General features: G+C 46.6%; 1 protein-coding gene across 1 annotated transcript; it reads right to left on the bottom strand.

The window, feature by feature from the left end:
* Nucleotides 1–45,247: 45,247 nt before the first annotated feature.
* Nucleotides 45,248–70,080, bottom strand: LPL (lipoprotein lipase). Its single transcript, XM_054032923.1, has 10 exons — nucleotides 69,842–70,080; nucleotides 60,571–60,746; nucleotides 59,755–59,934; nucleotides 57,276–57,387; nucleotides 53,412–53,645; nucleotides 52,634–52,876; nucleotides 51,394–51,514; nucleotides 50,481–50,663; nucleotides 48,185–48,286; nucleotides 45,248–47,400 (listed from the first exon to the last, which is right to left on the bottom strand). The coding sequence occupies exons 1-10, from the start codon at nucleotides 69,936–69,938 to the stop codon at nucleotides 47,382–47,384; spliced, it is 1,467 nt and encodes a 488-aa protein (XP_053888898.1). The 5' UTR covers nucleotides 69,939–70,080; the 3' UTR covers nucleotides 45,248–47,381.
* Nucleotides 70,081–71,845: the final 1,765 nt, after the last annotated feature.

Here is a 71,845-nt window from a genome sequence, read left to right as displayed (position 1 = left end):
TCTGCTTCATCGGCGCCCATCTTGGTAGTACTTGCGAGAGGAACAAGCTTTTGAATCGAGTAGATTGTTTGTTGAGCTCCTGCAAAGGGGAGGTTATTGTCCGGGGAATGTATTTTATGATGGACAGGTGAATTTGCTATCCCAAAATGTTAAATGCAGTCAGCCGGGCTGTAATTATTGAAGCACCACGACATAGTTGTTACAGCTGCAGTTGCTTTAAAACAATGATGTTCAAGTGGAACAACTGTCTACGGGTGAGCCAGCTACTAGGTCGCTTGCTGTGTCTCTGGCGGGCGACCGCCCACAGCTGCCAGAGCACCTCTGCTCCCATTCCTCAGAGATAAGGCTGAGACAAGAAGCTGGTGTTAAAACACAGACAGAGACAGAGCTAGATGTCTTGTGAGGTCGGGTTACCAATAGTTCCTGGTATTGCTCCATTTAAGCCCTGTCTACACTGAAGAAATTCATGCCAGTGTAGCTGGTGTTCCCTTGGACGTGGCAGACAGGGTTCAGTTCCTGAACTCAGCCACAGATTGCCTGTGTGACCTTAGGAGAGTCACTTAATCTGCCTGGTGCCACCGTTTCCAAGGTGTGAAACGTGGATCAAACTTCCCTTGTCTGCTAATGATTGTGAGGTGCTCAGGTGATGAGGCTGGCCAGACCGGTCCAGGCTGCAGTCCGTGGGGGTTAAGCACATGCTTACGTGCTTTGCTGAATAGTAACATATTCAGCACGTGGTTAAATGCTTTGCTGCGTGCTGGATGTTGTTTGATGACGCTGCACTGTGTAAGCCCTGCACCTTTTAATGGGGCTGGTATTGATCATACTGGTGAGAATGTCCTTAATGCAGACAAGGCCTGAGAAATGCCAGGAGACTGGTCCCCCCCCACCCCCACCCCCAAACATTTCAGCCACAGCGAGAAAGCAGGATGCATAGGAACAACTTGGCTACAGTAGACCAAGGTGGTTACAGCAGCTTTAATTGAGAATTTCCCTTGCTTGTATCCCCCTCCCCGCCCCTCCGCAGTTCATGTCAGAGCATCCACTTTTTGTTTTGCCCAAGAAAACATATCGTTGCTGGAAAGGACAAGGCCAGAGCCAGCCCACCCAGTGATCAATCATTTATTTTACAATAGGAAAAGGTGCCGAATAACTGTGGTGCCTCACGTTAGCAACAGACTGCTGTGGAAAGGGTTTTTAAACTGGGTTTCCCAGAGCTGGGTGCTCTGTATTTAGGCACTCAAATCAGACACGCAAGGGCCAGGTTTCCAGTTCCTCAATACCCACCCTGGGCCCATATCTTTTTTCCAATGAGCTCAGCACCCAGTACATCCTGCTGTGACACATGGCTGGAGTTTCAAAAGATCTGCACACCCAATATGCTGAGCGGCCTAGAAAATCTGTCCCCTAGGGCCACTGCTTCACAGATGCTATGGGAGGCCCCGGAGCTATTACAGCTCTCTGGTTTTTCTACCCAGCCTAACCACACATTATAACACCCTGGGGGCTCCTCTAGCCTGCGCCAGCTGGCGATGGTCCCAAACAAAGCATCCACTGCCTTAGGATTGCTGCAGTGCGCCACACCCAGGCCACACCTCTCCCAGCACCCAACCCACTCCCTCCTGCCAGGTGGTGTAGGGAGGCCGGTGTAGGGCTCTGCCTCATGTCGGAAGATTCCCCACTGAGGGGAATGGGGCCAGTCTCTGCTCCCCTTGCACGGTCTGAGGCTTGCTTACCCTGTGGGCCCAGGACCAAGGGGGGATGCTTGTTCCCTTGAACAGGTGCACAGACAGATGACCTGTGCTGACGGCAGCCCAGCCTGGAGCCATCAGCAGGTCCACTTATACTTATATTAATTACTTCTAAATCTTGCGCTTGTACAACCATAAAACCAGCTACTTATTAACTTTGTATTCTCCCCCACCCCCCTTTCCTCCATATGGCTAACTGACCGGGGATGGAGACAGAGGCCATGGTCTCCTTCCGTTTCTTCAAATAGGTCAGTGAAGACTAGAGCTGGTCAGAAAATAGGGACTTGTTCCTGCAGGAATTTTCATGGTGGGGAGGGGGAAACACTTCAAATTTTCCTTTCAGGGATTTCCAGTTTTCTAGTACAGGGGCAGCCAAAAAAGGAAGTGTGGGGAAAACCTACTTTCTCACGCAGTTGTTGTATTCCAACTCCTTCCAGTGAAAAAGCAGACCGTGTGAGAAAGTAGTGGTCTTCAACTTTGGAATTTTCCTGTGGGCAAATCCCAATTTTCCAAAGGAATTCCTGTTTTCCTGCAGAAGATTCCAGTTTTGACAAAGCCAGGATATCCCAGCCAGCTCTACTGCGGGGTTTGTCATTGGCAGGTTGGATGGATTGTTTGTTTTTTGTCTCTTGTGCGCATGTTAGGGTTTTGTTTGTTTGTTTGGGGAGGTTAAATTAAATGCACAAAAACAAATAGCAAACATCTTCACTGATTAAACCCCGTTTCATCATGCATGAATATCTCATTTGTTAAAAGAAAAGGTTTTGGAGCTCAATTTAACAAAAGAACTTGCTCCCAACGGCTCCCACTTCAGCACTTAAGTAAGTGGTCAGGTTTTCAAAAGATCTCAGCACCCAGCAATGGGAGCTGCTGACTTTTTGTTGTGTGTTTGTACAACGCCTAGCATAATGGAGTCCATGACTAGGGCTCCTAGCACCTACTGAAATACAAATAAATAATAATAGGGAGCAGAGCGCTTCTGAAAATCCATCCCTTTGTCCTTTTTTCAGATAAGCGTTTTCCCACTGCAAAGTGAAGTAAGAGACCAATCTTTGATGACAGATCAGCGATGTCACAACGTGAACAGATTAATACAAATGAAAACTTCACAGTTTTTCTTTATAACGATGCTCTTTGTCTGTGGCTGAGACATGTCTGGGATGGTATCTGAATGTTCTATTTCAGAACTTTAACGATAAACGTAGAAGTAAAGAGATGAGATAAGGACAGCAGCAAGGACAGAAAGGTTAGCGGCGAAAGAACTTCAGGGATGGTGTATAAATTGGAAAATGTACTCATAAGCCGCACAAAGGCACGTTTATGTAAGGACCTGCTCATGCTATCCTGCTGTCTGTCGTTAGTCCTGTTCTCCTTATCACAGGAAGCAGTCCGGTTAATGGAAAGTGACTTTTCCCCTGGCCTTCATAACAAGCAAATGGGAAATTTTTCTTTTCTGCTTGGCCGATGGTGGTGGTGGTGGGTCTTTCCAGTGAAGTGATAGGGAGTAGCGGAGGGGCTGATTCAAACAAGGCATTTAAGCAAAACACTTAAGCACACCCAAGCATGTAAGTGCATCCTTAAAGTTAAACACATGCTTAAGTGTTGTGTTGAGTAGGGATGAACTGCTCAAGTGAGTCCTTAAAGATGGTCACTGATGATAATACTATTGCCGTCTGCTAAATTGGTATTCTCTTTATTCAGTAATACTTCCTTTTTCCCACCCTTTGTGGCCTGCGAGGGCCAGGAGGTCAGACTAGCTGATCACGATGGTCCCTCCTGGCCTTAAAGTCTGAGTCAGTCTTGTCTATTGTCTCTTTTACTATGTGTGTGTACAGCACCGAGCACCCCAGGGCCCTGATCTCTGTTGGGAATCCTGGGTGCTATTGTCGTACAAGAAATAGCAATCCAGCCTGAGCGAGAAATGGACAACAGAATAGAACAGTATCTGAACATTTCTGGGAAAATGTCAGTTCAGCCTCTTCTTCTGTAACCTTGCAAAGCAAAAATCCAAACAGCTTCTGTTGGATCCTGGCCACGCTCTTTGCAGCAAAATTTGCGGACTTGGCTGCGTGATGGAGATGCTAGTACTCCCTCGCGTCTATCATGTCTTGGACACTGACCCAAAAATCACCCACGTGTGGTTTAATGTCAGTAACACTTCCTGCCCTAGCTTTCCTGTCATTCCCTCTGTTAAACTATGTCTGTGACACGCAGATGTCTCGAACAATAACAGAACGTTGTGAAACTTAAAAACCAGTCGTCTCTGGACTCAGCACCAGTCTGAGGAATTGCAGCCCAAGTGTGGCAGGTAACTGGAAGATTCTTGTCTTGGAACAAGTGACTTCTCACTTGTAATGATAACATCATGCATTAGAAGCAATAATTGCACCTCCAAAGAAGCGATAAAGCCACCATTATTTTCACCATTGGGTAACCACCTGTCACTTTAAATCCTGGTGCAAGATGACAGCTCGAAGTCCTTCACTACTAAAAAGCTCGTGCTCCTCTCCAGCTATATTGTGAAAAGGTCACAGCCCTTCCAAAGCTCAGGTTGCCAATGGCTTCCTCTGTAAAGCTCTATTTTAGACACCCTATAATTTTAGTATGAAAAATTGACATGGTCTGAAAAATGCCAGGCTCTCTGTGAAGGCAACAAAGAAGTCTAAAGAAGATTCAGCTACAGTTTTTGAGTCACCAGGCATTAAGAAATTGCCTTTATTTATATTTTGACTTTTATCTCCCTTTAGCTCAAAAGTTGCCTGTTGCTGCTGATTCAAACTGTCCATATCTAGTAGAAGCTTGGTCTATTTAGCTTAAGGAAGGGACGGTTAAGAGGTGACTAGCAAGGTCTATCAGTACCCATAGGAGGGAAAAGCTCTCTAAGAGATTTTGAATGTAGCAGACGGCGGGAAGCTGGTACTAGATAACACAGACTAGAAATAGGGTGCACATTTTTAACGATGAGGATAATTAACTTTTGGAACAAGATATGTAAGGTTATGGTGGAGTCTCTATGGCTGGAAGTCTTTAAATCGAGACTGGGTGACTTGCTCAGAGAGAGCTCAATTTCTGGTGGAGCTAGGGCAGGGGTTCTCAACCTTTTTCTTGCTGAGGTCCCCTCAACATGCTATAAAAATGCCAGGGCCCAATGGGAGTGGGGGGACTCGGGGCTGGGGCGGGACCCTTGGGCATAGGTGTAGTTTTACTTCTATTTTATGGCGGGGGGGCAAGAGCTGGCGGGGCTCAAGCCAGCTCTGCACAGCGGGGTCCAGGGAGGGAGCGCCGCCTCCACCCCCGACTCACTGTCTGGGCTGTGGGTGGGACGCAACCAAAAATTATAACTCAAAGGGCGAATTCAGTTCAAAAAGTTTGAAAACTGCTCAGGGTGCAGGGAGAGGGGTGGCTGGGGCCTGTGTATGGGCAGGGGGTAGCACAGGGTGCAGGGAGGGGGTAGCTAGGGGCTGTGTGCAGGCAGGAGGTAGCTCAGGGTGCAGGGAGGGGGTAGCTGGGGGCTGTGTACAAACGGGGTTGCTCAGAGTGCAGGGAGGGGGTAGCTCAGGATGCAGACAGCGGGTAGCTAGGGGCTGTGTACAGGGAGGGGGTAGCTCAGGGAGCAGGGAGGGGGTAGCTAGGGGCTGTGTACAGGGAGGGGGTAGCTCAGGGAGCAGGGAGGAGGTAGCTCAGGAGGCAGGGAGGGGGTAGCTAGGGGCTGTGTACAGGCAGGGGAGTAGTTCAGGGTGCAGGCAGGGGGTAGCTAGGGGCTGTGCACAGGCAGGGGGTAGCTCAGGGTGCAGGGAGGGGGTAGCTAGGGGCTGTGCACAGGCAGGGGGTAGTTCAGGGTGCAGGGAGGGGGTAGCTAGGGGCTGTGTACAGGCAGGGGGTAGCTCAGGGGGCAGGGAGGGGGTAGCTAGGGGCTGTGCACAGGCAGGGGGTAGTTCAGGGTGCAGGGAGGGGGTAGCTAGGGGCTGTGTACAGGCAGGGGGTAGCTCAGGGGGCAGGGAGGGGGTAGCTCAGGGTGCAGGAAGGGGGTAGCTGGGGGCTGTGTGCAGGCAGGGGGTAGCTCAGGGTGCAGGGAGGGGTAGCTAGGGGCTGTGTACAGGCAGGGGAGTAGTTCAGGGTGCAGGCAGGGGGTAGCTAGGGGCTGTGCACAGGCAGGGGGTAGCTCAGGGTGCAGGGAGGGGGTAGCTAGGGGCTGTGTGAGGGCAGGGGGGTAGCTCAGGGAGTAGGGAGAGGGTAGTTAGAGGCAGTGTGGAGAGGGGGGTAGCTCAGGGGGCAGGGAGGGGGTAGCTAGGGGCTGTGTGCAGGCAGGGGGTAGCTCAGGGGACATGGAGGGGTAGTTAGGGGCTGTGTGCAGGCAGGGGGTAGTTCAGGGTGCAGGGAGGGGGTAGCTAGGGGCTGTGTACAGGCAGGGGGTAGCTCAGGGGGCAGGGAGGGGGTAGCTCAGGGTGCAGGGAGGGGGTAGCTGGGGGCTGTGTGCAGGCAGGGGGTAGCTCAGGGTGCAGGGAGGGGGTAGCTAGGGGCTGTGTGCAGGCAGGGGGTAGCTCAGGGTGCAGGGAGGGGTAGCTAGGGGCTGTGTACGGGCAGGGGGTAGCTCAGGGGACATGGAGGGGTAGTTAGGGGCTGTGTGCAGGCAGGGGGTAGTTCAGGGTGCAGGGAGGGGGTAGCTAGGGGCTGTGTGCAGGCAGGGGGTAGCTCAGGGTGCAGGGAGGGGGTAGCTAGGGGCTGTGTGCAGGCAGGGGGTAGCTCAGGGTGCACGGAGGGGGTAGCTAGGGGCTGTGTACAGGCAGGGGGTAGGTCAGGGTGCACGGAGGGGGTAGCTAGGGGCTGTGTACGGGCAGGGGGTAGCTCAGGGTGCAGGGAGGGGTAGCTAGGGGCTGTGTGCAGGCAGGGGGTAGTTCAGGGTGCAGGGAGGGGGTAGCTGGGGGCTGTGTGCAGGCAGGGGGTAGTTCAGGGTGCAGGGAGGGGGTAGCTGGGGGCTGTGTACGGGCAGGGGGTAGCTCAGAGAGCAGGGAGGGGGTAGCTAGGGACTGTGTGCAGGAAGAGGAGTAGCTCAGGGTGCAGGGAGGGGGTAGCTAGGGGCTGTGTGCAGGAAGAGGAGTAGCTCAGGGGGCAGGGAGGGGGTAGCTAGGGGCTGTGCACAGGCAGGGGGTAGCTCAGGGTGCAGGGAGGGGGTAGCTAGGGACTGTGCACAGGCAGGGGGTAGCTCAGGGTGCAGGGAGGGGGTGGCTAGGGGCTGTGTGCAGGCAGGGGGTAGCTCAGGGAGCAGGGAGGGGGTAGCTAGGGGCTGTGTGCAGGCAGGGGGTGGCTCAGGGTGCAGGGAGGGGGTAGCTAGCGGCTGTGTACAGGCAGGGGGTAGCTCAGGGGACATGGAGGGGTAGTTAGGGGCTGTGTGCAGGCAGGGGTAGCTCAGGGTGCAGGGAGGGGGTAGCTAGGGGCTGTGTGCAGGCAGGGGGTAGCTCAGGGTGCAGGGAGAGGGTAGCTAGGGGCTGTGTGGAGGCAGGGGGTAGCTCAGGGGGCAGGGAGGGGGTAGCTAGGGGCTGTGTGCAGGCAGGGGGTAGCTCAGGGTGCAGGGAGGAGGTAGCTAGGGGCTGTGTGCAGGAAGGGGAGTAGCTCAGGGTGCAGGGAGGGGGTAGCTAGGGGCTGTGTGCAGGCAGGGGGTAGCTCAGGGTGCAGGGAGGGGGTAGCTAGGGGCTGTGTACAGGCAGGGGGTAGCTCAGGGGGCAGGGAGGGGGTAGCTAGGGGCTGTGTGGAGGCAGGGGGTAGCTCAGGGTGCAGGGAGGGGGTAGCTAGGGGCTGTGTGCAGGCAGGGGGTAGCTCAGGGTGCAAGCAGGGGGTAGCTAGGGGCTGTGTATGGGCAGGGAGTTGCTCAGGGTGCAGGGAGGGGTAGCTAGGGGCTGGGTGTGGGCAGGGACGGGCCCAGTGCAGCTCCCAGCTTCAGGGGGGGCGCCGGGGCTGCCGGCTTCAGCCCCGCACCACTCCCGGCTTGCGGGGGAGCTGCCGGCTTCAGTGCTGGTGCTTGGGGCACCGGGTTTCAGCCGTGGGGCTCCACGGTCCCCCTGAAAGGGCTGGGGGATCCTCGGTTGAGATCTGCTGAACTAGAGCATAAAACAAGAATAGCTGGGTGACCAGAGCTGCCATGTGTCTGTCTCCCCAAACAGCTGGGCAGCACACTCCCAGCTGCCATGTAGACATCTTATGAATCTATAAATCTCCTAGTAAACCTGTGCACCCACTACATTTACTACTGCACTACTACTCCATATTCCTCCTGGCAAGGCTCTCAGACTAACAAACCTTCCTCTTACAGAACGTGCTATTGCATTTTCAGTTACTCAAGAGAACAGGACTTTGATTCTATGTGTCAAGCAAGAGACAGCCTGCCAACACAACAGGATTGTGTACTACACTAACATGCATTTTGAACCTAACATTTCTAAAGAGTTAACATCCCTTATATTACTGAATCAGATTGTGTGATTCTTAAATTAGCATAATTTTTCATTAGTTTTTCACCTACTTAAAAGCTTTTTTCTCTCTCTCTCTGATGGGATATTCAAATTAAAATGTTTTTCTTCTTGGGAGCAAAGAAGAATCCGTGAGCATAGCCCAGATAAAAGGCAAGGCTTGTTTGGATTTGTCTGCAAAAAGAAAATCATAATGGAAGATAACTTAATCTGGAGATAAATTAGAGATAATTGAGTGTAAACTGCATGTGGTCAAAACCTAGATATTGCTTAGCTCACACATTAGCGCTATAATAATTCAGAGGCAGTGTGGTCCAGTGGATAAGGCATGGCTCAGGGGACATGGATTTTGTTCCTACCTCTGCCACTGACCTACTGTGTAACCTTGACCAACTCGCTCCCCTTCATTGTGCCTCTGTTTCTCTTACCACCTTTTGTTTGTCTTATCTTTGTAGATTGTGAGCACTTTGGGGTAGGGATTCTCTTACTGTGTGTTTATACTGTGCCTAGCACAACGGGGCCCTGGTCTCTGATGGGTCCTCAAGGCCCCACCACAGTGGTTCTCAACCTATTTATCATTGTGGACCACATCCAATACTACCTGTATGGCACTGAGGATGTAACGTGAGCTACAGCTGTGTGCTGATTGGGCCGCAGGTTGAGAACCACTGCCCCACCATAATATTAGTAGTGATTTCATATCACTCAAGAAGCAGCATCCTATAGACCTGCATGACGATGTATGGCCTGATCCTGCAAAACCTTCTGCATGTGTTTAGCTCCGTTACTCATGGTAGTAAAACTAAGCACATGTATAAGTATTTGCAGGGTTGAGGCCTAAAAGAGCATATACACTACCGGGGGCAGATGTAGCCTCCTGATTCAGTGGGGGCACTATACTAGATTGCCCACGGGCCACTGCCCACCCACAGCAGCACCCTCCATCCTGGCACCCTAACCCTAATCCCAGCGTGGTGCAGACAGGGATGGAGATTGAGTCCATTTTGTGCTCACCCTACAAAGGTGGCTCTAGTCTAAGGGGCTGGGCCTGCCTCCCCACTCTGGGTGTTGCAACACTTGACACACAGGGTAGCAACACCACGAAGGTCTGACCCGGCCCCTTGTGGAGGGGAAGCTGGGCCAAAGGTGAGTGGTGCTGCGACCTTGTGTGCTAGGTTGTAATGCAACTTCCTCAGATCTGGTCCAGAACAAACCAACCAACTAATGAGGCTTAACTTGAATTTAAAAATATAAACAAATAACTGAACACTGCACATGCTTGATTCCTGCCACTTTTAGTTGTAAAATGACTTCCATGCATACTCCTTGAAATTGACTGTTTTGCCCATTACACTGTCATGAATGTTCTAAAAAATGTTCTAATTTCTAAAAAGAAATTGTGATCTGCACAGGGCCCTCCTCATGTGCTTTATGCACTGTGCTGAACAGGGGCCTAAGTTTTTAGCACGTGAGAAAACTCTTTAATTGGGGATTATAGAGACATCCAAACAGGTTGTGACCTGGTCGATGCAGAACGGCAGGAGAGAAAGCCACCTAAGTTTTCGGGTGGGGTCAGGTGGTTAATTTCCACTTATTAGGCTTTGAATTAAGCAGAAGTGAGATGCAGCGAGATTCACGAGAGAATAAAAAAGATCAGGGAACGTTGATTTTTTTCAATCTTTGAACAATAAATGCATGTGATATAAAACTATGAAACAAAATCAGATTTTGTTTTAAAGTGTGACCTACTATCTAGGGGGAATTACAGTTTGGGGAATGGAACTATCCGAATGCAGCATAGGCACCAAATTATATTTCTCTTTTGCTTCTGGTCGAGAAGTATTGGAGATTATATCTATTCAGGGTGAGATTTGTGGCACTTAACTGCTTTAGACACCTTTGAAAAAATCCCAGCCTTGGCGGCCAGGACAATCAAAACTACTACTGTTGACAAAAACGTTACTGAAGTGTTAATGTTAAAATCCATATAATAAAAAGAAAAATCTGCTCTCTTTATTTCTGAAAAGTCTTGATGTTGAGGAAGTGTAAGGGTCAGCATTGTCTGGATTGGAATTTGGGTTGGTGAGGGGCGGAACCATTAAGATTTCACTAGACATTCTTCAGATATCTTCCTGGACTTGTTTTAAATCTGAATTAATACACTGGATTTGTAGGGTTGCCAACTTTGTAATATTTCAAAAACGGACACTCCAGCAGGAGTGCCGGAACCTCCCCGCCCCAGCCCCACCTCTTCCCCCGCCTCCTGTCACTCACTGCTTTTTCCCTTCTCCCCTCACCCCCACTGCCCCTGCCCAGCTCAGGAGGGACTTGCCTGCGGAGCAGGGGCTGGAGCTGCAGCTGCCCAACACAGGTAGGAGGCTGAGTAGGGGTTGGTGCAAGTGATGATGACCCAGCGCCTCTCCGCCTCCTCCACCTGGACTTTGGGTAGCCGGTCACTAAATCTGACCAGACACTGTCAGGCCCCCTTTTTGACTGGACTTTCTTGTCGAACACTGGACACGAGGCCACCCTAGATTTGAGCGAATGAGAGAGAAGAGATCAAATTATTGAAAAATTGTAGTTTAAAATAAGAATCCTCCACTGTTCTTTAATAGGCACCGACATCTATCCAAATCAGCACTCTTAGGGCCAAATATTAATCAAGTTTCTTGGTCGTGAAATGATAGTAAATGGGGTCTCTGCTCTGCTCTGAAAACAGCACTGTACAAAGGCGTGTTGTGAGACAGGGTGTTTGCATTTCAATAATAAAAGCTGTCCATTTTGCTTATTTTTTCCACTTTTGGGTGCCAGTTTTTCACCCTTCTGAACATGTGCCTCTTTGGAGGAAGCGCTGGTGGGCCTTAACTTTGCATTCCCACAACTCCTTGCTGTAATTCAACATTAGCGGTGACAACTCTCGGGGCATGCCTCTGCACTGCCCAGCACAGGAAAAGGGTATGTTAGGAGAAACTTGACAGCGAAGACTAGAAAACTCTTGTAAAAAAAACCATGAATGTCTTCCCTTGCATTTCTGGGATTAAATATACATGCAGGTCTTTAGTTCAAAAGAGGAACAGATGTGAGGTCTGATTGTTGTTGATGCTAAGGCCCCTTGACACCACTCTGGACAGGACCCTTTAAGAGAGTGTAAATGTATGCACGGAGGAATTAAATGTAGACACATTTCAGGGCCCCTGTACATTGTCAATGAGAACCAAGCTCATGGCATTTATTATGCCTCATCTATACCTTAGGTGCTTTACAAAACCCATCCCAAAGTGGCAAATTATCCATGAATGGCTGATTGCTCTCGGTCCTTGCAAGGTCCCCACCCTGCAACTCAATGCACAGGGCCGGAAGCTGCTGCCCCTACATCCAGTGCCATTGATTCCACATCCGGAGGAATTTTTTTTTTCTGAGGGATCCCTTCAGTGCAAAATCCTCTCCCGGGAAGCAGGATGGCTGCTGAGTCTCACCAGCCAGTGAGCTGTGTGTAGGATTGGAAAGCTTGCATTCAGAATGAAGGCTGAATATCGACCCAGCAAATCTGGAGCTGCAAATGTGACTTGCTTTTAGAAATGCAGTGAATCAAGGGCACTCTTTGCTCTGTGACCTTGTAGCAGAGAACACTCCCCGCGGGGGGCTTATGGGGAAAAGACTGAAAAAAGAAAAGCCGACTCGCTGGCTGACTTTCTGGAGGACAAACAGGGTGGGGACGGTGGGGCGGGGGGGATTGTTTCATAGCTGTGTGTATTCTGAGCTTACTGGCTCCTTTGTGCCATTGCATCTGCTCTCTCTCTCTCTTTCTCTCTCTTTCAAGATGTTCCCTTGCTTTCTAATGTGAGGGGGAGCGCCACTAAACGTCCCTACGGATTCCAGATACTGGTGTAGTGCAGAAATAGGCCATAGAGGCCACCGTTACACCCTTTCTGAGAGGCGTTCAACCACAGGAATATCAGTAGTTCATAACTGGACTGGATGCATGCTCCTATAGCCACCCATTCGGCTGATGAGAACAAGCCGCAGGGGCTGCGCTCCCCTGTTGACTCTAACACAGTTCCGTCAATTTAACCAGCTGAGGACCTGGTCTTGAGTTTGTGAGATGAGCTGGCTTGACCTCTCCATGTTTCTCCCAAAATTGCATGCTGGACTTTCTTAAACAGCCTGGTTCTCACTTTGAGATGAAAAGGTGACACAGGGATTTGGGGTGAGGTGTAAAAAACACCTTGCCTGGGGATTGTATTCTAAGAGGAGCTACTGCCAAGGCCAAAGTAATGGCTGCCAAACAAGAAGCCTTCGGTGCGCCTTCCCTTGTGGCCATCTACTGCTTCCAAAATGGCCCCAGGGCTACGGGTAAGAGTGTGGCTTTTGTGGCATCAATGAAATCAGAGGAAAAGGTTCCTGTAGCCAAATAACCTCTATCTGCTAGACACGTGCCTCTTGCTCAAAGCCTGAGGCCGGCGGCCCAGAAGGTACTGCCATTGCCCAGAAGCAGGTGGGATGTGCCCACAAGAGGGAATCATTCCACAGTGTGGAAAAAGGGGCTGAGAAGCAGTAAGTCAGCCTCCAAGGGGCTTCTGCAGCACAAGCTGGGAGAGGAACCCAAACCTCATTTGCACTAAGTGAGGGGGCTGAACTGAAGTATCCCTCAGGATTCTCCAGTCTCTCCTTTCTCAGGCGGCAGAAACCTGACTGGACCAAGCTAGGACTTCAGCACAGCTTGTTACAACATGCTTTAAATCATTCGTTTTTATAGTGCTTGGGAAAGGGATTGGGGGGAGAGGCTGATTCAATTTCAAATGATTGTTTGCAGTAAATGAAAGGTACCCTGGGAAATAGTTAAGACCCAGTGCTTAAGTTTTGTAACTTAAAAACAAAAACACCTCACCTAATTTTTGTTAAGTCATTGTCTAAGAATGGAAACCTCCAAAATTCTGGGAAATGTCCAAGCAAGCTATTCCATGGTCATACGTGCTTTGTTGGAGAGCAGGATACAGTAGAACCTCAGAGTTACGAACACCACAGTTACGAACTGACTGGTCAACCGCATACCTCATTTAGAATCGGAAGTGCACAATCAGGCAGCAGCAGAGATGAAGGGGGGAAAAGTAAATCCAGTACAGTACTGTGTTAAATGTAAATTACTAAAACAAGGGGTGAAGGTTAAAAAAAAAGATTTGTCAAGATAAGGAAACTGTGTCGGTGCTTGTTTCATTTCAGTTAAGATGGTTAAAAGCAGCATTTTTCTTCTGCATAGTAAAGTTTCAAAGCTGTATTAAGTTCAGTTGTAAACTTTTTTGAAAGAACAACCGTAATTGTTTTGTTCAGAGTTACGAACAAGCTCCATTCCTGAGGTGTTCGTAAGTCCTAGGTTCTACAGTACTTGTTTTTCGCTTTGTTTTGTTTACTGTCCAGCAAATCTCATCCTTTCCCCAGCCCCCCATCATCCCACTTCCTGCTGATTCAGTCTCCCTTGACACTCTCACATTACTCACTGGAGAGTCTTCAGATATATGTCCTCCGAGTCCTGCCCAGTTTAGGGCTCTTGCCGTGTTCGGAAAGCTTCTAACTCTGTGGCACTTCGAACAGGCAGTTCCTTTTCATACACAGGCTCTCACACACTTGTGAAATCCTGCACAGCTCAGTCCTCACTCCCCTCTTGTTAAATGTCATGGCAAGGCTCCTGGAGCTCTTGGATAGGTATCTTTTTTTATGTAAATATAATAATAAGAACATGAGAACGGCCACACTGGGTCAGACCAATGGTCCATGTAGCTCAGTATCCTGTCTTCCAACAGTGACCAATGCCAGGTGCTTCAGAGGGAATGAACAGACAATCGTTAAGGGATCCATCCCCTGTTGTCCACTAACAGCTGTCCGAGACTAGGGACACTCAGAGCATGGGGTTGCATCCCTGACCATCTTGGCTAATAGCCATTGATGGACCTGTCCTCCTCTCCTTTTTTGAACCCAGTTATAGTTTTAGCCTTCACAACATTCCCTGGCAATGAGTTCCACAGGTTGACTGTGTGTTGTGTGAAGTAATACTTCATTTTGTTTTGTTTTAAATCTGCCGCCTATTAATTTCATTGGATGACCCTTGGTTCTTGTGGTATGTGAAGTAGTAAATAAACACTTCCTTAGTCACTTTCTCCACACCAGTCATGATTTATAGACCTCTATCATATCCCCTCACAGTCATCTCTTTTCGAAGTGCAAATATCCATGTCTTTTTAATCTCTCCTCATATGGAAGTTGTTCCATACCCCTAATCATTTGTGTTGCCTATCTCTGTATTTTTTCCAATTCTAATACATTTTTTTTGAGATGGGGTATACTGCACACAGTATTCAAGGTGTGGGTGTACCATGGATTTATATAGTGGCATTTTGATATTTTCTGTCTTGTTATCTATCCTTTTCCTAATGGTTCCTAACATTGTTAGATTTTTTTTACTTTCACTACCCATAGAGTGGATATTTTCAGAGTACTATCCATAATAAAGCCAAGATCTCTTTCTTGAGTGGTAACAGCTAATTTAGATCCCATCATTTTGTATGTGTAGCTGCTATTATGTTTTCCAATGTGGATTACTTTGCATTTATCAAAATTGAATTTCATCTGCATTTTGTTGCCCTGTCACCTAATTTTGTGAGATCCCTTTTGTAACTCTTCACAGTCTGTTTTGGACTTAACTATCTTGAATAGTTTTGTATCATCTGCAAATTTTGCCATCTCAATGTGTACCACTTTTTCCAGATCATGTATGAATATGTTGAATAGGACTGGTCCCAGTACAGATCCCTGGGGGACCCCACTATTTACCTCTCTCCATTCTTAAAACTGACTATTTATTCTTGTCCTTTGTTTCCTATCTTTTAACCAGTTACTGATCCATGAGAAGACCTTCCCTCTTATCCCATGATTGCTTACTTTGCTTAAGAGCTTTTGATGAGGGACATCATCGAAGGCTTTCTGAAAGTCCAAGTACACTATATCCACCGGATCACTCTTGTTCATGTTTGTTGTCCCCCTCAAGAAATTCTAGTAGATTGGTGAGGCATGATTTCCTTTACAAAAGCCATGTTGACTCTTCTCCCAACAAATAGTGTTCATCTGTGTCTGAGAATTCTATTATTTATGATAGTTTCAACCAATTTGCCCGGTACTCAAGTTAGGCTCACTGGCCTGTAATTGCCAGGATCACCTCTGGGGCCTTTTAAAAACAATTGGCATCACATTAGCTATCCTCCAATCATCTGGTACAGAAGCTGATTTAAATGATCGGTTACCTACCACAGTTAGTAGTTCTGCAATATCATATTTGAGTTCCTTCAGAACTCTTAGGTGAATACCATCTGGTCCTGGTGACTTATTACTGTTTAGTTTATCAATTTGTTCCAAAACCTCCTCTCTTGACACCTCAATCTGGGATAATTCCTCAGATCTGTCACCTAAAAAGAATGGCTCAGATGTGGGAATCTCCCTCAGAGCCTCTGCAGTGAAGACCGATGCAAAAAAAAAAATCATTTAGTTATGACAGGCATTCAATACATTATGACAGGCATTGCCAGGTGGTGCTACTACAGCATCTTCCAAATTCGTGGCATGCCAGCAAATGTTGAGCCTAGGGAAGACATGCTGTGTTGTGAGTTTTGATGTATTCTGGTAGAGGCAGTGGTCCTTGAAAGGGAGTTGTGCAAGCAACAGGAGGGTTTGCTCTCTGCCTTGGGCTCTGATTGGAGTCAGTTCTTGAGGCAGAGTTACTCCCTGCTGGGACTCACCATTGGTGTTACACTGAGGTTCCTGAGAGAAGGGATTGCCCTTCTCTCCAGGTCTAGTGAACACGTGTAAGTAAAACAAGTTAAACTTAGAGCATACTTAGACCCCACCTCACTGATTTCTCCCACACTGGGAGGTTACTTGCAAAGGCCCTGGACACAAGCATCGCTGACGTCATAACAGAGCTCTGGCATTGAAAGAAGGGGCAATAACAATAAATAACTGTTTATTATGGTAGCATGTAGGAACCCAAACTAAGGATCTGAGCCCCATTTTGGTAGGTGCTATACAAACAAGTAACAAAGATGACAGCCCCTGCCCTAGAGAGATCACAATATAGGTTTTAGACAGAATGCAACAGGAGGAAAAAATAGAGAAACAGAGGTGGAATGTTAGCAGAAGGATGTAATGCAAAAACATATTTCACATAAAAGCAGAAATCAGAATTCACCACTTGCCTAACAAATACCAGACAGGAGTCAAGGCAGAAGTAGCCTTTAAGGATGGATTTAAAACATAAAGTGGCTACTTTGATGGGGAGCTTTTCTCATGTATAAGGGGGAACATGGAAGAAATCATGGAGAAGTAGACAAATTCAGGGAAACAATATGAAATATTAAGTATTTTCCACGATTAGTCTAACCGATCAATCCAACAGTAATAATTCAACCACATACAATAGACTGAAACATGTTTGTTTCTCACAATTAGCCATTTTCCCATCGTTCTAGGGATAATGTTGCTAAAGTAACAGGTTTCTTAGCAACATCCTAATTTTGTGCATAGGCTCACAATACTAGAGTACTCCAGACAGGAAGGATTTCTTTGGCATGTACAATATAAATTTGATGTATTAGAGTAAGAAAGGGGTGGGCTTTGTTGCAAATATTATTATCTCTTAATAATATTTGAATTGGCCCTGTCAACACTGGTTCTCCACTTGCGAAGTAACTCCCTACTCTCCATGGGTCAGTATATAATGCCTGCATCTGTAACTTTCACTCTATGCATCTGAAGAAGTGAGGTTTTTACTCACGAAAGCTTATGCCCAAATAAATCTGTTAGTCTTTAAGGTGCCACCCGACTCCTTGTTGTTATTATCTCTTAAGATCTTCACTGTCTAATTTAACAGTAAATTGGCCTAGTATGAAATATATTCTATACAGGTAATGGTATTGAGCAAGAGGAAAAGAGTGGGCCAGATCCTCACCTGGTGTAACTAGACAGTGCTCCACTGAAGTTAGTGGAGCTACACCATTTACATCAGCTAAGAAGTTGGCCCAATGTTATAATTTTGCATTCATTTTTTTCTGAGGCTTTTTTGTGCTTAGAATCACAGTATTTGGCTTTTCTCTCTAGCTAGATTTTATATTGCCCCTGTTGTCATTACGTCTGAGCACCTCCCAGGAATTAATTTACCCTCACCACACTCCAGTGGGGCAAGATTTGACCCTGTTTTTCCTGAGGCACAGAGAAATACAAAGATTTGCCCAAGGTCATAAGGAGTGTCTGTAGCAGAGCAGAAAGCTGAACCTAGATCTCATAAGGCCCAGACCAGGGTCTTAACCAGCTTTCTCATCCTCTTTTCATTGTCAGGATCAACCTTGCCTTATATTTTCCTTTTCTATGTAAGGGAATTAAATACCACTTAGAACTGATTCACCAAAACCCAGATTGGATGGGGCAGGTTCTGGTGTTCCTGTAACGTCTTATCTTAATTCATGAATTGGTTATCACTGTTCTGCACTCACAGCCACAACAAATAAGAGTTAACAAGAGCCATCAGGTCCATGTTGACCTTTTGAGAGTGTTTTTAATGTAACAAAGTGTTCTGGATGCAGCTGAGTTGTCTTCACTTTCATATCTATTATTGTTTCACCTGCCTTGACAAGGGAGCTGGAAGCACTTTGATAAACAGACGGAAAGGTCATCTGGGCTCTACATGCTGCTGGATCTTCTAGTAGAGTGATGTGTTGAAATCTCCCAAAGCCATCCTTTTCCGTGAATCATAGCTAATATCCCAATTTTTCCTGCAGATATATCACAATTTTGTACAGCAACGGTATATATGGAGATCATAGTTTGAAGTCAATGGGAGTTTTACCATTGGCTTTAACAGGAGCAGAGTTAGGCCAGTGCTGAATGTTTCTGAACCCGGCCTTCCCCACTCCTATTCATTCTCTTTTTTGTCCAGTGGTGGGAATAAAGAAGTACTACAAAAGACTCTACCATGCCAGTAGTGGCAATATAGAACTAGCAGACTCTTTACTCCAAGAGGCAGACCTAGAACGATTAGCTAAACATTTATAATGTTGCTAACTTTTATAAATTTATTTTAAATTATGATCTTAGCATTTAATATTTAATGTCAGAAGTTGTCTGGAATTGGAAAACATTACTTATTTCATTCCCAGGGATTCCTGAATATCATCCTTCAAGAGCTTCCTGTGAAGTCTCACATTTTCCACTGACTTTTTTGTTTAAGTTCTGAAACAGAAGTGCTCTTTTTGGTGGGTTTCTTTTTCTCTATACTGTGTATGTATTAATAATTCTTTATCATACAAACACAATAGCATTCTAGTCCCAGATCTGCCCTGGATATGTTGTTTGGCCCTGGGCAAGTTACTAAGAGTGAAATCTTTGAAAGCAGTGAAGTGCTTTCAGCACTTTTGACAATGTTACCCTTCAATCTCTTTTTGCCTCAGTTTCCCCATAAAGTTTACCCATATTTTTAAAGTGCTATATTTGGGGAGGTGTGTGAAAAGCACTATGTGAATGGAAGTTATTATACTTCAGGTATTTTCACATGGGGAAAGACTCTGAAGTTTAACTTGCTTTAAAAAAAGGCTGAAATTTTCAAAGGCACTAAATGGGATTTTGGCACCTAACCCCTTTGGGCTCTTTAAATCCCAGTTTTTGTGTAAACCAGTCTGTCACAACGTTAAATTCCTTTAGGAATATTCCTTCTCCTCCCGTTCTTGTATTGATTGCCCTCTAGGTCCCCCTACCTAGTCTATTAGTGTGCTCAGTGTCCCCACTGTATTTGTGCATGTGCGTTTTTATAGACAATTTTAATCCTTTGGTTTAGGGAGTCGAGATTTCTTGACACCTATTACTGAGACAGGCAACATTCGTGCTTGTCAACAGGAGTGACAGACCTTCTGCTGTCAGAGCTTTCCATCAGAGTTAGGAATCTGAGGGAGAAGTGAGTAAATAACAGGCATTTGATAGTATTCCAGCCTTTACATAGTAGCATACACCTCTTTATACATTGACACTTGACACTTGGCTAGTGGATACTGGACTGGACTGGTCCCTGGCATACCTGGGTTCTGTTCATGCCACTGACCTGCTGTGTGACCCTAGGCAAGTCACTTCACCGCTGCGTGCCTCTGTTTCCCCTCCCAGCCTCTGGCTCTTTAGATGGTAAACGCTTTGTGGGAGGGCGTGCCTCTCCCTGTGTCTGTACAGTGCCTAATGCAACGATGTCATGATCTCAGCTGTGCTATTAATAATCAGTACAGTATGTGGATTGTGCTAATTGAAGGATCATGTTCTGTTTCTCCTTTTGCCGAGAGGTATTACTTTGTACCGCCGCTGCTGAGGGACTCCAACGGCGTCCCCGCTCCACGTGCCGCCCCGCCCTGCCCGGCTGTTAGCGCTTGTGCCTCGTCCCTTGCGCTGCTGTCAGCCATGCCGAACCACGGCTCTGGCCGAACTAGGGAATTTGTCCCTCTGCTCCGCTAGCGGGAACTCTGACTGTCGGTGCTGTTCAAATCGCTCTGCCTGGGTGAGGGAGGGACGCATTTCAACCCATTCTGCCAGACAGAAAGCTGGCACAGCCCGCCCCTACCGCATGGAAAGTGCTTTGGGGGCGTTAGTGTCACTTGGCAAGCGCCTCACCTTTCCCCATGGGTCCTTCTGTCCCCTCCCCATGGACCCAGGTCTCTGGGAGGTCTGTGTGGGCATGCTTGGGAGGGTGCAGCGAGCTGGGTTAACACCAGCCATCCCTCGTCCGCATTTGGCATGGAAACTACCCCTGCTGGCAGCCACGGAGGGCTCCCGTTTCCAGGGCTGCTCTCTGTGTGATGGGACTAGCAGCCAAGGGAAAACCTTACTTTGTGCTGAAGACTGAGTGAAGGGTGGGGAGAGGGGACTACAGACTAACCCGGAGTGTGCTGTCAGCCTCTGTTTGATTCGGAGCCGAACTGCCAGCAAGGGGCACCTCACCACAGCTAGCCCCATTCAGGTCAAGAAGCGCGCCCCTGGAGTAAGAAGGAAGGGCCTCACAATCTGGCCCTCAGAGCTTTGAGCACCTGCCACAGTGATTAGACTGGCAATAGAAAAGCGTCAAGGAGTCTCTGACTCTTTCCCCCTTTGCTGTCTCAGTGCCACTGGCCTGCGAACCGATTTTATGGGCTGGAATCTGCAGATCGGGAGCGACGCAGGCGGCCTCCATCTCCCAACTTCTCTGCTCCGAACTGTCTGAAGGATTAGTGACCTCTCGCAGCCAAACCTCTGAGGTGGGTGGGGTACAAACCACCAGTCGCCCTCGCATTCTTCCGGGCTTCTGCTCAGAGAGGCTGTGACGCTGCGGTTCGCTCTGCTCAGAGGCCGTGTTCAGAAAACGAACCGAGTCGTCACGCATTTCATAGATGTCTTGAAATCGCAGCCAATGAGAGAGGGCAGCCTGAGGTCAGGGAGGAATGAAATAATGGTACAGCATCTGACACAGTGGGAAAGAGGCAACAACCGTTATGGACAAATTGTGATCCAGGTCAGCGTCTAATGAGATAGAAACGATAAGAAAGGGACTGTCTGAGTCTAAAGCAGATGGCTGACAAAGCAATCTGTCTGTTTTTCTCGCAGATCACCATTGCTCCTACTTGGCCTTCTGTTGCAAATCAGTTCCAGGATCCTGCAATCAGCAAAGCAAATATTTGCTGATATGGTCACTCATCTGCCATAGCATCACTGCACTGAGAAAACATTAGTTCAGAATGTGATTGCTGGAGCCAGACAGAAAAGGACATATAAGCCACAGCTTTCTCTCCTTGTCAGCTCTTATATTAGTTTTGCCAGAGGCAGTAATTTCTCGTTTACCACCTTACCCATTGGAAGGAAAAACATCCGAAAACTCACCAAGAGAAACGTAGGAGAGAGCAAAAAGAAAACAAAGTGCCTACGCTCCTCTTTTGTACACAGTCACACACGTAACACTAGTAATCATCGGGACTGCTCTGAACCCAGGGACCTTTGACCAGATGACTTGAACAAGCAGCAGCTTGTTGGAGGTCACCACGGTGGCTTTTATGATGTGCATATACAGCCCAAGTCTGTCATCCCTAATGTCATCTGAGACATCTTCCTATTCACTTCCACTGTTTGGTTCCCCTGAAGCATTTGTGGATCTGGTACGAGGATGCCTGGTTCTCCTCTTATTGACCCTAGCTGGAACTCCATTGATTTCAGTGGAGTGACTCCTGATTGGCAGGGGCCAGAATTGGGTCCCTGCAGGGTATAACTCTCAAAGCGCAGCACTGGCTGAAAGGCTAATGAGTACATTAGAAATCTAACTCACCCTGCAGGAGGAGGTGGTGCAATTCCCTCCCCAGGCAGCTCCCTTAACCCTGTTAACCATGTAGTAACATGCAGCTTTTCTCTGACTTGCTCTATGACGGCTGTCTCTGGCTTCTGCAAATGCAGCCTCTCTGGAACGCCTGCAGGGAGCAGCTGAAGTACCCAGGTGATGTCTCCAAGGGCCTTAGGGGGAGCACACTAAGCGGTGCCTCTGGCTGCCCCACCCCCCCCACGCCCCACCCGTGGGTGTAGCCTTTGCATCCCTGCCAGCATTTGCTGGTATGTGCTTGCAGTAACCTGCCCCCTCTGGGATAGCAGCAAGCAGCACTCCACACTATGGCTGCTAATTATGGACAAGACTGCGGCTTGGCCTGCGTGCCTGCTCAGGGGAAAGGGGGGTGTTGGGTGCCCTCTTATCCGGCTACCCGCATCATGCGTCACAATCCAGGAGAGAGTGCTCTCGGCAGGGCTGCTGCTCCCCATCCCACACAGGTGGGTGAGGAGTGGGGGCAGCCTTGACTCCTCACCCACACAATGCATTAGCTACGGGGCCAGGGTGCCGGGCATCAGCAGCTGTACCAGCACTCTGTATGGCCAACTCAATAGCTGTGGAGTAAACCTGAGGGACAAAGCTGGGCCTAATGGGCAGATTAGAAGGGCCTGGGCAGCGTGGAAGCACTAATTACCCCGTGAGCGCAGGGAGTAGAAGGAAGGAAGTGGAAGGGGGGGTAGAGAGAGCGAACCAGGCTTTGTGAGCCAGACCCATGAGAGATCTCCTCCCTCTCCCATCCTGGGTACACAGGGCTGAGGAACTCTATGCTGTCGTTGCCAGCAATGCTGTGACGGAGTGGGGGGGAATGCTGTCGCCCTGGGGTTTACAAGCAGTGCGTCTCCAAGCTGTCTGTGCATGCACAGGATATGTCCGTCACCGGCAGCACTCTGCACCTGGGAAAAGCTTTGGTGCAGATTACTGCCCCTCGGGAGCCAGGGCACAGTTCAGTGCCTGACCTGCGGCTGGGCTAGCAGAGCTATATACCGGCCTTTACTCGGGACTAGTGGCAAATCTATAATCTAGCCCCCAAAGTCGGTGGCTCCTTTCCCGTTACAGCACCTATCACTTGGCTCTGAAAGTATTTTTTTTTCTTTGCCAGCTATTTCCAGGCTCTCATGCAAAGTTGGATTTGCCTCAGGAGCAATTGACATTTCTCATGGCATCCTCTCCAAGCCTGACGCAGACAGACACGCTGGCAAAGTCCTCCCACTCAGGCGCAAGCCGTGAAACCTCAGGAGCTTCATTTGACGTCACATTGCTGTGACTACCGAGGCATTCCAAAGCCCTTAGAAAGCATGTCTCTCATGTCCCCATCCTGGAATGATGAGACCTATTTAGCTTTAGAGCCTGGGCTCCCCTCCTGTCTGTGCCCCATTCCTACCCACTTGGGCACATGAGTGAGCAGCCCCTGCTCTCCCCACCTTGGCCGGAGTTAGAAGCTGAGCGCCCCACAGGGGTCAGGGAAAGGCTGGGAGAGCCATCCCCCACATGGCTGGTGTCAGTGAGCTCTACCATTAGCCTCGCAGTCTAGAAGGCTCTGAATCCCGTATGGAGGAACACCAGGCATGAGCAGGGAGTAGTCTATCTACCGGTTCTGCTTTATAGCGCTGATCGCAGGTCTAGCAGACCAGTCTGGTTGATGGTGCATCAAGATGTCAGACTCTCGCTGGAAGAGCCCAGCTGCTGCTTCAGGATGTGCACTGGACCTCCAAAGCTCATGTGCCAATGGACTGTGGCCCACATTCTCAAAGGCATTTAGGCACCTCTACCAATGGGAGTTGGGTGCCTAAATACCTTTGAAGATCTGGGCCTGTGTCACTAAGGCTCCAACCCAGGGACTGAGGGTCTCAGCCTTTGCTAATCTGTGGCTCAGGACTCTAGTTTGTGGTGGCTGTGTAGTTGGGAATATACCTGCTTAATGAATTATTATAGCTTAGATCATGTGCTTGCTTTCTCATTATGAGAAGGGCATAATTTTGTTGCACCTTGATCTACCAGGCTCCCGTCTGCACTTAATTAGGCTGAAAGTATGAAGCCCTTAGGGAGGGAAAAGGAGCATGAATAATATCCCTTACCTCACAGTGTGTTCTCAAGCCACCACCCATGAGTGACTGCCAGGCGATAAGTGCCATGTAATACTTAGATAATAATTGTGGTTCTTTTAAGTGTGCCAGTTCTAAGCCATGCTCGTTGGTATTTTCTTGGAGACAAATAGTTTCAGATCTCAGTCATTTGGTCTTTCAAGATGTCTATTCTTTATGCCTAGCCACTGCACTTCTGGCTCTGTGCACTTTAAAGAAAATAGCAAAAAGAAGTACACAGAGTCCTTCCGAATGTCAGACCTTATGTTTGTTCCCATGCCAGCAATAGTCACATGGGAGTAACAGTCCTGCAGCCTCAGCAGGAATTTGCCCGATAGTAACCTCTCTTCCCTGAAGCAGTCGGATTGTTTTAATGCAGTTCTCAAAGTTAACATCACGGTGAGCTGTCAGGACAGACCATTCCCGAGTGAAAATCAAGTAGGAAAAGGAACTCAGTATTTCAACACAACTTAATTTATTTTTGTAAGGGAAGTTTATTTTATTCCTTTTTCAGAAATCAATAGTGCTTCACACTAACCAGCCACAGATTTCTCCTTACGGCAGCAGAAGCCTTAATTTTCTTCACGGAGTTGACTTGAATGGGGTTCTTTGGTGTACACTTTCATATACCTCTCTCTGCTATTTACCATGCCCAGGGGCGAGTGCAGGAATTTAAATCTCACTGCTTTTGGAGGGGCACGTTCTGTGCCTCCTCCACAGCCCTAGGGCCAGAGGAGCTCTGTGCCCTCACTGATTATTGGGGTGTGTGCCCCTGCTTCCCCCCTTGTGCATGCCCCTGACCATGCCCTCTGTTTTGTGAAAGCTCCCCTGGAAATGGGATTGCTCTCCATGCTGCAGCCTTGGAAAATTAAAGGGCTAGTTTGTGATTTATCACAGGGGTGGCACAGAGAGGGCAAGGAATGAGTTGGGGCACTGAGAGTTCATTTCCCAGTTCTCCCACCTTGTTCCGGTGGGATGTAATCTGCATCCCCTTTTACAGCCGCTCAGCTCCACTGGCTAATGGACTGGAAAGATGGAGTCAAGCAGTACTTAATTCGTTCCAGGGCTTGCCAGGGCTGAGTCCCGGCACCTCTAGGCTTGGCAGCTCACAGCCCTGGCACCCCTGGGCTTGCTGCATCAGTTATGAAAGTAAAAACATTGCCTGAGCCCTGGCACCTCATTCATTACAAATTAAGCCCTGGAATCAAAATTCCACTCACTCCCTGCCCCTACCTCCCTGCCTGCTGGCATCCTAAAGGCTCTGGAACTAGACGCAAACAACAATGTATTACTACTTAAAATGCCATGAGGGCGGGGGGAGGCAGGCAGCTGACTCATTGATTTTGAACATTTGAGGCTGGCAGAAATGGGGACCTCAGACATGTATAGGAATGTACCACGCAGGGCAGTAACCCTGTTCCACCAGAGGTGGTTGTGGAAGAAGTCATCTAAAATTTTTACGAAAAGGTTAAAATGCTCCCCCTCCCCCCAAAAATGCAATGTATGCTGCTCTCCCCCCACCCCCCAAAGTTACAGTAAATGCCTTCCCCCCTCAAATCGATTAGTATTGGCTTACCTTTGCAGGGCTTCTTCGCTGCTGTCCCGTCCCGGATCTCCTCATGGTTCCCAGAAGTAGGGTTACCATATTTCAACAATCAAAAAAGAGGACAGGGGTACCGCGCCTAGCCCCGCCCAAACCCAGCCCTCTCCCACTTCCCGCCCCCCTCAGAATACCCCTACCTGTCCCCCCGCACCCTAACTGCCCCCAGGACCTCACCCCCAATCTAACCCCCCGTTCCCTGTCCCTTGCCTACCCCAACCGCTCTCTTCACCCCCTTCTCCTGACAGCCCCCCCAGAACCCCCGACCAATCTAACCCCCTGTTCCCTATCCCTTGCCTGCCCCAACCGCTCTCTACACCCCCTTCTCCTGACAGCCCCCCCAGAAGTCCCGACCAATCTAACCCCCCTGTTCCTGTCCCTTACCTGCCCAAACCGCTCTCTACACCTCTTCTCCTGACAGCCCCCCCCAGAACCTCCGACCAATCTAACCCCACCGTTCCCTGTCCCTTGCCTACCCCAACCGCTCTCTTCACCCCCTTCTCCTGACAGCCCCCCCAGAACCCCCGACCAATCTAACCCCCTGTTCCCTATCCCTTGCCTGCCCCAACCGCTCTCTACACCCCCTTCTCCTGACAGCCCCCCCAGAAGTCCCGACCAATCTAACCCCCCTGTTCCTGTCCCTTACCTGCCCAAACCGCTCTCTACACCTCTTCTCCTGACAGCCCCCCCCAGAACCTCCGACCAATCTAACCCCACCGTTCCCTGTCCCTTACCTGCCCCAACCGCTCTCTACACCCCCTTCTCCTGACAGCCCCCCGCAGAACTCCCGACCAATCTAACCCCCCCATTCCCTGTCTCTTACCTGCCCCAACCGGTCTCTACACCCCCTTCTCCTGACAGCCCCCGCAGAACCCCTGACCAATCTAACCCCCCGTTCCCTGTCCCTTGCCTGCCCCAATTGCTCTGTACACCCCCTTTTCCTGACAGCCCCCCCAGAACCCCCGACCAATCTAACCCCCCCCTGTTCCTTGTCCCTTAACTGCCCCAACCGCTCTCTACACCCCCTTCTCCTGACAGCCCCCCCAGAACCCCCGACCAATCTAACCCCCCCTGTTCCTTGTCCCTTAACTGCCCCAACCGCTCTCTACACCCCCTTCTCCTGACAGCCCCCCCAGAACCCCCGACCAATCTAAATCCCCCTTCCCTGTCCCTTACCTGCCCCAACCACTCTCTACACCCCATTCTCCTGACAGCCCCCCCAGAACCCCGGACCAATCTAACCCCCCCTGTTCCTTGCCCGTTAACTGCCCCAACTGCTCTCTACACCCCCTTCTCCTGACAGCCCCCCCAGAACCCCTGACCAATCTAACCCCCCCGTTCCCTGTCCCCTGCCTGCCCCAACCACTCTCTACACCCCCTTCTCCTGACAGCCCCCCCCAGAACCCCTGACCAATCTAACCCCCCCGTTCCCTGTCCCTTACCTACCCCAACCGCTCTCTACACCCCCTTCTCCTGACAGCCCCCCCAGAACCCCTGACCAATCTAACCCCCCCGTTTCCTGTCCCTTGCCTGCCCCAACCGCTCTCTATACCCCCTTCTCCTGACAGCCCCCCCCAGAACCCCAACCAATCTAACCCCCCCGTTCCCTGTCCCTTGCCTGCCCCAACCGCTCTCTACACCCCCTTCTCCTGACAGCCCCCCCAGAACCCCTGACCAATCTAACCCCCCATGTTCCCTGTCCCCTGCCTTCCCCAACCACTCTCTACACCCCCTTCTCCTGACAGCCCCCCCAGAACCCCCTATCAATCTAACCCCCGTTCCCTGTCCCTTGCCTGCCCCAACCACTCTCTACACCCCCTTCTCCTGACAGCCCCCCCAGAACCCCCGACCAATCTAACCCCCGTTCCCTGTCCCCTGCCTGCCCCAACCGCTCTCTACACCCCCTTCTCCTGACAGCCCCCCAGAACCCCCTATCAATCTAACCCCCCCATTTCCTGTCCCTTGCCTGCCCCCCCCCAGGCCGAGGGAGAGCTACGAGCTCCACGTGCAGTCAAACACTGGGGCGCTGCTCTGTGGGGGAGGAGGGAGCGGGGGAGGGACTCTGGCTGCTAGAGGCCCCAGTGGCTGCGAGCGGCTTTCAATCAGGCCCAGCCGTCCAATCAGCCGCGCCGCACTCTGCCTGAGGGGAAGGGGGAAATCCCGGACATTTCTACCTTATTGCTATTCTACCATTTAAAGCTAAGAAAGCCGGACATATCCGGGGAAACCCGGACGGATGGTCACCCTACCCAGAAGGCCCTCAGCCACCCAGCTGTCTGTGGCCTAGGAGCTGCAGTGCGTCCTGGAGATGGGAGCAGAGCCACTGCATGTTTAACATCTGGTGGGGTCGGGCACGACGCCTAGCAGCCTGAAGTGCTGTTCCTCTCCCCTCACCCTGCCGGTGAAAATAACAGGGCCACTCAAAGCCTGCTTTGCTCCATGTGAACAACATAGGAGGAAGCCATGCTGTCCCTCAAAACCAACCAAAGGCTCCTGGGTCACTCCATTAGCCCCCTCAGTCTATCCTGTGATTAAAAACCCACGGCTGGCTCATGCCAGCCGACTCAGGCTTGCAGGGCTATGGGGCTGTTTAATTGCAGTGTAGACACTCGGGTTGGAGGCCAGGCTGTAGGACCCTGCAAGGTGGGAGGGTCCCAGAGCTCGGGCTGCAGTAGAATGTGTAGACTGCTATTAAACAACCTTGCAGCCCGAGCCCCACAAACCTGAGGCATCTGGCACAGGCCAGCCCTGGGTATCTAATGGCAGTGTAGATATTCCCTCCAAGGCCTCTAACGCCTCCTTGCAGGGAAGTGGGAGAAGGGGAGGCGCACAGCACATGAATTGGTGCAGTAGAAGGGATTCATGTGGAAGCTGCATGGCATGGAGCAGTTGCGCTGTGCTCCTGGACAATCGTTTTGTTCAAAGCTGGTAGAAAATAATAATTATAATAAAATCAATAGAGATGCAGTGGGAAACCTGTAAAGCTAGTCCCTGCATACAGGATGGTCAGCAAAAGGCTATGAGCCTGCAATCTATAAATCAAGATTTCCCCTCAAATGAATAGGGAGGGAAGAAGGAGTGAGTGCCAGCTTTCCTGATTTCTAATAAGGGTTGTCCTCTCTGTACTGTGGGTAAGAGCCAGTGTGTTTCACCACCTCCCAGCCCTTACTTAGCAGGTTGTCTTTTAGGATGGCTCACTCACAGTTGCAATCAGGGTTGTGAAATGTCCTCTTGCCCTCTGCCTGTTTTTTTTCTTTTTTCCAGAACAGAAAACAACATCGTATTTTGTATTTTTTTAAAGATATTTTAGGATTTTTCCAGGTCTGTTCAATTTTTAGTTCCCAAGTTGTTCTGTAGTGTTCACAATGAACTTCAACGAAGAGATGAAAAGTTTCCGAGGCTAGAAACATTCAGCTCGGATTTCAGTTTGTGAATGAAACAAGGATTTCAGTTTGTGAATGAAAACTTCATTCTGAAAAGTTAAACAGGAGAGGATGAAACCACTGAGGTTCTTGTTATTCCCTTCAGGCCTGCGAGGAAATGAGACGGTTCTGGAAGCCTAGAGGGGAAGGGGAATGGTTGGAGACGCTGGTGATTGGAGAGAAGGGTGTGGCTGGTAGGTGGTATGAACTGTCATTGGTAGTTGGAGAGGACAGTGGGTGGAGTCATAAAGTGATAAATAGGACTTGATTGGCTAGACTGTGGAATCGTCCCTAGAAAGTGAGTAGGACATGTGATATCCTGGTTATATTTGAAGAAGAGTAGCTTATGTTTAGGTTTCAGTCTTCAGAATGTTGAATTCACTAGGAGGCTTTTTTACCTCCTTTTGTCTTGTAAAAGCTGCTGATAAATACCACAAATGTGTGATTAATAAATACTGCAAATGGGTGATTAATATTTACAGATCACTGACACTCAGTGTGTGAACCTGAGACCCAACATAGCTGACACTGAAGGAAGTGGTAGGAGACAAACTCAAAGGGACTGGAGAAATGAAAGTAGATAATTCCTCGGAAGTGAAATGTATTTAAGCAATGATATGCAAAGGATTTATGTAGAAAATTGATTTCTTTGGGTTCTTCAAGATCAAATGTGCCACTGAATGAAGCCTTGTCCATTGAAATGGAAGGAGCAGAATACTGATAAGTCTGATGACTAGTATGCTGTTAGTGAGATATTTTCAATCATCATCTAATAAAGCCATGATGACTTAAATCCCTGTTCCAGGCCGTCTAGTTGCTCTTCCATATCATTTTCATTTGGAAACAGTCCATTCATCTTCAACATCCAAAAAATGGCAACAACCAGTCTGCAATGAGACCATGAAAACAACGGAAAGGGAGACATGAACTTGATAAACAAATTGCAATCTTCTGTTCTGCAAACAACCTTACCTTCAATGTAGCACACACTGAGTGATTTAAAGGAACAATCGAAGCACTCTGAATCTGTCTGGAGGGACATAGCCTATCTCACAAGCCCATTTCTAGGTGGTAAAAATGAAGGAAGAGAGGAAAAATTTAAGGAAGAACTAAAAGTATCTACCCTGATTATGATGGTTGGTCAGATAAGAGACATGACCCAATAATAGCTGCATACATCTATACAGGAAAAATGTGTTACACTCAATAGCATTAAGTAAGATGTCAGACAAGAAAACCACAGGGCATTCATTGTGTCAAAGTTGCAGAAAATGCCATCCAATAATGCAGAAAAGAATCTGACTACAAGGTCTCTCCTATTTGCTCAGACAACAAAAATATAATGAAAAAGGAGGAACTTTTTCACATAGTAGTCATCCTATATTGGACATGAGGGTGTGCACCACACTAGTTAAACCTTGGTGAGAAAGGAGTATCACCTAACAGTTCTGAAGTACATCGTGGAAATTCAGAGTGGGGTTTTCAAAAGAGCAGGCCCTCAACTTTTATTGAATTTCAGTGGGATTTGGGTGCAGAGCTTCTTTAAATGCCAGCTTCAAAAAAGTCTCCCTTTTTTCAAATTTAAATTGAAATGATTAATATATAAAAATGTTATTTAAAATCTTTTCAAAGTTCTTCATGAGGTATCAGTGGGTCTTTTAAGGTGCTGAAGTTAAAAAGAGAAACAAAGAAATACAGCCCAAGTTGCGTAATGAAAAAGCAAGCCATCTCCCAAGTCCTGAGCAAGTCATTGTGCTTACAATTTTACATCCACCATATTCCATGACTTCTCTCTGCTCTGCAAACTTAAAATAGGATTGATATGGGGCCATGCTTTTCCTGGGCCCCGCTTTGGCCTGTGTCCTCTTTTGCAAAGAAATTAAGATTGCCGGGCAAAGAAAATAAGCCAAACTCCTTTAAACTGTAGGCAGAACTTTGCCAAAATTAATGAGGAAATCTGGCTTAATTTTGTGTCTGGCCTCTAAATATTATTTTTTAAAAATTAGTGGATATATAAACAATAATTGTGATTAAATTCCAAAATATGTGGGTGGGTGTTCTGCCTTAGCAAAATATTTCATGCAAAACACTCCTTCTCTACTTTCCCATACCTACATTTCACACACGTAATAATTAACCAACTGCAGATGTAGCCTCTACTCATTTATTCTGTATTTCTATCTGATGTGTATCTTACTCCGTTATTGTGTAATCTGGATGATCTTTATACAATAGTTTGACTCATCACTTTCCCTTAGGATTTATTTATATTTATTTGCTTTGCAATTTTTAATAAAATTCACCACAATATGGCCCCATCTGGCAAAGCACTTAAGCACGGGTTTAAGTGTGGACTTAAATACCATTGAAGTCAGTGGAACTTAAGCATGTGTTTACAGTTAACTTCCTTGACTTTAAATGGGACTGGGGGCTGCAGAGCACCATTTAAAGAGGGGCACTATAGATTTTCTCCCCCCCCGCCTGACCTTCCTCTTCCCCCTCTCAGGCATCCCCCCACACACACACCGTCAGCCCTCCCCCTACACACACCCCCTCCAAATCTGAGCGAGTGGCATTGCAACTTGGCACACGGGATTGTAATGCCACTCAGATTTGACCCAGCCAAAAAGTGATCAGTCCATGGCCCAGGTAGTCCCCAGCTCCATGGCCTCTGAATGGGAGTTTGGTGCCTAAATACATTTGTGAATCTAGGCCCTAAGGGGTGGGTGTCCCACAGCATTCACAACCACTTCCTGCAGTGAGTCGGGTAAAATACACCTGTAAGCGAGAGAAGCAAATTCAGTAGCTGCCTCCTTTTTTCTGCCATAGGTAAGGGTGAGTGGAGTTTTCCTGTTAAAGTGGGGTATCGTTCTCTGTTACGGCCTGATCCATTGAAATCAATGGAAAGAATCCCACTGACCTCCTCAGTAAGGAATCCCCCCACCTCCCAGCCTAATAGAAATTCACATGTTCACTGGTAGGGTAGAGATGGAATTTTGGCAAAAGTTACAAGGAAATACTTCAAAATATCTAGGAGCTCTAAAGAATTAAAATTGCTTCTTTTAAAAATGGATGGGTTCTCTTAACATTTCTTCAGGGCTCTCTCTAGCTCCAAAATAGCTCATTACTAGCTCTGAAATAGGCTCCTAGACTTTAAGGCCGGAAGTGAGCATCAGGATCATCTAGTCCAGTGGTTCCCAAACTGGGGTTTGTGAACGCCTGGGGGTTCGTGAAATGTTACAGGGGGTTCTTGGGAAAAAATTCCCTAATGGCGGTCAGAGCTGTCCCTAGGGACACCAGGCAGTACGGGGCCAGCAGCCCAGAGCCCCTGGACTTCCAAGAGCTAAGCAGATCAAAGCAAGCATATCTATCACACTGAGGAGATTTAAACTTCAAGACTCCTTATAAGAAATGGAAAGGGAGGTGGATATTTTTTGCTATTTTTAAAATTAAATAGGCAGCTAGTGTTGTTTTTAAATTATTATGAAGAACAAGTTTAAGCTTTGTTGTAACGTGCGTTGTTTGCCTGGACTGCTCAAGACCTGAATGCTTGTGTAGGAGGATCTCTTTCAATTGGCTTTTTAAATACTTTCATGCTGTTTCACATCTGATGCTCCTTGATGAAACATAGGAGCCTTGTCTTATAACAGGCTTATTCAAAGTGATACAAGCTACGAAAGTGAGATCTTGGATGAGTGTTGCCATTTTCGTAATGTAATAAAAATACTGAAATGATAAATAATAATTAATAAATAGTGTGGAATAAGCCTGTCATAAAAACAAATTTTATATTTCCAAGGTCACTGCTTTTATAATTTATACTCAGGTAAAGGAGAAAATCCCTGGAAATATTCATTTTTGGGAGGGGGTTCATGAAACTTGACATTTTAGTGAAAGGGGTGTGACGGGTTGGGTTACAGAGACCCCCTTGGGACTGTCACCTGATGTGCTGAGACTACCTCTGAGCCCATTTTCCCTGGCAGGTTGGGACTTCAGAACTCTGCCTTGTTGAGACAGACATGCCAGTCTGCTTTAACACAGACCCAGGGTCTGAACCATGTCCCCCAAAAACTGCAGACTTAACTGAAAATGGCTTAGAAAGTGCTCCTGTCTCTAGCACCCAGGTACCCAGTTTCCAGTGGGATCCAAACCCCAAATAAATCCGTTTTACTCTGTATAAAGCTTATACATGGGAAACTCATAAATTGTCTGCCCTCTGTAACACTGATAGAGAGATGTGCACAGCTATTTGCTCCCCCAGGTATTACTTATTTACTCTGGGTTAATTTATAAGCAAAAGGTGATTTTATTAAATATAAAAAAGTAGGATTTAAGTGGTTCCAAGTAATAACAGACAGAAAAAAGTAAATTTCCAAGCAAAATAAAACAAAAAACATATAAATCTAAGCTTAATACATTAAGAAACTGATTACAGATGAAATCTCACCCTCAGAGATGTTCCAATAAGCTTCCTTCACAGACTAGACTCCTTTCTAGTCTGGGCCCAATCCTTTCCCCAGTACAGACCTTGTTCCAGCTCAGGTGGTAACTAGGGGATTTCTCATGACTGCTGCCTCCTTTGTTCTGTTCCACCCTCTTTTATAGCTTTGGCATAAGGTGGGAATCTTTTGTCTCTCTGGGTCCCCACCTCTCCTTCTGAATGGAAAAGCACCAGGTTTAAGATGGATTCCAGTAACAGGTAACATAGTCACATGCCGTGTGAGACCCCAAGCCTTCATTCTTCCCAGCCTGACTCACAGGAAAGCTTACAAGTAAACAGAGCCATTTACAGACAATTGTCCTGGTTAATGGGAACTATCAAGAGTCCAAATCACCATTAATGGCCCACACTTTGCATAATTACAATAGGACCTCAGAGTTATATTTCATATTTCTAGTTTCAGATACAAGAATGATACATTTATACAAATAGGATGACCACACTCAGTAGATTATAAGCTTTGTAAAGATACCTTACAAGAGACCTTATGGAATGCAACGTCACAAGGGGTTCACAGGTTGTTAAAGTTTGGGAACCACTGATGTGGTCTGACCTTCTGTACATCGCAGCCTGCAGAACTTCACCCACCCACTTCTGTAGTAGGCCCATAACTAAGGCTACATTTCAGTCATGGGTATTTTTAGTAAAAGTTATGGATAGGTCATGGGCAGTAAACAAAAATTCATGGCTCGTGACTTGTCCATGACTTTTAATATATATACCTGACTAAACCCTATGGGGTGGGAATGGCCTGGAGGTGCGGGGGGAGGGGTGGCCCGGGGGTGCCACGGGTGCTCGGGGGGGTTGCGGGTGCTTGGGGGTTCCCTGGGTGCTTGGGGGGGGTTGTGGCCCAAGGGGGGGTACCTTGGGTGCTGGGGGGGGAGAGGATTGGTGGGGCTGGGGCAGGTTCCCTACCCGGCTTCTGGGAAGCGGCAACCTCCAGCTCCTAGCGCCATGTGCTGCCTCCACTCCGCCCCAAGCCCTGGTTCTGCAGCTCCCACTGGCCAATGGGAGCTGCGGGGGTGGTGCCTGAGAGTGGAGCCAGCACGTGGAGCTAGAAGCTGAGGGAGGGGAGTTCCTGTTGCCCTTCCGGCGACATCCCTCCCCCGCTGCCAGGTAAGCACTGCCCTGCACCCCAATCCCCAGCCCTGAGCCCCCCAACACCCAAACGCCTGCTGCTGGGGGCCAGGGGACCCAATACTGCTCCAGCAGCCGCTGGTGCGACAGACCCAGGGGTTGCCTGAGCTGCTCAGGTGGCTCTGGGGCCAGCTGCACAGGCTGCTGCAGAAGTCATGGAAAGTCATGGAAAGTCACGGAAACTCGGAGCCTTATCCATAACCTCTGGCTGAGTTACAGAAGTCCTCAAAGCTTGATTTAAAGATTTCAAGTTACAGAGAATCGACTATTTATTCCCCAGTTCAAACCAGCAAGTGGCCTGTGCCCCATGCTGCAGGGGAAGGTGAAACCCCCTCCCCAAGTCTTTGGTGATCTGACCTGGGGGAAATTCCTTTCCGACCCCAAATATGGCAATCATTAGACCCCAAGCATGTGGACAAGACCCACCAGCCAGACACTTGGGATAGAATTCGCTGTAGTAACTCAGAGCTCTCCCCATCTGTGTCCCATCACCGGCCATTGAAGATATTTGCCAATAGCAGTTGCGGATTGCCTAAAATATGGCCTCATCCCATCCCCTTCAAAAGCTGATCAAGTTCAGTCTTGAAACCAGTTAGGATTTTTGCCCCCACTGCTCCCCTTGGAAGGCTGTTCAACAACTTCACTCCTCTGTTGGTTAGAAACCTTTATCCAATTTCAAGCCTAAACTTGTTGATGGCCAATTTATATCTGTTTGTTCTTGGGCCAGCAGTGGTCCGTAACTACCTTCTCTCCCTCCTTGCTGTTTATCCTCCTGATGTATTTATAGAGCGCAATCCTATCTCCCCTCAGCCTTTGTTTGGTTACGATGAACAAACCAAGTTCCTTAATACAGGTTCTCCATTCCTCCATTCCACCCTAGTATCTCCTCTCTGCACTAGTTCCAGTTTGAGTTCATCTTTGTTAAACGTGGGAGGCCAGAACTGCACACAGTATTCCAGATGAGATCTCACCCATGCCATGTACAATGGTACTAACACTTCCCTGTCTCTACTGGAAATACCTCACCTGATGCACCCTAGGACTGCGTTAGCCTTTTTCATGCTTTCCAGTTAGTTAAATCTCATAAGAAGCTTCTGGGCAGGTTGCATTTGTAGAAATAAGGTTGTCATTAAGCAACGTCATTTGTGGTTTTCATAGCTCCCCTATTTAGAGCGTTTCGTGTTCTAGGATAATTGTGGGTAAATATCTTTAGTGGGGGTGCTGCTTCCTGACATCCTGTGGCCTGTTGAGAATGGCCACACATGCCAGCCAGGCTGCCTCGCTGCTCAGCTACAGGTCTGATTTGGTGGGTTGGTGATAGTTAGGGCCCAACCAAATTCACAGCGATGAAAAACGTGTCACGGACCATGAAATCCGGCCTCATCCATGAAATCTGGCTAGTGTAGGGAAGGGGCAGCGCTGGGGGCTCTTACCATGCGTCAGTCTCCAGATGCTAGTCTCAGCTGGGCTGGGGAGGGACAGGACTTCCTCTTCCCCTGCAGGGGGCACTCCATGTCAGACCCATCTTCGGTAACCTCCCCCGGCTGCAGGTAGTTCCGCAGCTGCTGGCTAGGAGCCCAGCTCTGAAGACAGCACTGCCACCAGCAGCAGTGCAGAATTAAGGGTGGCCCTAGTGATGATAATTGATCCAGAGTCAATCTGAGTAAAGGAAAAAAACGGTGTCAAGTTACAATTGCATGTTACATGAGAAGTTCCTGTGACTAAGAACACAGAGTTTATGTGAGACAAATGACTTTTGGATTATATTATCTAAAGGTGCTGACACAGTTTGTATCCAGTCCTGGAGCAGCTGTTCTCCTGATTTGTACACATTGTTCGAGCTGGGTTAACTCTGAAAGCACCTCCGTTCAGGGAAGTGAGCTTTGCTGAATAGTGAGAAGCACGTTCTCAAAGTTCAGCATGTTCTTGAGTGCATTGGTGAACTGCATCCTGCCAAAAGTCATTCTCCCTCTCCTGCCACTTCCCAATCCCATGTTCCCTTTGTGCACCTTGCGAACTCAAATCCCTCCTTCATTTATTTGTGACTTTCTGGGCATGCTGCAAAAGGCATCTGTTTGGAGGGTTTTGGGAAGAGGGCTGTGGGCAAGCTTCCTAGAGGAGGAAGATGTAGGTGGCTGGCTGAGTTCCTGTAGCAGCGATGATTTTTAACGCTGCTGAGGTTTAGTTTAGTTAATTAATGATGTTAGGGCATCTAAAGCCTCGGAGAGGTGTCTCTATTTAAAATGTAAAAGCATAAATATTTTATTTAATCTTCATTCTTCAGTCTTTCTTTTTATTAAAAATACATTTGGACCACATTTTTGGATGGCATCCATGTCTACAGAAACAATACCATTCAGATGATGCTTCATTCACCCAAAGCAGCAGAATGCCTGCAGTATTTCACAAAACCAATTATGTATCCACTTAATGATAGTTCTACCGAGCCTGCATTTCTCCAGCTTACTTATAAGACTGTCATGTGGGACTGTGTCAAAAGCCTTGCTCAAGTCCAGCTATATTACATCCACTGCACTCCCCCATCCACCAACTGGTTACCCTGTCAAAGAAGGGTGCTGGTTTGGCATGACTTGTTCTTGGTAAATTCTTGGCTGCTAGTGATTACCCCTTCATCCTCCCAGGTATTTGGAAACTGAATATTTTATATGTTGCTTTTTTTCTCCTTTTTGCCCCTTTGTAAAGATGATCACTATGTTAGGCCTTCTCCAGTCTTCTAGGACTTCTCCTGTCATCCATGAGTTTGCAAATATTATTGCCGGTGGTTCTGAGATTTCTACAGCTAATTCCTTCAGTATCCTTTGGTGAATTAGCATCAGGCCCCACTGATTTGAATTCATTCAAATTAGTCACAAGATCTCTGACATGTTCTCTATTTATCCTCATCTGCATCCCTCCCCTTTGTCTATAAACTCACTAGTCATCCGGTCACATGTTATTTTTTGTGCGTAGACTGAAGCAAAGTAGGCATTGAGCAGCTCTGCCTTCTTATCTTTCATTATCAGCTCATCTTCTCCATTGAGCAGCGGACCCACACCATCCTTGAGCTTTCTTTTTTGTCTGACATATTTGTAGAACCCCTTTTTTTTTTTGTTTCTAACATTTCTTGCCAGTTGTAACTCATTCCTTGCCTTGACTTTCCTGACTTTGTCCCTACACGCTCGTGCTGTTCCCATGTATATTTCCTTAGTGACATGCCCCTCCTTCCATTTCCTCTATGTATTCCTTTTGGGTTTTAGATGGCTAAAAAGCTCCTCATGCAGCCCCATTGGTCTCCTGTGGCAGCTCTTATCTCTCTTCTGCTTCGGAATAGATTGATTTTTGAGCCTCTAGTATTACATCTTTTAGGAACTGCCAGCCCCCTTTGACTCCTTTTCTTTCTAATTGGTCTCTCTGTGGGACCTTGTCTACTATTTCTCCAAGTTGGTTGAAATCCATTTCCACTCATGCTACAGTGAAGTGCTCAGATGCTAGAGGGATAGGATCAGAGGGCAGAATTTGGCCCTGTGGTTTTCCTGGTATTTCAGTTCTCAGTATTGCCTGTCCCAAACATTCAGAAATCAAGAGTGAGAACCTCAAAAATTCATGAAATTGGCTTAAAATTGTGCATTTTTTAAAAATCGTGGGTTTGAGATTTTAAGTCTTTCAGTGTCATGTTCACGAGCTTTTCTCTGCAACACTGAGGGCTACATATTAATTTTGGTATCAGAGCCTCACTTAATCCATTACTCCAGGACCTGGGTGCTTTAAGACTACACCAAATATTGTGAGACTTCATGTAGATGTAAGCAGAGTCAGGATGAGCTCTACCCTGACATCTGGTGGTGAATTATGGCGAGGGTGGAAAAGAACTCCAGGGGCTGATCTTGTTTGCATAGGCACACCCACCCGCCTGGCATGAAACAACAGCAACTGATAGTGGTTACTTTGGCTGGTGTGGGATCCCCAGTTTCTCTGTTATTGGGGCAGGAGGAATAAAGTGTTGTTACCCTGATTATGTGAATCAAGGACAATGAAACTGTTTTATGACAGAGGGTCCCACCATCACCTAAGTAGCACTCGCTAGACAAGGGACATGGGTTCCACAACCCAGTGAATTGAGAGTGGATGGGGACTGGTATTTGTGCCTGATAGGCTGGGCCCCCTTTGAGGGCTTGAAACACCAATTGCACCATCTTCTCTCCCTGCTGTTGAATATTAGAGCTAGCTTTGATTCTATTAGGAGTCTAATTACAGGCTGCTGAGCTGAATTCACTTTGGGTCAATGGTGCATCAGCACTGGGGCTTCCCTACTATGTGCTGAAATCATAAAAGAGCTAAAGTTATTAAGAGCTGTGATCACTGAGTGCTGTGTTAACTAGTTGGGGAGCCTGAAGCTATATTGCTAAGTGGCTGGTGGAGCAGTTTGTGGGGATGGCTGGAGGAGCAGTGAGCGGTGTGGATCCTTGTGGGGACAGTTGGAGCGGCCCAAGGAATGGCAAGCGGAGCTGTTTGTGGGGACGGCTGGAGCGGCTCACAGGTTGGTGAGCGGAGCCATTTGTGGGGACGGCTGGAGCGGCTCACAGGTCGGTGAGTGGAGCGGAGCAGCTCATAGAGCAGAGCAGTTTGTGGGATGGCAGGAAGTGGACTGGGTCGTGGTGGAGGCTGCGGCGGAACCCCACGGAGAGACGGCCGGTCGGCTTCGGATCACGTAAGGTGCCCCTTAACATGCTGCGTGCCCCCCTATTACTCTGGGGCTGCACTGACCAGGGACAGAGACTTTGGGGGTTGTTGGACTTTTGGGACTTTGGGTGGTTGCTGGACCCAAGAGACTTTGGGGGTGTTGGACTTTGGGGACTCTGGGTGATTTTTGGGTTGCTGGATTCAAGAACCAAAGGGAAAGGACACGGCCCAATTTGCTGGGTTGGGTCTTTTGCTCATGGTTTGTGTTATGAATCCTGTTTGTGGTGTTTTTCCAATTTAATGCTGATGTCGTTTACCTCATGTTATTAAAGATTTTCTGCTACACTCAGACTCCGTGCTTGCGAGAGGGGAAGTATTGCCTCTTAGAGGCGCCCAGGGGGTGGTATGTAATTGTCCCAGGTCACTGGGTGGGAGCTCAAGCCGGTTTTGCATTGCGTTATTGAAACGGAACCCCTAGATACAGAACCCGGCCCTTGTTGCTGCCAACTTAGATGGGCAGAAGGGTTACATAATTATAGTGAAAGCTGGCAGCTCTGAGTTCCTTCAATGGGGGGGAGGAGAAGTATGACACATGGGCAGGAGAATCTCCCCTGGCTCTTATTTGGTGAGATTCTCTTAGTGCTGGTGGAAAAACAAACATCCAACAGAGGGACTACAACAAAAATGTAGAGGTCACCACTTCCTCTTGCATCTGATATTCACATCAAATGCTCCTTCTCTCCTGCCCTTCCTCTACTTCCCATTTCACTTGCCCAGCTGACCCACCCGCTCTCATCTTCCCTTCCACCCTTTTCTTTGGAAATCTCTTGTCTCCTTTTGTTCTTGCAATATTCTGGAGAGCATTACTGGGTCAGATAAGCATTTCTGTGGGATTAGTTGGGAATTGGTCCTGCTTTGAGCAGGGGGTTGGACTAGATGACCTCCTGAGGTCTCTTCCAACCCTGATATTCTATGATTAGGGAGACATGCCCTGCTGTAACTTTCCTATGAAATGGCAAAAGTTTGATAAGAACAGCCAATGCAGCCTCTCCCATATAAAGAAAGGAGAACTGGGTCAGCTACAATAAGAGTGAGGTCAGCTTTATCCCATCCCTCAAACCAAACCTCTCTTATGGCTCATCTCAGGACTCCAGCCCTGGTTCCTAAATTTGTGCCTCTGACCATCCATCTAGAGCTGAGAGAATAATTGTTTTTTCACTTCACTGGCCAAACTGAAAAAAATATACAGTTTTGGTTTGAACAAAACATTTTGTTCGACTTGAAGTTTTGTTGTGGAGAGTTGTCATATTTTCAGGGGATTTTCGCCCTTAATTTTTTTAAACAAACCTAGCTAAATTTCAGAATGAAATATTGTTTCAAAATGGAAAGTTGACATTGATTTAAACTTTTGATTTTTTTTCCCCTTGTGCATGTGGCTGAAACTATTCACTGAGGGCTTGGCTACACTTGCAGATGTTAAACCAGCCCTCGGAGACTGCAGCAGAGAAAGCCCTGCCGTGTGTTCACGCTGTCAGCTGCAAGCGTACTGGCATGGCCATATTTGCGGCGTTTGGAGCGGTGCATTATGGGCAGCTATCCCACAGAGCACCTCTTCCCATTCTGGTGCTGTGGCTTGTGGGAAGGGGTAGGGAGGGCGCAGGGCATCCTGCATCCTGTCCCAATGCCCCGTGATGCATCCGCTTCGCATCCCAGCAATCCCTGTGCTTCCGTCCACATTTGGCGCCATCTTTCAACGGTTTTTGTACTGCGTGCTCTGTCTTCCCTTTCGGTCTGTGGGAATGGATCCCGAAGTGCTGAGGAATATGATGATGGGTCTCACCAGCACGTCACAAATTGCAATCGAGTTATTCCTTATGCTACAAAGTGACAGCGATGAGTCCGACGATGATGTCGACTCGCATAATGCATACGACACGAGATTGCTTGTGGCATTCACGGATATGCTCACCACCGTGGAACGCCTCTTCTGGGCTTGGGAAACAAGCACTGAGTGGTGGGATCACATTGTCATGCGAGTCTGGGATGACGAGCAGTGGCTGCAAAACTTTCGGATGAGGAAAGCCACATTCATGGGACAGTGTGAGGAGCTCGCCCCAACCCTGAAGCACAAGGACACGAGATTGAGAGCTGCCCTGCTGGTGGAGAAGTGGGTAGCTATTGCAATCTGGAAGCTGGCAACTCCAGACAGCTACTGATCGATTGCGAACCAGTTTGGAGTGGGAAAGTCGACCGTTGGAATCGTGTTGATGCAAGTGTGCAGGGCCATTAATCGCATCCTGCTCAGAAGAACCGTGACTCTGGGCAATGTGCGTGACATTGTGGATGGCTTTGCACAAATGGGTTTCCCTAACTGCGGAGGGGTGATAGATGGGACACATATTCCAATTCTGGCACCAGCCCACCTAGCCTCCAAGTACATAAATCGGCAAGGGTATTTCTCTATGGTTCTCCAGGTGCTTGTGGATCACCGTGGGCATTTCACAGACATTAACACAGGCTGGTCTGGAAAGGTGCACGACCCACGCATCTTTCGGCACACTGGCCTGTTCAGGAAGCTGCAAGCTGGGACTTTTTTCCCAGACCAGAAGATCACCGTAGGGGAACTCAAAATGCCCATTGTGATCCTTGGAGACCCCGCTTACCCTTTCATGCCATGGCTCATGAAACCCTACACAGGGAGCCTTGACAGCAGCAAGGAGCAGTTCAACAACAGGCTGAGTCGGTGCAGAATGACTGTTGAGTGTGGTTTTGTCTGTTTAAAAGGCCGCTGGCGCTCTCTGTATGGGAAGCTGGACCTGGCCGATGACAACATCCCCATGGTTATAGCTGTGTGCTGTATCCGCCATAACTTTTGTGAAGGGAAGGGTGAAGGCTTCATTCAGGCGTGGACCTCGGAGGTTCAACGCCTGGATGCTGAATTTGAACAGCCAGAGACCAGGGCTATTAGAGAGGCCCAGCGCAAGGCTGTAAGGATTAGGGATGCCTTGAGGGAGCAATTTGATGCCGAAAGCCACCAGTAATGTTTGGTGCCCTGCATGGGAGTGAAGTGCAGTGGTTCCAATGCTAGTAGGCATCTGTATTTGCTACATATGATGCATTGACTAGTAGTGCCTGTTGCTTTCCTGGGCTATGCTATCTTTTACTTAATGCAATAAAGAATGTTTCCAAAACCAAAAAACTCATTTATTTAAAAGAAACAGAACTGCTGGAGAAATAGACGTGGCATGACACATCTGTGCTATGTGGGAGGAGGGAAGGGGGCAGGGTGGCGAACGGGACAATCACAGATTTGCGTATGTCCTGTTATCATATTCAGCCTTCCTGGCTGGCTAAAATGCATGGTGATGGGGGATGAATGCAGCGGGTAAGGTGGGTTGGTAGTGACAAGGAGGCGCAAGGGAAAGAGTTTTGGGACAAGGGCTGTGGGGGGAGGCGGGCACGGATCTGCTTCGTATGCAGTGCTAAGAGCACCTGCATCGAGTCCGCTTGGCATTCCATGATGCTTAGGAGCTGCTCCGTGGCTTGTTGCTGGTGATCCGCACTCTGCTGGTGGAGCCTCCTTTCAGTCTCCCACCACTCCTGTACTTTTTGATTTTCAGTAAGGGACTGCTGCATGACATCACACAGAAAGTCCTCCTTGCTTTTTCGCGGCCGCTTCCTGAGTCTTTGCAGCCTTTCGGCCGTTGATAACAAGGACGGCTGGGATTTCAAGGTTGCATCTGTAAAGCCAAAATGCAATATTTAACAGCGGTAGCATTGTTCACACCAGACAGAGCAATGATTCGGCCGAACTTAAAGACAAGCACAGTGCACACAATAGCACAAACAGCCTGTCCCAAGGAGAGTGCACATAACCCACAAGAGCCCCAAAATTTTGAGTAACCACAGGGATGTGGGGGACTGATTGTTCCTGGACTGTACTATCCTCTGGGGTCCTGTGCCTTGGGGAGAGCCACTAGCTGCAGGGGGCCCTTATACTCAATACTGTCCCCACATTTTCTACAGGATGGGTTAGTCCTGGAAGATATCTCGCTGCTGTGGGTGACCTGAGAAGCAAGGAAGGGTCTTCTGCAACAAGGCGGCTTCCGCCCTGGCCCATATGCCGCTTGCCTGTGTGCAGCAATGGTCCCCCCGCCCCTCATGGCACAGTGGGGCGGACATGTTAGCCTGACTGGGACAAGGAGCACAGTAGTTCTGCCAAGGAACCTGCGCAAGCAGATTTCCCAGCTTCTGGATGAGACCTTCGATGAGATCACTGAGGCCGATTACCGCAATGTGAGAGAGCACATCAACGCCCTATTCCGCATCTAGGCATGAATGCAGCCCTAACCTTAATCTTCCTCGCTCCAACAGCCCGCACTGAACAACTACCTGCCCAAAATAAAAGCCACTTACCGGGCACCTCCTCTGCTGTTTGTTCTTCCCCAAGCACCGTCCGCTGCGACTGGCTATCTTCCTCCTGGCTTGAGAACAGCTCCTGACTGCATGCGTCTAGGGATGCCAGGCTGTCCTCTGGCTCTAGGCCCCCCTCCTCCTCCACACCCTTGCTCCTGCTTTCCTCCTCCTGCCTTGTTGCACTCTGGGCTGCAACGGCCTCTGAAGTGTCCATGGTGGTACTCGGAATGGAGGTGGGGTCGCCCCCAAGTATCACATCCAGCTCTTTGTAGAAACGGCAGGTTGTGGGGGCAGCATCGGAGTGGTGGTTTGCCTCCCGTGCTTTGCGGTAGGCATTCCGCAAGTCCTTCACTTTAACCCTGCACTGCGTTCCGGTCATGGCCCCTTTCCATCATGTCCCTTGATATCTGCCTGAAGGTATCGTAATTCCTACAGCTGGAGCGCAGCTGGGATTGGACAGCTTCCTCCCCACTGATGAGGTCCAGCACCTGGCCATTGCTCCATACTGGGGATCACCTGGCACGTGGAGGAATGGTCACCTGGAAAGATGCGCTGAGAGCACTCCATGCCTGGCTGAGCAAACAGGAAGGGGAATTTCAAAATTTGGAGAGAATTTAAAGGGCGGGTCTGACAGTTGGTCACCCGAGGGCAGGGCAGTAGAGTTCAAAGTGATGACCAGAGTGGCTAGAACAGGCATTGTGGGACACTTCTGGAGGCTGATCAGAGCGCATTAAACAGACCAGGGCGTCCACACTGGCGCCGTGGTGCTCCAGCCAGGGCGCAGCAAGCGTTACTCCACTCACGGAGGTGGATTACCAGGGGTGCTCCAGCCGCGGAGTCCGGACGCTCTATGTGCCTTGCCAGTGTGGACACCTCAGGAGTTAGGGCGCCCGGGGCTGATTTAATGCGCTCCAACCTGCAGGTGTAGACAAGGCCTGAATTTGACCTGAATTCACAAATAGCTTCAGTTACACCAAAACTGCATTTTTAATTGAATAAACTATTGGTGAAAAAGTTCACCTCCCTCTACAGCCATAAGCCTAGCCTCATTCCCCACCAGTGTCCCAGCTCAGCAGTCACTCAAGCCTTGCCCTGTGCAAGGAGAGCCTCAGCTAAACCAGGGCTCCTAGATCACCCCTTCGGTCTTCACTTGGCAAGTGTAGCCAGGGCTCCTCTGCTTTCTGAGCTATCCCTGTCTATTGTGGTACAATACGTCGTAAATTACAGCAGCCTGTGGACTGCTCTAGCTTGTGCCGGGTGAATTATTATGGTGCAGAATGACCCCAAGAGCAGGGGGTAGTGATATAAATGTGAAGTGGATTACATCTATCTTTGTCCTCCACTCAGCCACCCATCCCTCTGGCTGCACCAAGCACACCTCAGCCATGAGCAAGTTTCTAGTCATGTGTTTGGTAGCCCTAGAAATGTAATTATGCCATATGCAAAAAAAAAAGAAACAAGACTTTCAACATTATAGAAATGGACAGTGTCAAGTTTGGAAGGCCCAACATTCGATTAACTACTTTTTTCCTTGGGGCCAAGATTTTCAGAAGTGCCCACCTTGAAGTATCTTAGAAGGGTCTGATTTTTTCCCACCATTTTCTTAAAATCAGGCCCTTTTAAGGCATCTCAAGCAGGACATCCAAAACTGAAAGCATTGGTCACTTTTGAAAATGTCTCCCACTATCTGTTCCCAGAGTCCAGCAAATTTTGTCAGTTTTAAAATACCACTGATGTTTCAATGCTTATTTCTGCAAAACAAAACTAGTCTAGCTAGGGAATTAATTTGACAATTTTATTAAGACCTCAGGTTTCCATTCTGTACAAAATTGAGATGCTTTCTTTAGAAAATGCGTATTACACTGCATTATTTCATAAGCATGGTTAAGTAGCTTTTTGAAAGCTATATACAGAATTAATAGCACATAACTGTATAAATGGAGATAGTCTTGATAATCTCAGCAATATATACAAACTACCTTTACACACATAAAAATATATATATTTACAGGTAATAAATAACATTTCAAGCTAAATCATGTGTCCACATGTATAGAAACCTTTCACCATTGAGCATTCGAGTACTGTAGGTGTTTTATTAGATCCTCTATTAAAAGTCCTCACATGTCTTCTTTCCAAAGAGCTCATCTTTCAGGAAAATGCAAGTAAAAGCAATGTCAACCGGAAACATGAATCACTTTGTTTTATCACTTTTAGAGGCCTTGAGTGACATGCTCCAATACCCAAGCAACACTCTCATCCTCTCTCAGCCATTATTCATTGGGTTAAGACATCAAATTTTTAGCACCTTTTGAGTTGTTGGCATTCCAACATATTGCACTGGGTTAGCTCTTTGTTCACCTCATCTGCTAATGGTACGTTGATTGAAAAATAACATACAGACAGGCCTTGTGTTTTGTTCTGGATGACTTAGCATAAATGCCACCTTCACCATATGCTTTGTAATAAATGCAAGGATTACAAAAAACGGATATGTAATCATATTCGAGCTCGTATTTCCCCCCCAATTTTTGATTTATGGTTTAATAAAAGAAGGCTACTGAATTTTTCATGGCATTCGAATAAATATACATTATTTATTATAAAAAAAACCCAACCCTTCAGTTTTACAGTACTTGTGTGTTTGTTTGTGGCACTTTTAATTCAAGTGATCTCTGAGCATTGTGTTTTGTGAACAATACACTCAGGCTCCTTGAATGGCCTAGATCCTGCACCTTACTGAAATTTGTGACATTTCAGACAATCTTGCAGCTCACAGCTTCTACCCCTATGTCATAGGGAAGAAATAAATAGAGAGTAGTCTTTGGAAACAAGAATATCAGCAAAGGGAAGGATGATCATGCAGCCTGTCCATTTTCATGTCTGGAAAATACAGGAGAACACAAGACTAGCACAGCTGTGGCTCGAATGACTGAAACTCAAGTGTCAGAGCAGAATGGCCTGGTTTCCACCTCATTTTGCATTGGTGTCATAAACAGATGATGAAAATAAATTTCCTGCAGTTTCCAGTTTGTTGTGTCTTTCGAAGCCCCTAACTTAGAGCAATGTGAGAGTTTAGATGGCTTTATTTGAAAAAGAGGTTACCCATTAATGTTAAAATATCATCATAGGACAATGAAAATGCTCTTCTCCTATGATTGGAAATTTATTGCAGGATGAACTATTTAACAGAGTAGAGATTAACAGATCACCCTAAGGATAAATCAGTACTCATAGCACTGGAGTTTACCTCAAGTACAATGCATTATTATCCAGAATTTTCTCTTTCCATATTCATTCAGTTCTGGGCATCTTTTGATTACCAGCCTTAGCAAGAGCAGGTGTATGCTTTTCCGAATGCTAAATATATATTTGACCACCTTGAGCAAGGGTCAGCGAAGGGTCTTTAAACTCATTAATTAGCTGAATGGATGTTGCCCAACCACAAAAACAGACATCTGTCCAGTTTTAGAAAAATCTTTAAAAGTAACAAATCAAGTTTAAAAAGCCAAAATACAGGCCCAGAAATGAGACTTTTCAATAAATACTAAGAATTTGCTATACAGTACATTATATCAAGAAACCTTGTTACAAGGTGGTATTTTGAGGCAAAATAACAACTCTGAATTCTTCCCGGTAATCAAGATGTTACACTTTCTGTAGATGTATTTTAAACTACTTGGCTAATATGTTCTTTATAGTTAAGTAACCACTTTGTGTGTTCTGAGACTCCGTACGAAAGAGTCTACTAGAATAACTAGGAATAGCAGACTAAAAGGCCAGCAGTGTTACAGCTGCTAGATATTTCAATACATTCAGTTCTCAACACCCAACATAATGGGGATTATTTTTCCATCCAAAGCAGAAATGTTTCATCCACTTCATTCTTCAGAAAATCCAAGAGCTGCTCTTTCTTTAAGGTCTTGACTGGTCTCTAAAAGAGAAATAGGAGCAGTTTATAACCTACCTTAGCCTTATTTGTAGGATTTTTTTCAAAGTCTAAACAATTGTTTTGTGTGACAATACGTTAGCTGCTCAACTCTTTGATGGTTGTTGGTCACTAATTATGACACACACCTGATTTTTATAGGAGTGCTGCACGCCAGCAGTTCGTATTGCCTTCAATGGGGCTTAGCCCTGGAGCGAGGGTCTAGTGCATCGTTATGGAGAACTGAGACCTAAATAGGCAGGTGCACCCATGAGACCTAAAAATAGCTACTGTATCAAACACTGCCCACCACTGACCGTCTGAAACCTAGCTGTAAAGCCCAAACGAAGATGGACATGTTTTAAAAGAAACCACAAATGGTCCTGAAGACAAAAGTGTGCTTGTTTCCTGCTGAGTTAGAAGGCATCACCTTATACCCTACTTGGCCCATCCTGTGCAAAGCGTGAATGTAAGCCTATTAGGGCTTTACACCCCCTGTGCCCCCCCTTTGCATAGGGGTCTATGACTATACAGGATAGCAGAGAACCAGGACCAAATATTCAGTCACTTAAGTTTTGATAACCTTGGCAAAGTTCAGATGCTTCCCCAAAGCGCACCTAGCACTGACCAGCGTTACCATGGACGTCAAAGTGGCAATCTCATGAGACTGTTTTCTCACAAGACTTTCGGCACTGCCTGGTTTCAGCCAATACTGAGAACATCCTTAAAGTAATGTTCTACATTCATTGATTTGTCTGTGTGGCATCATGTGTTGCAGTAGAGCTCTTACCCTGTATCTGTGTTGTTGGGCTTATCAGCGCATTTCACAAATACCACAGCCTCCTTCCCTTTCTTGAGGTGAGAGATCCCATCGCGAGAGCAGAACACCATCCTGCAGATCAAACATAAGAGTTTTCAAACAGCTGAGCAGGGACAACCGTTTTAGCTCTTAAAATGCAACCAATGCCCAGAAACAATGTGCCTTTGTCAAGGATGGGATCATTTGATTCTTAAATGCATGAGCAATCGGTTAAGAAATGGCTAGAGCTGGGAGAAATTTTTCAGCTGAAAATTTTTTCAGCAAAAAATGTACAGTAGGTTTGGCAACACTGAAACATTTCACCAATTTGTGCCAATTTTGCCAGGTTTTTAGTTTCAACCCTACTCTCCTCTCTATCCCCCCCCCAAAAAAAAAACACTGAAAATTTATTTTGACACTTTCTTAACAAAATGTTTAAATTTTGGTTTGCAACGACTTTCCATTTCAAAATTTCCTTTAAATTTTACTTAATCCAAAAACATTTTAAAAAGTCTACACAAACTATTTTACCAAGACAAAACATTTTTGTCCAAATTAAAAAACTTTAAAAAATGCCAACAAACCAAAAAAATCTATTTACACAGTGCCAAAAATAACATTAAGATATCCTATTTGAAAAATAAAACCAATACTTGTTTTTAAACATTCCGGTAATGTCATTTGTAAAAATTCTGTACAATTTCAAACAGCACAGGCAGTTTCTAGTGAACTTAGGTACAATGAAAAAAGAACAGGAGTACTTGTGGCACCTTAGAGACTTTGGATGCATCCGAAGAAGTGGGCTGTAGCCCACGAAAGCTTATGCTCTAATAAATTTGTTAGTCTCTAAGGTGCCACAAGTACTCCTGTTCTTTTTGCGGATACAGACTAACACGGCTGCTACTCTGAAACCTGTCTTAGGTACAATGAAACTTCGTTGGTAAGAGATTTTAAAAAGACACTGACTTGTTTCAATGCATTGTTATGGACAAATGGCTACTCCACTTAGAGTGAAAACTGCATGCAGCCAAATTGTGTCATTTATTGGCCCAATTCTGCAAAGTGCTGAATGACCTCAACTCCTAAAGGCTCAGTGCCAGATGCTGAGCAATCCGGCTCTTGGGACCTGATTCAGGAAAGCACTTCTATACATGCAGAAACAAATTTGGGAAAGGAGGTAAACTGGACTTTTTGCAGGCCTTCGTCATTAATCAAAGGGTGAAATTCTGTGCAATGTTTTTAAATGGCTGTAAGAACCTTACTTCCCATGCACATTCTGGTCCAGGAGTTTACACACATTAATATTCATGTGACTTTTGCTTTCTCTGAACATTCTTGGTTAAAACCCTTGCTCCCCTGAACCTTTGTGAACGAAGTATGTTGCCAATTTCACCCAAACCCAGCAGCTGCTTTCATTGGCCAAAGCTACTTGTTGATCATTTTTTCCATATTTCTCCAGCTCTCATTACTGTGTATTTTGAAAAACTTACAACTGTACAAAATCCAGAGCTGGATACATTACACGACAAACAACTGGACACATTTAAGTCCCTTTTTCAGTTCAGATTTTCTGCCAACAGACTTCAAGCTTTATGAATGTGGTCACTGTTCAAAATTTGGTTTATGTGAATGTATTTCTGCTTCTGAACTACTCATGAGTGCTGCTTTGGGTATGCGGTATTCATTCACAACAAAGTCACGTGCTGTTGTTGCTGCCCTCCTGATTGAAGGATTCCCAAGCGAATAAAGCGTTTCCAAGATGGCCACACACACACACACACTTCCTGTGGGAATACAAATGTGGAAGGGTGTTCAGGAGTCCCTCCCTTCTTTGTGATGAAAGTGTTATTTACACAAATGCTTAGGAGGCAGGTGAGATGGTCTGCAAATAGCATCAAAGTCGCTGATTCAGCAAGGTTCTTAAGCACATGAATAGTTCCATTGAAGTCCACAGGATTACTCATATCCCTAATGTTAGCCACATACTTAAGTGCATGGCTGAATGGTGCTGAGTGGAATTTATGGGACCAGAATAACGGAGATGCTCTAGCTGCTACAGTGATGTGAAACATCTGTAAACCTAACCTAATTAGCTGCTTGAGCCAGGTTGATGGCTCTTTGCATCACTAGAGCAGCACAAAAAACAACAACCAGCGTGTACCTGTGAATCTGACCCCTGGCTTTTATTCAAACAAATGCTCCTAATCTCTTTCTACCCCCACCAGGTATCTTGAGAGTCCTGACACACTGGCAATTAAATCCAATATTCAATTTTTACTGTAATTACTTTTTCTGAGTTTCTCCTGCCTTCACTCTGACCCTCTGGATGTCAAAAGCGTAGGTGGTCCACCAGTCCGACCAACTGAAAATGGATTCCTTCTCCCACTGCAGTGTCAGCATGAGGAGGTCTCCAATACTGACCTCGGTGTAAACCAGGAAGGAGTAGGTCTTGTTTGTGGAAATTTCAGGTCTGTGGAAAAAAATAAGTTACAATCTGTGAGTAGACCTTTGTGTATTTTCAGAGATGGGCAAGTGTGCGCTGTCTCACTTTGGGCCTGATCCAATGTGCTCTGTAGTCAATGGGCATCTTTCCACTGACTTCAGCTCAGGCCCTTACAACCCACCCTAGCTCCCATCTCTGAGTCAATCTGTTGCTGGTCAGCTCCTACACACCCCCATCTGTGCGGCTTGTGGCAGACCCATGTTGGACAACAAAACTGGGTTAAGTTACATGTAAGTCTTTGCCTTTAACTCAGTGGGAAGAGGACATTAAGGCTCTACAGTGGGGAGGGTGGGGAAGAGCACCACTCTTGCGTAACAGCAAATCCAAGCTAGTGTAGCGTAAGCAGAACTCTCCACTGCTTTCAACAGGGAGCTCTGCTTGAAGACTGATGACACAATAAGGTCTTGAATTTCTTTGGCTTGGAGAATTTTTGATTATGACGAGCCACAAGCCTGACTTGACGTTTCTTTTTCAAATCTCTGATCAAAGTGGCCCTTATGGAGACTATATGCTAAGCCTCAGTACTGCACGGCTGACAGCTGCTATCTGAGCCAGATTTGAACCACAAGAGCTCAAAGCATAAGTCTCTTTAGTTGGGGCTGCAATAGAGTCATACCCTCTGTGGTTCAGGCCTAGCAGGAGACAGCCTGAGCAGTGGGTTGTACTTGTGCTTGTCTGGATTTCTGCTGATACTCACAGTATCAAAGCAATGTTCTTGCTCTCATCGGCAGTGCCATACAAAGAGACCAGGAACGGCTGATTTGTCTTGGTCACATTCTCCTTTCCAAAAAAATGGACCTTGACCTGGTAATGAAAGACTGGGAGGAGGAAGGAAGAGAAAAGGAAAATTCATTGTTAAAAACAGCCTGCAAAGAGAGAGACACACTAGCAAACCTGACAACTTGGCTAAACCCTGGTGTGGATCTACTACCCTTGCTCAAGCTGACTAGTCCTGTGTTATGTGAGTAGTTCCATAGACATCAAGAGGACTTTCTTGTGTTAAGGATTACTTAACAGGAGCAAGGATGGCAGAATCAACTACTTCAGGGTTATTTACCGCTCGGCATTGGAATGGCTATATAAACTGTTCGCTGGGGCTTCAGTACTGGCTTGGTGTCGTTTCACAGGGAAGGTTCATGTGTCTCAGTGCTGGAGCTAACCCTGCACACCCAGACTCAAAGGAGTAGTTCTTTCTCGTGCAAAAAAAGTCCCTATGAAGTTTGTTGTAACTGGTTCAGCGAATCACCACTACACTCTAAACACCCACAAATTCCAGTCCGGCCACTGTTCCAACACTGGCAGCACCAGAGAAACTCGGAGTACTGCTTGTCCTTGGTTTACTTCTGGAGTAGTGAGCTTCTTACTGCTCCTTACTCAGTGCTTGTAGCGCAGCCATACGTGGGTCCTTCATATATTCCTGTCAATGCTGCAAGGCTGACCTAGCTAGTTCCCCCCGTAGCTGAAAGCTTTCCGATTCTTTCCAGCAATTTCCATTTTAGACCAGCCACTGTGGCAATCAGAAAAAAAAAGTGTATGTCTTGCGGTGGCAGGCTTTGGCCCCGGCATTACTAGATAGCGTTGGAGTTTGAAGCCTGCACATCTCAGAATAAGCCACTCACCACGCTTTGGTTTGCTTTTAGTTTTTCCAGCAACAGTAAGAATTGGTTTGGAAAGAAAGCGATGGAAAAATTCAGAGAGTCAGCATGTTCCAAGCAGAGTTACTGACTACACTGGACAACACAGGCCCTTTGGATCCCTTAACATTGTGCTACATTAACTTCCCCACCTGCTTCTCCTTAAGGGAAGAACGGTAAGATCTTCAATAGCTCAGCGTATCCGGATGTCAGTTTGCAAAGAAGCAAGATCATCATTCTCCTCCCACACAAGGCATCGTGAACAAAAATCACTTTTCCCACAATGAAACGGCCGCCACCTACCTTTATAGGGCATCTGAGAGCGAGTCTTCAAATACATTTTGCTGTTTCTCTTGGCTCTCACTTTGCTGACCGTATAGCCCAGATTGTTGCAGCGGTTCTTCCTGCAGCTCAGACACAACCCCTTCTCAAAGGTTTCCTTTGTGTTGCAGCGGTAGGCCAGGCTTGGCTTGTCTTCGTACAAGAGGGAGTCAATGAAGAGGTGGATTGAGCGTTCGTGAGAGCACTTCACCAGTTGATCCGCATCTTTGAAGGAAGAGAATCAGGTTACCCGGTCAGAGTTATCAGTGATCGAGCAGTCTATTTGAGATGAGGGCCTTATGGGGGGATCGTCACAAGTGCCTGTGGAGCACCAGTCCCATTGACTTTCAATACGATTTAGGCTCCTAAGTAGCTAAGGGTCCATCTGGGCTGGAGCTGGAAGAGCAATTAGCAGCTCGGGTAGATGTAGCATGCGAGCTTTGATTAAGCTTGCTCAATAAAAACAGCATCGCTGCAGCGGCACAGGGGGCGGGACAGACGAGTTGCCCCAGTACAGTCCCATCCAGGACCCTCGGTACTTCCTTGGGCCAGCTAGACCATCCCAGCGCCCAGAGAGACATGGCTACACCGCTATTTTTAGCATGCTAGCTCAATCAGCGCTGGCATACGTGTGTCTACCTGAGCTGGAACTCACACTTCCAGCTGCAGTGTAGCCCGGCCCTTAGGTGCTGTTGAAAATTCCTCCCACCCTAAGATCACTTGGACAAGTGTTAGCCTTCTCTTTCCAAACAAGCCTTACCTGCAAGGCCTTTTTCTGCAATCAGACGCAGAGCTTCACCTAGATTACAGCCTGGCTGAAAGCCCCCTCCATTTGGGTAGATGTCAATATGCCCAACGGGCTTCTGTATCCCAATGCTGCGATCCGGAGACCCCCTGGTGTAGGTGTGTAGGACATCCACAAAATCAGCATCATCCGGGGAGAGGCGCGTGGTTGCTTCAGCATATTCAAAGTTAGGTCCAGCTGGATCTAAACCTTCATGGGAGTAAAAAAATCCAAACCAATGGATGAAATTGATGTAATCTGTGTTACAGTCCCCAAGTTTGGGGAGCCTTAGTTTAAAAGTTGTTTTGTTTGCATGGTCAGCTCCTTAAATACATTAATGAAAGCACACATTCATGTATGCTAAAGTATTAAATACAGACATTAAAGCTTCATTATTATTATTATTACACAGAATATGGTGTATATAAAAGATGCGTAAAGAAATAAGGCAGTTTAACTCTTAGGGCAGGTCTTTACTACGGGGGGGGGGGTCGATTTAAGATACGCAAATTCAGCTACGCGAATAGCGTAGCTGAATTCGACGTATCGGAGCTGACTTACCCCGCTGTGAGGACGGCGGCAAAATCGACCTCCGCGACTCCCCCGTCGACGGCACTTACTCCCACCTCCGCTGATGGAGTAAGAGCGTCGATTCGGGGATCGACTGTCGCGTCCCAACGAGACGCGATCATTCGATCCCCAAGAGATCGATTTCTCCCCGCCGATTCAGGCGGGTAGTGTAGACCTAGCCTTACAGGTTTGCAGTATTTATGGCTAGTGAAAAAAAAATGACTTTTCTCAAAATGTTTTCTCATTTTTTCCCACATTTTGAAAAATTTAAGTTTTAAAAATTCAAAATATCAAAAAAATTGAAATATTTCAACCAGCTCACTTGCTGGTACAAAAACAGGTGTGTATGGGGGAAGGGGACCAATAATGAAAAAAAATTATTGTCAGTGTTCCTGATTTTTAAAGAAATTTTAAAATTGCATCAATTTCAAAAGTCAAAAAAGTGACCTGCTCTAACAGTAAATAAAAGCCGCAATTGTGACACTTACACAAACAACATACATCCACTTCCCTTACTGTGCAAATTCCCATAACATAACAGCAAACGTGTCTAAAACAGATGGTTAACCTTGCTAGGACAGTTCTAAGTTTAACTCAGGGGCTCAACACCTGGGACTGAACACCTGGGTTAGCTTCACCTCGGTCTGAGCATCAACACTGCAATACCCTACCCAAGTTACTGTGTCCTCACCGGTATTGTGCTGCATTCACCCAGGGGCGGGGGCCACTAGGGGTTCTGGGGGCATATCTCATGATTCTTTGTGTTGTAGTGAATTGAGCTACTCTACAATTCTCTCCTAGTGACTTGTGAGACGTGTGTTCTGTCTTTCTAGGCATGAGTGGGGGAGGAGGGGAATGGAATTGTGGGAAGGCACTGGAGGACTATCAGCACTCGAGTGAGTTAGCCTGTGTCCTCACTGCAAAGTGGATGGGTTACCAACCCAAGCCCCAGCAGGGCCAACCAACCTGAGTTTAAAGCAACACGAAACTCTGCGGGTGGACAGGAAGGAGGTTAGAGGCAATATCAGAGTAACACCTCTGCAGTGAAGACAGACCCACAGACAAACTGGGGGTTTTCCTGGCTGTATAGGTCAAAGTACCGTGCCTAGCACAGTGGGGCTCAGGCCTGTAAGGCCTATCATCACACAATCAATAATCACTATAGGCCTAGCAACTCAACAATAAAAAGGCATAAAACGTAGGCACAATCGCTATCGCTAAAACTAGGGCTATCGAGCGATTAAAAAAATTAATCATGTGATGAATCGCAGTGTTAAATCATAGAATACATTTATTTAAATATTTTTGGATGTTTTCTACATTTTCAAATATATTGACTTCCATTACAACACAGAATACCAAGTGTGCAGCGGTCAATTTATATTTATTTTTGATTACAAGTATTTGCTCTGTAAAAAACAAAAGAAATAGTATTTTTCAAGTCACCTCATACAAGTACTGTAGTGCAATCTCTTTATCGTGAAAGTTGAACTTACAAATGTAGAATTATATACAAAAAAAACCTGCATTTGAAAATAAAACAATGTAAAATTTTAGACCCTCCAAGTTCACTCAGTCGTACTTCTTGTTCAGCCAATCACACAGACAAACAAAGCAGCAAAGAGTCCTGTGGCACCTTATAGACTAACAGACGTATTGGAGCATGAGATTTCATGGGTATTCATCCGAAGAAGTGGGTATTCACCCACGAAAGCTCATGCTCCAATACGTCTGTTAGTCTATAAGGTGCCACAGGACTCTTTGCTGCTTTTACAGATCCAGACTAACACGGCTACCCCTCTGATACTTGACAGACAAACAAGTTTGTTTACATTTGCAGGAGATAATGCTGCCTGCTTCTTGTTTACAGTGTCACCTGAAAGTGAGAACAGGTGTTCTCATGGCACTGTTGTAGCCGGCGTCGCAAAATATTTACGTGCCAGATGACCTAAAGAGTCATATGTCACTTCATGCTTCAACCACCATTCCAGGGGACATGCCTCCATGCTGATGACAGATTCTGCTTGATAACAATCCCAAGCAGTGCAGACTGATGCATGTTCATTTTCATTATCTGAGTCAGATGCCACCAACAGAAGGTTGATTTTCTTTTTTGGTGGTTTGGGTTCTGTAGCTATCTTTAGAAATCTCACATTGATACCTTCTTTGCATTTTGTCAAATCTGCAGTGAAAGTGTTCTCAAAAGTGTTTGGGGGGGGGGAAGGATACCTCAGTGGTTTGAGCATTGGCCAGCTAAACCCAGGGTTGTGAGTTCAATCCTTGAGGGGGCCACTTGGGGATCTGGGGCAAAATCAGTACTTGGCCCTGCTAATGAAGGCAGGGGGCTGGACTTGATGATCTTTCAAGGTCCCTTCCAGTTCTAGGAGATGGAATATCTCCATTAATTATTATTATAAAAACGAACATATGCTGGTCATCATCTGAGCCTGCTATAACATGAACTATATAGCAGAATGTGAGTAAAACAGAGCAGGAGACTTACAATTCTTCCACAAGGAGTTCAGTCACAAATTTAATTAACAAATTATTTTTTTAACGAGTGTCATCAGCATGGAAGCATGTCCTCTGGAATGGTGGCCAAAGGATAAAGGGGCATACAAATGTTTACCATATCTGGCACATAAATACCTTGCAACGCCGGCTACAAAAGTGCCTTGAAAATGCCTGTTCTCACTTTCTGATGACACTGTAAATAAGAAGAGGGCAGTATTATCTCCTGTAAATGTAAACAAACTTGTTTGTCTGAGCAATTGGCTGAACAAGAAGTAGGACTGAGAGGACTTGTAGGCGTTGAAGTTTTACATTGTTATGTTTTTGAGTGCAGTTATGTAATAAAAAAAAATCTACATTTGTAAATTGCACTTTCACGACAAAGAGATTGCACTACAGTACTTATATGAGGTGAATTGAAAAATACTATTTCTTTTGGTTTTTACAGTGCAAATATTTGTAATCAAAAATAATATACACTGATTTCATTTTCAACACAGAATACAATACATATGAAAATGTAGAAAAACATCCAAAATATTTAATAAATTTCAATTGGTAGACTATTGTTTAACAGTGCGATTAATCACGATTAATTTTTTTTAGTTAATCGCATGAGTTAACTGTGATCTATCAACAGCCCTAGCTAAAAGCAAACCAAATTTCAAGAAGAAGGTAATATTCAAGCCAGGGGAGAAACAGGGTCCCCCATTCTCTCTTTGTGAGCACACAAACTGATAAACAGCAGGGTTTTCTTACCAGTGATCCTGTTAATCTTCTTTTTGGTCAGACTTCCAGCAATCCCAGCAGCATGGGCACCAAGACTATAGCCCAGCAAATGGAGGTTGTCGAGTGGGTAATTGAATTGTTCCTATGGAAGATTTAAAAAAAAAAAGTTTAAATTCCAAGGGTGCAAAACCAAAACAATTAAGACAGAAAAAGTATCTGAAAAATTGCAATTTACTGTAAACCTACCCAGTCCCTGACTGAAGACAATATGGTTTGACGTTTATTTCAGTGGGGACAGGATTAGGTGCCATGTAAAAGATTAAGGGCAGATTTGGGGGGCTAGACAAGATAACCCTGGCGGTCCCCCCTAATCCTGTGGTTCTATAGTTCAAAGGCATAAAGGGCAGATAGACTCCCACTGAAAGCCATTGGGAGTTGGGCACTTCACTCCCATTTGTGCTTTTGAAAATCTTCTCCTAAAGAAAATTCATGTCAAGCAAGGCTGACCACATATATGCTGCTCTCATCACTTCCCAGCTCAGAGAGGGGTGAGTGTGCACATATCCCATAACTGATTTTCATATGAATCACAGCACTACCCTGCTACCATAACAGCATTGTTCCCTATGCTATATTTTCTGGTGCTTTGTCCAGTCTAGTTTAACCTCTCACAGGTGAGGGGTTTCCACTTGGCACTTGGGAGGCTATTCCACAGTTTAAGAGATTTCACCACTAAGAAATGTCTCCTGCTATTTATCCTAGATCTTCCTTTTCTTAGCCTTGTCCCCTAGTAGCACCCTACAATAAACCCTCCCCCCTCCTTCTGCCATTCCGATATTGGTAGACTATTGTTATAAATACAAGAACAATGGATTGCCGAGTCTAAAGTTCTGAATGGGGTTTAAAAAAGGTGTAGGGGGGATTTTCAAAAGCACTCAGCATTGGCCACGACATCAATGGGAGGAGAGCAGGTCAGCTTTTGAGCATTAAGTGCTTCTGAAACTCCTCCCCCAAGGAGTGGAATTAGCCTACGGGGTAGCGGGGTTCTGAACCTGACCTGTTAACTCGTGGGAAGACTCCAAACGGCCTTTTTACTAGGGTTTTATCTTGTGTTAGTGAACGTGAGTTAAGGACACCCCTTTTCCCCAGTGAAGCCACAGCCTTAGACATTTAGATAGATAATGAGAACGTCCAAAGTTGCAAGGAGGATTAAGACATTTTATGTATATAAACACTTATGCTTTGGGACATAAGCTCATCACTGACAGATGGGACTTAGGAAGAGATTTTCCTAAGGGCATGTTACTTCTTAATTATCCAACTATGGGGTTTCTTGCAACTTCTCCCGAGACACGTGGTATTGGCCTCCATCAAACAAGATGCTGGGCAGTAGCTCAGTATTGCTCAGGGAATCAATATGCCCCATTCAGAGCCGTCCCTTGGGTAGGGCAAATTGGGGCGGCTGACCTGGGTTTTGGCAGGCCCCATGCTTTGGCAGGCCCCACGCTTCGATAAAAATCAGGACTGTTCCGATATCTAGCCCTTTGTCCCGCGTTCCGACCAATGTACGATCGGTCCCGATATTTGTCCTGATATTCAGGCGAGGAAGCGGGCAGTGAGGGGAGGCGGGAGGGCAAGCGGGATGAGGAGGTGAACGGGGAGGTGAGCAGGCAGGAGAGGGTGAGGAGGCGGGCGGCGAGGGGAGGCGGGAGGGCAAGCGGGATGAGGAGGTGAAGGGGGAGGTGAGCAGGCGGGAGAGGGTGAGGAGGCGGGCGGCGAGGGGAGGCGGGAGGGCAAGCGGGATGAGGAGGCGAACGGGGAGGCGAGCAGGAGGGAGGGGGTGAGGAGGCGGGCAGACGGCGAGGAAGAGAGTGGCAGACGGTGGGGCATGCCGGATGGATGCTGAGGAGACTAGTGGGGAGGCTGACTTGTCCTGGGTCCCGCACCCCCCGAGGGACGGCATTCTCCTTCTTGCCCCAGTCGCACTTTGTGGACTTCATTGTGTATTGGAGTTGCTCAGCAACTATGAAATCAGTCCTAAGTATAGATTTAGGCACCTGCCTTTAGACCATTGGTCTGCTCCAATGTCAGTTCCTCTTACCATGTGCCCTGCCTTCATTGTCTTCTAGGAAAGCTATACTTCAATTCTTTTAACTTTTCCTGATAATTCAACCCCTCCATCCCTTTCCATTCCTCTCTGAATTCCCTCTGGTTCATCAGAATCTTTCTCCTATTGAAACGACTACAAATGAACACACACTCTTACAGTTGTGATCTCTCCAAAGCAGTTCAGATGTGTGTGCGCGTGCCACATAGAACATGTACCTAGTTTTGCCTCTAGTATTAAATCTTTGGCTAGAAAAATCACACCCCCTTTCTGAATGGCCTGAAATTCCTCTTGAAAGAAATCCAGAATGGAGATAGAACAAACTAAACTGTCCCGTTAAACTAGTCTAACTCCTAGCACCTCCACAATCCATGTGATCTAGCCCTCTGTACAAGTGCTTACCGCCATCCAGTCAATAAATACAGCTACATCCTTTCCCACCAGTTTAGTGTAGGCAGCAGATACTGGATAATGCTGCTGGGCACGACTTAGCCAATCTACAACGACGACATTAGAGTCGGGTTCTCTCTTATACAGCGCATCCACCAGCTTTGGGACCCAGCTCTCGTACATTCCAGTTACCTGAAAAGAGAGTTCACATTATTATTGGTATCGCAGTAGCACCTAGAAGCCTCAGCTGAGATTGGCGCCTCACTGGGTTAGATGCTGCACAGACACATAGTGAGAGAGAGTCGCCGCCCCCAAATGCTGAAGGAGACGTACAATGGGGAAAGTAAAACCTTTTTTTTACTGTAAACATACTTTTGTCATGGACTAAAGCAGGGGTAGGCAACCTATGGCACGGGTGCCGAAGGCGGCACGCGAGCTGATTTTCAGTGGCACTCACACTGCCCGGGTCCTGGTCACCGGTCCGGGGGGCTCTGCATTTTAATTTAATTTTAAATGAAGCTTCTTAAACGTTTTAAAAACCTTATTTACTTTACATACAATAAGAGTTTAGTTATATATTATAGACTTCTAGAAAGAGACCTTCTAAAAACGTTAATGTATGACAGGCACGTGAAACCTTAAATCAGAGTGAATAAATGAAGACTCGGCACACCGCTTCTGAAAGGTTGCCGACCCCTGGACTAAAGTTTCAGTAATGCAAGTAACTCACTACAGGGCCTGACACTGCAATTGCTCTGTGTGTGTGGAGCTCCCACTGACATCAGTAGGAGTTTTGACTGCAGCTGAGCTCCAGAAGTTTCCTCTTACCGTCCATCCATGGATCACCACAAAGGTTTTACTGGTATGGTTGAAGTTGCATCGTGCCACAGTGTCTTCTTGACCCGGGACCAAGTAGCAGATGTCATCATCAGGTTCGTCAGCTGTCCTTAAAGAAAATTTGCTCTCGATCCCCTCAAAGTCTCTCTTTGTTTCTATGGTGCTTCCTATAGTAGAGACAGCATATTGGAAACAGGGATTAAAACAGGTTTAGGAAGATGCATAATAAAAACAAACAAACATTTTGATCGTCACAGATCTAAAGCTGTCAGAAGACAAGGTAAAAATCAATTTCACCCTATTCTAAGGCCCATTTCCCTGCCAGAACAAGGACAGTAGAAACTGGCCAATTATAAGAGTATGTGTTTATTTTAGGCTTTTATTTGAATCCGGTAACGGAAAAGATATAAAACTGGTGGATCTGAAAAGCAATTAGCCCTTCATTGTGGAGAAATGCCCCAGGGTTTCAAATTGTGGGGTGCGGGAAGAGGGAGAAATCACTGAGTTCCTAATAAGCTTCATAGTATTGATGATGTGTCTTCCCCATAATTTCAGCTTTAATGAAAATCACTTAAGCAATAACAAACTGATTATTCAGTAATTAATTAGTAGCAGCAAACTCATCCATGCTTTTATTCAATGTGGGCGTCTGGGTTTGTTCTGACTAAAAAAGTGGGAAGGTCAAAAGGCAGCCTTGGGGATTAGAACTGAGCTAACAAAACAACAGCCCACGTTTCAAAGGCAATATTATGTCAGACAATCTGATAACCAACTTTCTAAGAAAAGCTGCTTTCTATCCATCCTAGGGAAGGAGAAAGGGCATATTAGTAAGGACACAGCATGTGGTATGCTATGCCTGCAATGAGCTGTTCTTTCTTGGAGAAATTTCTCTGCTTTCAGAATAAAAATATGAATTGCTTTTCCATTTTTATGACAAGAGGAAGGAGGAAAGTGAGTGCTATTTGGATTTCAACTCAATGCAGTATAAAAACCATACACTTTTATAATAGTATTTCCTCTGTTGTTTGGAATACTCTCCTAAAAACTGGAAACCAATATTTCTGCCCCTTTTTAGGCCCTGATGTATCCAGGCCATCCTTATTCTCAGCAAAGCACTTCAGCTTGTGATTAACTACAGGCTTTGCTGAACAAAGATGTATCTAGACACGTGCATAAATGCTTTACTGAACTGCGGCCTTAGTTGGCAGATTTCCTTTTAGCAAATATTGATTTCTCCTCTTCTCAACCCAGCAAAAGCTCAGTTCTGTTTACTGGTTTGTTTATTGGCACCATTTGCAGCACGATTTCACAGAGTTCTGGGAATATAATCATTAAATGCTCAGACCCAGAGCAGGGAACACAAAGATACAAAGTATGGCATTTTGCAACACACACACAAATAATGGCCATTTTTGCTTGATTTTTTTCCATGACGGAAAGTTGATTTTCTGGAAGAAAGATGTTAAGAATATGAGAATTTTTCCTGCCAAGTATCTATATTTTTCAGTATTTTCATTACGTAAATTTCATGTATTACAGATGTAATTCCATGTATTATATATGCTTTATTGATTTAAAACCCAACCTTTTGTGTTCAGTTAAATTGCCTTATTCAGCAAGGTAATTAAGCAAGTGCCTAACTTTAAGCACTTGAGTAGATGCACTGAAGTTAATGGGATTCCTCATGTGCTTAAAGTTATACCCATGCTTAAATTACCTTCTTAAATTGAGGCCTAAACTGTTAGTATTTGCATGTGCCCTGAAGTCCTGCAAACAAAACATTACTGTTACTGTGGGTGTTAGCATCCAGCATCACAAATAACCAGTGATACAGCAATATTAGCTCTACGGGCAAAAGCACTTTCATGCCAGCAGAACTGTCTACATTAGGGCACTTGACATTTGTATACTAGCAATAAATAAAGAAATAAAAGTCACACCCCCTAAATGACATTGCAATACCAGTAAAAGTTTCTAGTGTAGACCTGGCTTTATCTAGTCCTCATACATTGCCCGCTTTGGGGATTTTTTTTTTTTTTTTTTTTTTTTTGCATCTACAGCCCATTCAGAACTTCTCGCTCTCACCACAAATGTTAATTATCTCTTCAGTCCATTACCCTCTTTCTGAAAAACGGCCTTAGAGTAACTAGGATCATTTTTCTTCAACCCAGAAAGAGAACGCCCTGAAGGCTGAATAGTTCTTAGTTAAACATCAAACTGTTTAACTTTCCACTCAGTGATGACTCAATAAAGTCTTAAAAAGGAATAAAAGCAGCTTTCAACTATGAAATGCACAGAACCTCACAAAGACTTTGCATGTGTAAGTTCCTGTTTCATACAGGAAGGCAAAGAAGAATACTCCACCTGCATTCCCTTTATACTATTTTCTTTGTATTTAGGTACTACATGGCAATTCCCCACTGCATTAAGACTATTTGATAATCATCCAAAATATAGACTAAACTGGCATCTGCTTAATAGTGTGTCCATTCCAATACATAGACTATTATTTCTGAGTAGCTGAGAGTATACCCTCTAAAAGAAAGATATTACCTCATCCACTTTCTCTCTAATATCCTGGGGCTGACAGAGCTACCACACTGCATGGAATAGACCCCTCTAGTTTGTAATACATTTAACTCCCAGGAATGCTCTTACGTTGACATGTATGTGATTATTAACGAGAAGAGCTTGCATTTCTATAGCACCTTTCATCGGAGGAGCTCGAAGTGCTTTACCAATATTCATTAATTCAGCCTCATAAAACACCTTTATATATAGGGACCATTTCATCCACCACTGAAATGCAGTCACGTCTGCGACCACATCAACCATGAAACCATGCAAAGCCAAGTGCCATGGGTTAGAGGAGGTGAAGGTGGTTACTGTGTCCAGCTGAAATTGCAGGGGAGATCTAGGAAGTCAAAATGAATAGCGATTCATCTAGACTGCCAGGATTAGCAACCCTGTACTTACAATAAGGGCCATGGACTCTTCAGTGGCCACAAATGGTCAGGGACTCAGCTGAACGGCAGCATCTCCAGCAGCAAAGTACACCAGGTAGTTACTTACTCAGAGTACATTATGTATGTGCAAGTCACCAATAATTACTTCCTGCTGTTCTGAGGTGTTCACTGGAGTCTTCCTCAAGTACTGTCCTGACCTCCCTTTGTTTGGCATGCAAAATCTGATTCGATCGCAGCATAAGATAATTTGGCTGCATCTCACATCTTAAAACTAGAATTCATTACAATTCTTTCCCCCTTCTGACCATTTAGAATCTGCAATTTCAGTGTGCATACGTGTGTGTGTACACACATGCATTCATATACATCACACACACACACACACACACACTGAATATAGGCTGCAAAGGACCTCAAGAGGTCATCTAGTCCCTCGCCACATACTGAAACAGGACCACGTATATCTAGACCATCCCTGACAGGTGTTTGTCTAACCCAGGGGTTCTCAAACTGGGGGTCATGAGGTTATTAAAGGGGGAGGGGTCACGAGCTGTCAGCCTCCACCCCAAACCCCGCTTTGCCTCCAGCATTTATAATTGTGTTAAATATATAAACATGTTTTTATTTTATAAGGGGGGGGTTCACATTCAGAGGCTTGCTGTGTGAAATGGGTCATCAGGACAAAAGTTTGAGAACCACTGCTCTAAGCTATCCTTAAAAACCTCCGATGAAGGAGATTCTCCAACCTTCCTTGGTGACCTATTCCAGTGCTTGACTATCCTTATAGTTAGGAAAATCTTTTCTAATATCTAACCTAAATCTCCCTTGCTGAAGAGTGCTTACATACATTGGATTACATACTGCTTTAAAATAACAAAGAGGGACTGTGGGCTAAAAGTAGGCCCAGCTAAGACACATTATTAAACAGTCATGTACAGCCACTCAGAAAACTAAAATTTGCCAGTTCAATTTGTGCCCCTGTTCAAAGGATAAAAGCAATGTCTTGTCGTACCAGCACAAATTAGTTTGAATAATAATAATAGCTTTTCTTGAAGGCATAATGATGTAGGGGCCATAAAGAGAAGAAAATCTCATCACACAACTTTAGTTTAATATTTGTAAACTAGCTGCAAGGGAATTCTGATGCAGGGTTTTAACCACTGAGTTCTTACACAGAGCCAAAGAAATGTAGGGTTGTCTATACACAAACTCACATCAGTTTAACTAACAGTGAGTTTTAAAAACAATTTAGTGAAACTAATGCATCGCCCCTCCAATCTTTTATTGGTTTAAAATGGCTTATATTAATGTAGCTGAATTTCGCACAGAATGGACGTAAGCTAAAATTGATAGAAGTCAGGTTTCAGTCAAATGAAGAGTATCCACATAGAGGTTTTCAACCAATTTTAGGTAAGATGGTGCAACTTTGTGTTTAGACAAGGCCTTATAGGGAATGGTGACTTAAGTGCTCTTTAAAAGCAAAATTATTCCTTTTTAAAAATTAATATTTGCTATGGTCCTGGTTCAGCAAGGTATGAAAGCATGTATGTTGCTTTAAGCATATGAATAATATCATTGTAGTCAGTGTTGCAGTACCTTTCAGATGCATATTTTTAAATACAAAGTATAATTTTCTGGCCTTTGTTATCTGTGTAGGGATGATGCACTATAAAGAAACTCAATTTTCTTGCCATAAAATTCACTCTGGGCTTTTTATTGTACACATTTTAACCATAATATTTGTCCGGGAGCCAGTCAAAATAACATAATCTACAATGTTTTGTTTCTTATTTTATTTTTGTAATTGAGGAAGCAGAAGTGTTGTGAATAACAAGATAAGTACAGTCTCTGCACAGAAAGAGCTTGCTTTTCTGATACTGCCCTAGCAATGTTGCCCATTCTCGCGATTTTAGCCCAAGTCTCACAATATTTGGTGTTTTTCTTAAAGCCCTGGTGCTGGAATCAGGAGGCTACAAGAGAATCTTAACTTTCCTTTTGTTAAAAAGGATACTTTTCTAGCCCTCTTGGTTGCTAGAAGTCCCCAAAAGTCCCATTGACTTCTATAGACATTGAAATGACTCAAGTGGAAGGATAGTACCAATAAGAGGAGAATCAAGCATTATGGACCCGATCCTGATCCCACTGAAGTCAATGGCAAAATTACCATTGACTTCAATGGCAGCAAGACTGTGCCCTTCATTGAATTGATCCTATTGTCGGGTGGGTTGAGAACTGAATTTTGAGCAAGTTGAACTACCCCATCTAGGTGTAGGATATAAATAAGATCTAAATAATTATTCACTATGGATCAATGGATTTGAATTGTGGCTTAAGGAAGGAATCTTGGATAAACAAGAATTTCATAATTTGTCATGTTACGAACACAGATGTGGAAATTCAAATTGTTAGATACATAAAAACATCATGGGTTAGATCTTTGGCTGGCACAGCTCCATTGACATCAACACACACATGCTCAAATATTTACACAAACACCAGTGAGAGTTCTGTTGAGATAACTAGTCCTACAGCTGATTAAGCGCAATAGAACATCACGTATCAGTCATCTTGAATACCCACCAAGCTTCTTATATTAGCCCATCTTTACTAACAAAGTAAAGATTTGTAACTTAGACAAGTGAAATGCTTTTGCAAGGACTAAATTACAGAAATAATCATGCTTGATTTGATCTGAGTAGTTTAAACAATACAATAAAATCACACTGTTTGTTACAACTCCACAAAACAACCCATAAAGCAGGCTATTGTTTAACTACACTGTTCAAGAGCTTCAACTTAGTTTATTTATCCCACACGTGAGGAAAGAACTCCATGGCCTTAATCCTGCAATAAATATTATGTGGGCTAACTACTGCACTTGCACAGAGCTCCATAGGACTCAGCAGGACTCCATGTGGGCACAAATGTCTGAACACATGCTGGCTTAGAGCCTGTCATTCCCTGTGGAATGACTGCGTCCCTCAAGTGCATTTGGTATGCTTGTAAAATGATACACTGGGAGTACTTTCCCATCCTTTAGACACACTGGAGCATCTCTCCTACATTTTAGGACCATCCACAAAGTTCAGTGGTCCTAGCATTCTAAAACACTGTAAAGAATCACTCTTTCAAACAGTGTTAAGATGATAAAGTGCAGCTGTGGGCAGACGTCTACAATAATAAATACAACGGCCCTTTTTATAATGATGCCCAAGGGAGTATACGTACAGGTCAGTTTCCCAACTACGAGCTTTTCTCGTACATAATAAATCTAACAGGATCCTATGACTGCACTATGCAGTTAGTTCTCCAATATGCCCTCTCAGAAGTGCCAAAGATTCTGTTGGAAAGTTCATACAGCAGCATTTATAAGTAATATTAAAAGCTGGGGGCCAAATTTTTTAATCATTTACATTAATGTAAACTGGTGTAACTCCTTTGATTTAGATGGAATTACTCCAGATTTACACTGGTTAAACGGAGATCAGAATTTAGCTCTGTAAATATAATCTTCCTTTGAACATCTCTGTGTACTGTTTCTTAAGGATTCAGACGTTATATTTCCTGCGGCCCAGATCCTGTGTTCCCCTGCTCCTAAAACACCCATTGACTTCAGTGAGAGTTTAAAGGAATGCTACATCAGGCTCTTGGCATGGCTAGATCTGAGATGTTCTCACAAGTGGTTCCCACATCATGTACTATTAGGGAGAACTAACATATTAAACAGAAAGGCTTCAAAGCAAGGAAGTAGCTATAGGAATGAAAACGATGTTTACAAATTTGCTCTGGGAGGGAAGAGAATTCTCATTTTACGCCACTAAACCATTATTGTGATGGGTGCCCTAGAATTACCATCAATAGAATAAGATTAGCTTCAAGGTGAGAATATATTCCTTTTCACCGTGGCCTAGGGTGACTATACGTCATGTTTCGGCCAGGACAGTCCCTTTTTTAAGCCCTGTCCCAGCCGTTCCGACTTTTTTGGCAAAAGTGGACATTTGTTCCGTTTGCTCTTGCCAAGTTGATTGGCGGGCAGGAGATGTGTGGGAGGGCTCAGGCCAGCGATTCCCTTTTGGAAATATAGTCACCTAACTGGTGACCCTAACACTCCATCCATTTTCTTCTTAATGTTTCCCTATGAAATGTCAACAATGAGAAAAATGTAGCCCCAGATCCTCAAAGGCAGTTAGGCATCTAAGTACTGCTGAGGCTCTAGGCCATAGTTAGTTACTATCTTAGTTTCACTTGATGGTTTGCAACAGATATGTCCAAACTTTTTTCTAACTGCTTAGATTTTTAAAATGGATTAGTCTCTCTCCCACCTTTGATGAAAAGTCGGTTGAAAGTTTCTTTGTTGAAAGTGTATTAGTTTTGTGGATTAGCAAAGTGAAAATTAGTGAAATTCTACTATTCTCTAGATCAGGGGTAGGCAACCTATGGCACGCGTGCCGAAGGCGGCACACGAGCTGATTTTCAGTGGCACTCACACTGCCCGGGTCCTGGCCACCGGTCCGGGGGGCTCTGCATTTTAATTTAATTTTGAATGAAGCTTCTTAAGCATTTTAAAAACCTTATTTACTTTACATACAACAATAGTTTAGTTATATATTATAGACTTATAGAAAGAGACTTCTAAAAACGTTAACATGTATGACTGGCACGCGGAACCTTAAATCAGAGTGACTAAATGAAGACTCGGCCCAGCACGTCTGAAAGGTTGCCGATCCCTGCTCTAGATGATATATTCTTCCTTTCCATGTTCTCTGTGTGCTATATATGTATATCCTCTGTGTGATTATAATATTCCTCTTCAAGCTTTACTCTAATTGCTTCATCTTCTTTAAAGGCATTAGTTACAACACCAATGCATTATTACTACATGTTGCAACTAGTTTTTGTTTTTAAGCCATGCTCGAGATGTTCCAGCTGTGTCTGTTGTGCAACTGGACGGGCCACTTGACCCTCTTAATAAATACTACACACTAGGGCCCCGCTCTTGTGAGGTCACGTTGAGCACCAGTAGTCTGACAGCCAGTATCACTAACGGGCAATCAGATGAAGAACCCAGTCCCCTGGCAGCATCTCGGTGCAGCCAGTACCCGCATTTCAATGACGGAGAAGACCCTGGGGCCAGGAACCAGGTGCCTGCCGAGGGGCCGGATTCTCCTCTCCCTGGGGCAGAGCAGGAGGGCCTGCAGCGGCTCAGGGCAGTGACAGCGGCCGGGGACTGCAGCAGTTTGGCGCTGCTGGCCTGGCTCGCCCGCGCGGCTCCGGCACCCGGGCCAAGGGCCCGCGCGCCCGGCCAAGCCACGCCCGGGGCGAAGCCCGGCCGCAGGGACTTCCCCGCGCGCCGCCCCGCGCCAGGGTGACCTTGGCCCGCGTGCCGGGCATTCCAGCGCCCGCGCCGCGCGGCCCCATCCGGGCCTCCCGCCCCGCGCCGCCCCGCACACTCCCCCGGCGCGCCCCTCGCCGGCCGGCCGGCCTCCCAGCCCGCCCCTTCTGCTCCCTCCCGTGCGTGGCCCAGCCTGCCCTACAACCGCTCCAGTGCATGCCCCACACCCCTCCTCCAAACAGCCTCCTGCCTGCCCCACAGCCGCCTCCTGGCTGCCCCAGACTCCCCTGTGCATGCCCCACAGCCTGCCCCACAGCCACCTCCTGCCTGCCCCACAGCCTCCTCCTGCCTGCCCCACAGCCGCCCCTGTGCATGCCCGACAGCCGCCTCCTGCCTGCCCCACAGCCGCCCCTGTGCATGCCCCACAGCCTCCTCCTGCCTGCCCCACAGCCTCCTCCTGCCTGCCCCACAGCCTCCCCTGTGCATGCCCCACAGCCTCCCCCACAGCTGCCTCCTGCCTGCCCCACAGCCTCCCCTCTGCATACCCCACAGCCTCCCCTGTGCATACCCCAACCACCCCCTCCTGTCCACCTCACATCCTCCCCTGTACATGCCCCAGTGCTTCTTTCCTTCCTGTGCATGCACCCAACATCCCCCTGCATCTCACTAGTGATATCCCTGGGCACCACCATGCAAGCCCCCAACACCTCCTCTCTTTCTGACATGCACATCCCCAACAGCCACCTGTACATGCCCCCTGCACCTCAATCTTGTCTCCCCTGTGCATGCTCTGATACCCACCTGTGCATGTCCCCAGCAGCCCCCCTTTCCTCTCTGCACATCCCCAGCACCCCCCCCCCTCCCTTTAGTATAAAGTCACAAACAGAAGTTCAGTTGATGTTTGCAAAAGTGATATTGTCTTGCAGCTTCCAGTGTTTCTCCCACGCCAAGGACTCAGACTTACTTGGGACAGTGGCTTGTGTCGTGGCAGTAGCTGTGCAGAGAGCAGCGAGGTAGTGGATCCACAGGCCCAGGGCTGCCAGCAGTGTTCCCCTTGCCATCACTGGAGATGTCTCCCTTTTCCAGTGTCCAGAGGAGATCAAGTGAGTGCAGTTTGTGCAGCCTGCACCTCAGTGCAAAGTTTCCCTAAAGTTAAGGACAAAAAGTGCCAGCAGGTCTCCTGGAGTAGGAGAAACCCTTTTCTGTCACTGCTTCAGGCTCCTTATGTGAATGGAAATATGCAAATAACCCTCATCACCTATTGGCTATAAAATCATAAGTGAGGGCGGAGGAGGGGCCCCATGCTCAGTTCCAAATACCAGCGCTCAGCCTCTAGTTCTGAAACCACACTCAATGCTTCCCATCTTCTTGCAGGCGAGAGTTCAGCTGCAGTTTGCTATGCTTTTGCTTAAGCAGTTTGCTGGGGAGTTTCCTGCATCAGGACTAGTGACTGGTGATTGCTCCCCGTGCACATTTATTTTGTAAACCCCTATCCTCTAACTGAGCTCTTCTGTCAGCTGGAGAGCCCAGTTTTAAAAACCTTTTCAGAAGGATCCTCAAACTCCGGCGTGCGCTTCTGGAAAGCACTCAGTACAGCATAAGAATCTATATAGCATTAGGGCTTGTCTACACTTGAGTTAATTTGGATTAATAATGCCTGATTAATGCCGTATGTGGACATTCTTATTCTGGAAAAAGAGTGTCTTGTTCCTGTTTAGCTTAATCCACTTCCAAAGCTTTTTCAAATAGCTATCCCTGAATTACTCCATGTGTAGGTAAGCCCTTACACACACACAACTGCAGGAAAACAACAGTAAGGATGCAAAGTCAAGGACTCATAAGTTAGGAAATGTTAAAATTGAGGTTGCCTGTGAAACCATTATTCAGCCTCCTTGTGTGTGTGCATTATAATACAGTCTTTAATTACGTGATCACATACTGTTTTTTCCCCCAGATGCCTAACTCATTCAATGCACGGACTGGACCGTGCTCTGAGTATGAGTGAAGGCCAGTGCTGGCATTTTCTAAATTCTGAGTGCTTGAGTTTGCAACCTTAAACGTAGGGGTTCTGTATGTAATTTCCTAGGTTTAAAAAACAAACTCGGAAAACAGAAGTCCCATCATGTGGGATCATTTTGATACCCACTCGGCCCACCAGCAGGATTGGAATCTTTAGATCCTCTGCCCCTTGAGCTAATAGAGTGATTGTAGTAGTCAGAGGCGGCTCTATGTTTTTTGCCGCCCCAAGCACGACAGTCAGGAAGCCTTTGGCGGCATGCCTGCAGGCGGTCCATTGCTCACGCGGATTCGGTGGCATTTCTGCGGGTGATCTGCCGGTCCCGCGCCTTCACCGTACCCACCGCTGAATTGCTGCCGAAGCCACGGGACCAGCGGACCTCCCACAGGCACGCCGCCGAAGGCTGCCTCACTGCCGCCCTCACAGCGACCGGCACGCTGCCCCCTGCGGCTTGCCGCCCTAGGCACGCGCTTGCTGCGCTGGTGCCTGGAGCTGCCCCTGGTAGTGGTAGGTTGTCACCCTCTGTGTGGGCCAGTCACCAGAGGGGAAAGTGACACACTCTTCTTGGTCCCACTCTTGTCCCCTCAGCATTTCAGTCAAGCTGCTCCCCTTTCCTGGGGATACGTCTGCATCCCTTTCAATTTTTATAGTGCGGGGGCTGAGAGCCACTGAACCAAACTGTAAACCCTGCATATAATGGAAACCACTTCCAGCCAGGGGGTGCTCTCCTAGTTCCAGCACCTATGTCCCTTCCTTGCCCCCTCTGCAATGAATGCGGGTTCTCCTCCAAGGGGGAGCCCTGAGAGCACAGGAGAGACAGTCTCCCTGCTCTCAGTTCCAGTGCCTGGCACGACAGCAGCCCGCAACAGCGATTGCAAGGAAAACCCTGTTCATCCCCTGCAGTCCTCGACTGGAGCATGCTCATTATGGACAGAATCTTTGGAGAATTTA

Source organism: Malaclemys terrapin, chromosome 6 (genome assembly GCF_027887155.1).
Source record: "Malaclemys terrapin pileata isolate rMalTer1 chromosome 6, rMalTer1.hap1, whole genome shotgun sequence".
Lineage (NCBI taxonomy): Eukaryota > Metazoa > Chordata > Testudines > Emydidae > Malaclemys > Malaclemys terrapin.
This window is presented reverse-complemented; position numbering and strand designations above follow the sequence as displayed.

Excerpts from the sequence above, each read along its gene's own strand:
- LPL (XM_054032923.1), bottom strand. The coding sequence starts at position 69,938 with ATGGCAAGGGGAACACTGCTGGCAGCCCTGGGCCTGTGGATCCACTAC. Across the intron at positions 59,935-60,570 it reads TGGTGATCCATGGATGGACG|GTAACTGGAATGTACGAGAG; the intron begins GTAAGAGGAAAC and ends CTCTCTTTTCAG. Across the intron at positions 50,664-51,393 it reads AAGAACATTGCTTTGATACT|ACCTGAAATTTCCACAAACA; the intron begins GTGAGTATCAGC and ends TTTTTTCCACAG.